At 37.7% G+C, this 72,089-nt stretch overlaps 2 protein-coding genes and 2 pseudogenes across 2 annotated transcripts; 2 read left to right on the top strand and 2 right to left on the bottom strand.

Annotated features, from left to right (window-relative positions):
• Positions 1–45,247: 45,247 nt before the first annotated feature.
• Positions 45,248–46,124, bottom strand: LOC127078429 (E3 ubiquitin-protein ligase At3g02290-like; annotated as a pseudogene).
• Positions 45,923–46,952, top strand: LOC127083383 (protein TIFY 3B-like; annotated as a pseudogene).
• A 1,793-nt stretch (positions 46,953–48,745) lies between these two features.
• Positions 48,746–52,616, top strand: LOC127083382 (phosphatidylinositol/phosphatidylcholine transfer protein SFH3). The gene is made up of 13 exons (XM_051023698.1): positions 48,746–48,891; positions 49,020–49,162; positions 49,245–49,497; positions 49,907–50,006; positions 50,102–50,368; positions 50,449–50,526; positions 50,737–50,838; positions 50,938–51,087; positions 51,192–51,356; positions 51,491–51,605; positions 51,683–52,044; positions 52,132–52,209; positions 52,315–52,616. The coding sequence occupies exons 2-13, from the start codon at positions 49,117–49,119 to the stop codon at positions 52,330–52,332; spliced, it is 1,734 nt and encodes a 577-aa protein (XP_050879655.1). The 5' UTR covers positions 48,746–48,891; positions 49,020–49,116; the 3' UTR covers positions 52,333–52,616.
• Positions 52,617–53,032: 416 nt separating this feature from the next.
• On the bottom strand, positions 53,033–57,647 carry LOC127083381 (phosphatidylinositol/phosphatidylcholine transfer protein SFH8). The gene is made up of 14 exons (XM_051023697.1): positions 57,283–57,647; positions 56,909–57,212; positions 56,726–56,825; positions 56,151–56,417; positions 55,981–56,058; positions 55,756–55,857; positions 55,512–55,561; positions 55,328–55,427; positions 55,118–55,216; positions 54,883–54,996; positions 54,518–54,650; positions 53,763–54,160; positions 53,398–53,472; positions 53,033–53,291 (listed from the first exon to the last, which is right to left on the bottom strand). Exons 1-14 carry the CDS (start codon positions 57,314–57,316, stop codon positions 53,271–53,273), a joined length of 1,875 nt encoding a protein of 624 aa, XP_050879654.1. The 5' UTR covers positions 57,317–57,647; the 3' UTR covers positions 53,033–53,270.
• Positions 57,648–72,089: the final 14,442 nt, after the last annotated feature.

The following is a 72,089-nucleotide window of genomic DNA, read 5'->3' as shown; positions in this document are numbered from 1 at the left end:
AGTCTCTTCATCTCCACCTCCCTCTTATTTAATTTCAAAATCTCCTTCTCATTTTCAAATTTTCTTTGCTTGTTGTTTTTCAACTTAGACTTGTTTTAATGAGTAGAAACTTTGGTCTTATGCCATTGATTTTCAAACTATTTTCTTAATCAAACTTGTAAGAAGACTTCATCATATTGACTTTATTTTCAAAATGATAAAAAAGAACTAATAACCCCATCTAATCATTTTGGTCACTTTGTGCCTTTTTTGCTTTTAAGCTTTTCAAAAAGAAATCATTTAGATTTGAGTTATCATTGGTTGAGATGTAATTCTCCCATTCCATGATATGTTGAGTGTAAGACTTTCCATTTACTAGTGGTTAGAGGCATACTTGTTCATTTAATCCAAGTTGGATCCCTCCCTCTTAAATGTTGTAAAGCCCTCATTATCGGTGGATGTTTGGTTGAGTATTCTCCCATTGATAGCAAAAGATCTTTAAGCTTTTGTTAAAATAAATCCACCTATCTTTGAAATTTTTACCACGGACTACGAGGTTTTGATCCCTCATCTATGTTGGTACGTAGACGTAAGACCAAAAGTCTTATTAAACATGAAATGTAAATAATGAATTCTTTTCTCATCCCCTTATTCTATTTTTAAAACAAACATCTTTTCAACCAAAACAAGTACATACAAAAAGGGCTCCCTAGGAGTACCTATGACACTTTGGATGTTAATACCTTCCATCTGTGTAACCAACCCCCTTACCTGTAATCTCTGACATTTTATTATTTTTGATTTGAAAACTTCTTATCTTTGGGTTTTGTTCGTACTTTCTCCCTTTTCATTTGGAAATGATAAAAGCGCAATGGCGACTCTAGTTTTATTGACATTGAGTTAACCAATAGCTCAGTGGTCATGAATTTACCACTACAAGTGCTATATAAAAGAAATTATGACATAGTTCTGCTTAGATGCATGGACAAACATGAAGCAGGCATGTTGATCAAAGAGATTCATGAAGGGTCGTTTGGAACTCATGCCAAACGACATGCCATGTCTAGGAAGATCTTGAGAGCTGGTTATTACTGGTTGACCATGGAGTCTGATTGTTTCAACTATGCCAGAAAATGTGACAAATGTCAAATCTATGCTGACAAGGTGCGCGTGCCTCTGACACTGTTGAATGTTTTATCATCACCTTGGCCTTTATAAATGTGGGGCATTGACATGATTGGGCCAATTGAGCCAAAGCTTCCAATGGTCATCGTTTCATCTTGGTTTCAATTGACTACTTTTCCAAATGGGTAGAAGTTGCTTCCTACGCCAACGTGACGAAACAAGTGGTTTCCCGCTTCATCAAGAACTAGATTATATGTTGCTATAGAGTTCCAAGCAGAATCATCATGGATAATGGGTTAAATCTGAATAATAATACAATGAAAGAGTTGTGTGAGACCTTCAAGATTGAAAATCACAACTCTTCTCCGTATCATCCGAAGATGAATGGAGCTGTTGAAGTCGCAAATAAGAATATCAAGAAAGTTCTGCAAAAGGTGGTGAGAACTTACAAAGATTGGCATGAAATGTTACCCTTTGCTTTGCATGGATACAGAAACTCAGTTCGCACTTCAACAGGGGCAACCCCTTTCTCTCTAGTGTATGGGATGGATGCAGTTCTCCCAATTGAAGTAGAGATACCATCTTTGAGAGTCTTTATGGAGACCAAGCTAGAGGAAGCTGAATGGATCCAGAACAAATATGACCAACTGAACCTCATTGATGAGAAGAGAATGACTGCTATATGCCATGATCAGTTGTACCGGAAGCGGATCAAGAGGGCATTTGACAAGAAATTATGTCTTCGTGAATCCAAAGAAGGAAATCTCTTACTTAAAAAGATCTTGCCAATACACAAGGATATGCGTGGAAAGTGGATTCCCAACTATGAAGACTCATATATTGTGAAGAAAGCATTCTCCGTAGGTTCCTTGATTCTCACAACTATGGATGATGAAGAGCTTTCACACCCTGTGAACTCTAATGCAGTCAAAAAATATTATGCCTAAATGAAACTCGCTAAGTCGAAAACCTAAAAAGGAGACTTAGGCAAAAATTGGTATCCCGGTGGATCATAACCTATGAAGGATATCTAGGCAAAAGTTAGGGGTAAAAATAAAAAAAATGAAAGCTCGGTAAGTTGAAAATGCGAAAGGGCGGCTTAGGTAAAAAAGAGCGCCCTGGTGGATTGAAAACCCGAAAGGGCGGTCCAGGAAAAAATTAGGAACAAAAGGCATTTGATTGTATCAGATGGTGTTTACTATTATTGAAGAATCAAAGATGAAGATCTATGAAGTTGCTCTTGTAAGAAGCAAATGGGAAAATCTTAGTTATTAGGGATAGTAGTGGTTATTGGAGTCAATGTAAACCTTTCCCTATTGCCATTTTCAAAATGTAACACTCCACAGAGCTTTTTCCATTTGCAAGCTACCATTCTTGAATAAAAATAGACGCTGCCTATCAATTTTGTCATTTTTACTTCTTTTACCTTTCCTTGTTATGCAAAACGTCATTTATTTGTTAATAATGATTTTGAAAATGAAAAGGTTTTGAAAAGAAAATGTTTTGAAAACACTTTGAAAAACATAATTTTTCTTTGACATATGGAAACATAGAAAGGGAAATATTTTGTCTCCCCAAGAAGTCTCAAGGCTACAGAAACACTTTTACACTGTCATTACATAAATCCCCATTGAAGTCTAAAATGACAAGCACTCTTGGATAAATCCTTTGATTGTGTGCAACTCCCAAGTTTGAGGATCTCCCTAGCGTCCATCTTGTGATACTTATTTGAGTTACTGGTGTTAAGGGTGTATTCCCCATTGAGTCTCCACAAAACTCTTTGTCTCTCCAGAGTCATCATTTGCATATCATGATCATTCACATCATGCTCAATCATGCGTATTTGACATTTAATCTAAATCTTTGTTCTTAGTTATTATTCTTCTAACTCCAAAAGTCCAGCTATCACTGGCACTCCAGTTGAAAATTCAATTGTTGTTGGTACCTCGAAGTTTGGATATGACCAATGTCTTTTTCCCCCAGTAAGTTATTGGTGTCCCCTGTAAAAGTCCAATTGGTTAACCCCAATATTCCCCTTGAAGCCCATTTGTTGCTGGCATTCTATTTTGAAAGTCCAATTATTGTTGGCATCATTGTTAAAGTCCAGTTGTTGTTGACATTAAATCCGTTAGAAGCTGGTCGTGATACCTTTGCTTACGGTCTAAGTCCAATTTGATTTGGCACATGCAGAAGAGTTTAATTACCCTGTATTACTCCTGATGGTTCTTGAAGGTCATGTTTGAACTCTTCATTGTAAGGAATTTCCAGAGGATTAGATGTTTTACCTTGTTTGAAAACTCTAATGAGGATATTTCTAAGTGTCAACCAATCATGCTTGAACCTATTGATCAATCACTTTGAATATTTCCAGTTTGTTTATGTTTTGCTATTTTTAGTGTCATTCGGTCATGCCTGAACCTGGTGATCAATCACTTTGAATATTTCCAGTTTGTTTATTTCTTATTATTCTCAATGTCACTCGGCCATGCCTGAACCTGGTAATTAATCACTTTGAATATTTCCAGTTTGTTTATTTCTTGTGATTCTCAGTGTCACCCAGTCATATATGAACATGTTGATCAATCACTTTGAATATTCTCCAGTTTGTTTTTTTCCCAGTATATGTTATCCCTAGTGAATTGTTGCTCATGGTCGTTGACATTATACTTCATCTCCATAATTTCCTACATATCATATTTATCATTTATCATAAATCATCATGCTAGAATTCATTGCATTTTGCATCATATCCCCATTAGATAAAAAAATATATACCAAAAAGAGAGTTTGTTTGTCCATAGCATAACATAGCATGTCATTGCATCTAGGGAAAATTTTCCGGTTATTTCTATATTTAAATACATTTCACCCTAATTTCATGAGTATTATCACCACTCATGCCATCTGATAAAGTTATTTAAATAAGGGCACCTGTCACACCCCAAATTTCACCCCTAGATTTCATAATCATTTGCATCCTAGATATCATTCATGCATAGCTAACCTCAAGATCAAGATATGTATGGTTTTGTTTCATCTGTGAATTAGGTTTCCCTCAAAGAGCTCAAAGGATTGATCAGTAAAAGTTTTGGATTGATCATCAATAAATCAAGTTCCCATACACTCAAGAGATCACTCTCCATCAACAAATAAGTGTATTGTGGCCTAATCAAAAGTGCATCAAGCTTCACTTTCATCTGGCTGACCAATTAGGGTTTCTCGGCAACATTCAATTTCATCTGAGAATTTTGATCAAGAAATGATATCAAGCCTCGAGACATGACTCAACACACTCAAGTACATCCTTAGAGCCCATCCATAATGTTCAATTGGATCAAGAGTTTGAATTCATTGAAGATCAAGAAATTCAAATTCATCTGATACACAACCAATGCACTGCAAAGTCAAACCTTTGACTTTTGAGATTTATGATCAAATATGAACTTCTCAAGTTAAATTTCATGAAGATATGTTTAATTGATGAATTTGATCAAGAACAATTAAGAGAATTGAGGTTACTTGCAAAAAGGGTAATCTTGAAGACATTGGAAATTTCACTAAGTATCCAAATTTCATGTCAAAAGTGGAAAACTTCCCAAAGCCATAACTTCCAATCCAAGCATCCATTTTCTTTGATCCAAAGCACAAAAAAAAGATCTTGTTAAATACTTCAACTTTATCCTAGAGGGTTGATTTAAGTGCAAGGATTTTTAGTTATGAGACCATGAAGTTGGTGTCTCAAGTTGAAACACTTAGAAAATTTTCAAGTCAGCTTTGATCCCTAAAAAGTAATAACATTTGGAGCCATTTTTCATTATGATCCACTTTTATTAAGCCAAAACTCAAAACATTAAAGTTGTAGAGCATGTCTTGGGCTTTCAAAAAAGTACAAGTATATTATTTTCCCATGCATGAGCTATGAGTTTCAAAAATGGGAAGTTAGGGTTCCAAACTTGAATTTCAATTCATGTTCATGATGAATTCTTGGAGGAAAACCATTTCAAATGTGTAAATCCCTTGATTCTAGGTCCTTTTATGTATGAATATCTCCATAATCAGATGTTTACATGAATCCTAAGTGCATTACACAAAGAATTGAGCCTTTGTTCATTTCACCATGCCATTTTTGGAACATTTTGCATAAAGCTTGATATCCATTTGCATAAAGGACCACTTTTGCCAACAACTCTTGCATTGAGCCTCTAAATTGTTTCTCCTGATCACACTTAACCTCTAAATCCATAAGAAACCTCCTAGAATTCATAAAATCATGTCCAAGATCCGTGTTTCACTCCATCTTTTCATTATGAAGCCAACATACATTTTTATGCAAAATGAAACCAAACATCCAAACCAGCATTCCAATTGAACTAAAATCAATTTCTGCAATTTACTTGATCCCTTTAGAGCCTCTATAAATAGAGGGCCAAGCCTCGGATTTCAAGACACCAAGAATTGCATCCAAAACTCCATTGTTGCAACTTTCAAACCTCAAACTTCCAAATTCCATTTCTGTTGAAAATTCTTCAAACCAACCATCCAAACACCTTCTAAACATCAAATAGAAGTTGTTCAAACCATTAAGACACCTCAGTTCACCCCAAATCTCAAATAAACTCATAGTGGCAGTTTGAGACTCCATAAAAGCTTCAAAGTCCATTTTTTCGAAATCCCTTCTCCTTGCAATTTCTTTGCAAACCAACCATCCAAACAACTTCCATGCATCCATTAGAACTTAACCATAAAAAGATCCATCACTGTAACACCTCCATCATTATTTTCCAACTCTCACTTTGCACACTTGCAAGTTGATTTGGTCAAAGAATCTAAGGGTTCTCAAGCACAAGGGAGCATTCAAATAGCTTCCCTAGGGTCCAAGCAAGCTCACCAGATCATCGGTTCTCATATGTAACCAGTAGAAGAGGCATTGGAACTTCTCTAATAGGCGAGGTTTCTATAAAATAGAATTCCCATATTCATGCATCATTTTGAACATTTCTGGATACCACAATGCTTGTTTAGATGTGAGTAATAAAAGCCCTAACAGTATGGGCATTGATTGTTGTTCATAGCTATTTAATTTCATTTTGAATTTTTAGGTTCCTTCTGGTTTTGATTTAAATTTGTGAGATACAGTTTGAATAAATTAATGATAAGCACATGTTTGAATTCCTGGTAAAATTCTAAGGAACTTTCATGTTTACTTCATTGCATTTGGTTGAGAAATGAGCAAGTTGAGTTTTGGCCATGGAAGTGTGGTCGTGAGGTTGAAGAAGATGATGATGGCGCCATTTTCAAATTTCTGGAACTTGATTTATTACTAATTCAATTGTTCGTAAATAAATTAGTGGATATATTACCACCCCAGTGGTTGAAGCATGTGTGTTAAGGCTTTGTGTGTGCAAAAGGTTTGGGGTTCGAATCCCCCTTGCCCTATAACCATTTTATTCATTGTATTTTTTGCCTCTTTATTTTTGTTGTTTTTCATAACTTCAAAGGCTCATAACTTTATGATCCCTAAGCCTTTTTGAGCCACTATTTTTGCTATGAATTCATAATTTTGTCTATTTTATAACGGTGAAAAGAAATTCCAGAATTAATTTATTTTTCACTTACTTGTCCAAAGTTGGTACCTTTTTAGGTTTGTTTTAGGATTTCAAATGACCTTCTTTGGTTGATACTTTAATTTTTCTTGATCACCATGACTTGTATGAATGTTGTGCATCATATATGAACTTTGTTTGATGTTGTTAATATGTGTCTCTTGGTTTTGACCTAATTTTGACTTACTTTAATGTATGTTTACATGTTTATGTGCTTTGAACTTTGTTACTATGCCATGAACTTTTGTGTGTTTATTTTGCCATTGATCCATGATTCACATCTCATTCTTTCATGTCTTGTTGAACCTTTGTGTGCGTGTGTGCCATTGTGTTTGTCTTTGTTTATGTGTTTGCAAATGCTTTAAACTTGTGATAACATGTCTTTGTATGACTTGTATGCTTACATGTTTAAACCTTTTGTATGATGTTGAACCTTTGATTGTGATCATATTGTTCCTTAACATGCATGTCTTGAATACCTTAACTTGTTTTCATGATTAAGTTGATGTTATGTCTAAACCATATCTTTCTTCATGCATATACATGTTCATTCATACTTATTATGACATCCATATACATGTTCATGCATTGTTATGTCGTCCATCTTTATTTCTTCATGATGATATATCCATGTCATTCATATTCATGTTAACTTTATACATCTTTGATTGATGTTGTTGTATCTTTGTTCATGTTCACATGTTGTACATATGTGTTTACATACCATGCTTGATATTGTTATGATCATGCTTCCATATCTTTGTATTGATGTCATGTATGAACATCTTCTTCATTTGCTTATCTTTGTAGATGTCATGCTTGAACATCTTCTTTACCATTTGTTTATCTTTGTTGATGTCATGCTTGAACATCTTATTTGTCATGTGCTTATCTTTGTTGATGTCATGGTTGAACATCTTCTTCATTTGTTTTCTTTGTAGATGTCATGCTTGAACATCTTTCTTTACCATTTGTTTACCTTTGTTGTCATGCTTAAACATCTTGTTTATCATATGCTCATATTCATGTTAACTTTATACATCTTTGATTGATGTTGTTGTATCTTTGTTCATGTTCACATGTTATACATATGTGTTTACATACCATGCTTGATATTGTTATGACCATGCTTCCATATCTTTGTATTGATGGCATGCTTGAACATCTTCTTCATTTGCTTATCTTTGTGGATGTCATGCTTGAACATCTTTCTTTACCATTTGTTTACCTTTGATGTCATTCTTGAACATCTTCTTTATCACGTGCTTATCTTTGTTGATGCCATGCTTGAACATCTTCTTCATTTTCTTATCTTTGTGGATGTCATGCTTGAACATCTTTCTTTATAATTGTTTACCTTTGATATCATGCTTGAACATCTTTCTTTATCTTGCTTATCTTTTGTTTAAATTTTTGCCTAAATCCAAGGGAAAGAGCTGTCAGACCCCAATTTTGACCCTAAGATCCCTCATGCAATTTCATCATATGCATTAGCATTGGGATCATACCTTGGCATCCTCCTTACCCCTCTTTCATTGGGTTTATTTGGGAGAGATCACCAAGCACCATGTGATTATATCATACTTGTATTTTATCATTTTACTAACCAAAATACCAAAAATATGTCTTTGTATTTGCCTAATTCTTTTGTAGGTAGGGCATGATCACCATTGATCTATCAATTTCATATCTAGGGTTTGTGACCCTCATGACAAAGATCACAACCATGAATTGATCCAAGAATGGTTATTAGCATTATCTATGAATCCCAATGATTCCTACATGTCATATTGATCAAGTTTTCTTCATGAGTTTGAGGGTGATTTGCCTTGGAAACCCTAGTTTGACTGGGTATCTTGAGTAATTTCTCCAACAAGCTATCTCACCAATTGATCAAATTTTTCAAGGGACACTTCAAGATTCATCATCTTATGCATATATGATCTACCATGATCCAAGAAAGTCAATATAATTGAAGGTTAGCAAGTTGGTTGATGGTGGTTGGCCAGATGAATTCATCTAATCAAAACTTCAAAAATGCATAACTCTATCATTCTAAATCCAAATAACATGAAATTGCTGACTAATTTGGAGGTCTTTGAAATAGATACAACTTTGATGAAGACACTTTTCTCATTTGAAGCTCACATAAAAAGTTAAGTAAGGTGGAATATTGAAATATATGGCTTGACACTTAGAAAAAATTTCAACATGTTGAAATTTCCAAACTTCCATCTCAAAATTCACCATGATCCAAGCTCCAAATGAAAAAGTGTTCAACATCAAACTTGTTTCCCTTAATCCAAGCTTTCCAAAGAACCCAAGTTCATGCATTTTGGATGAGGTTTGCTAGGGCTGAGCATGGCTTTAATAGAGATGCATCATTAGAGGAAATCAAATGTACAAATTTCATTTCACATTGCCTTGCTAATCAAGCTTCATTCAGACTTCAACATGATTTATTTTGGACCTTAATGCATTACCTCATAGGCATGTACATGCCCATGCACTCGTGTCATTCACATTGCTAAATTTGGACAAAATTTCAAGTGTGCAAATATCACTCCCTCGTGCTATAAATACATGACCTATGTGCTCAATTCAAACACCCCTTGTGCGCCAGTTTTGCCCCCCAATTCAAACCCTCTCATTCTAAAGGAAAACCTGAGAATTTTCAATTTGAGAATTGAGTTTGAATATCAACTGTTGGAGATTCAAAAACTCCAGGATCCAAAGCCTTGCACCCTTGCTAATCACTTCCTGCAAGCTTCTCAAGTGTGATCAGATCGTGTTTGAAGCAAGCAACATCAAGCTCTACACATCATTGAAGTTAATTTTCAGAAAACTTCATCTCTTCGATTCTCACTTATATCTCATAAATTCTATTGGATCTTTGGTTGTCTGAAGTCCTGCCAATGTAGGCAAGAAGATTGAGTTGCTTAGAGGTCAAATCGAAGCAACTCAGTTGACATACCTCAAAATTCAACTCCTCGTATCTTTCTATATATGTGGAGTTAGTTAAAATTGAGGTGATATTCGTGATTTACACCATTTTATCTTTCAGATCATGTCATCCTTTTTCATTTATGTTATGATGATGAAAGAACCAGTCCGGCCAAGGTCATCGGAGAAGATGACCGACCTTTGGCTCCGGCGATGAGCTGGAAGTGTTCTAAAACATTAGATGAATTTAAAATGTTTTAATTAGGAAAGTTTCTTGTAATGACCAAGTGTGTGCCGCGTTGACTAGTGTGTACCATGGAACCCGCGTTTCTCACCACTTGATCTCCCACCTCAATTAATGAGGCAGATCAAGTGGTCCTTGTTTTTTGCTATTTTCTGATTTTTATTTTAATTAGCTTATTTTAATTAATTCATATTAATTTTAATATTGATCCAAAAATATGAGAGTTTCACCAAATAATTTCAAATAATTTCCTCTTTCATATTTTGAATTAAAATTATTTTTTGGACCATTATTAATATTTTTCATGATTTAATTGATTTTGTGATTGTTTTTAATTGTTTAAAAATACTTTTAAGTCTTTAAAAATTCTGAATTTTTTTCTCCCAGGTCCTTTGACCTTGTTTGACCTATGATAAATCTCATGGCCATTTCTTTGGTGTTTTTATGAGGTTTTAGGAATTTGAAAAACCATATTTAATTTAAATGTATTATTTTAGTATTTTTTTAATTTGAATAAATGCCAATTAATTGTGCTGACCTATTGTGATTACTTGTATGAGTTTGACTCTTGTTGTTGGGCCTTGGTCAAGGTTGATTTGACTTTGTCAAGTTAATATCATTGGATTTAGGGGATTGATGGAATGTACATTCCATCTCCCAAAATGAATGGATGATATTAATTTGGTAAAAGTCCTCCTTTGACCAATTTGAGTTTTGACCCATTCCCCTCCCTCTTCATCTCATCTCCATTCATTATGCATTCATCTCATTTGGCATATGATATCTCTAAGTCCTAAGGCTAGTTGATTGTAAAATCAACATAAGTATGGATTACATTAGTCCACCTCTTTTGCATATCCTTTTTGTGTGTGGTATGTTTCATGAGCATAGTCCATTATACTATGTCTCTAACATTCATTAACACCAAAATTCTATTGCCCGACCTCAAATAGTTGTGACGTCTACATAAGTCCAATTACGATTACTTAACATAACGCTAAATTTGTGACACAAAAAGGCATAGCATTCTAGTTAGTGATATTATAAGTCTCCCCTCTTTCATGGTATTGTGTGGAAACTTGGCCTTTTTTCCTTCCTTTGGAAGATGTCTTGGTTCAAGGATTCATGCTTGTGATAAGTGGATTGAGTGTTCTCCAAAGAATGACTTAAAATGAAGAGCAAAAGCAAAACAATACTAACTTCTAACTCATTAACAACTAACATTTAATTTCAAGTCCTTTATTTTTAATGCACTTTAATTTTTAAGTTCTATCCATTTTCCATTATTCATACCATTCTAATTGTTTATGTTAGTGCAATTTTCCCTTTGTCCATTTGGACCATATTGTGTGATATATCTTGCTTGTGTATATTTTGTTTGTTTGTGTGGCCTTGGACTATTAATGTACATAATAAGAACAAAAAACCCTAAAAAACTTTTGTGTGGACTGTTGACTTGATCTTGGACCAATTGGACTTAGAATCTAGGCAACCTCCCTATATTTGTTTGTATGATATAATCTGCTTGTTGTGCTTGGTGATCTCTGAGTGGTGAGATAAGTTCTAACCCGAACTTGAGCGCAATTAAGATAGGAGGATGGTATAGTCATGTTCGACTTGTGAGGAGTAGTCATTAACAAGTTGGCTTGAGATCTATCTGCTCAATGGAGATTCTTTTAGATTTGGAAATGTCACACAAGTATTTGAGGTTAGGCATTACTATCTCTAAATTTAGGTCCGAGAAGCTGAGGACCGTAGAACATTTACCCCCTATTTGCCTATTTAGGACGTAGTACGGAGATTGTTCAAGTGTAGACTTGATAATAGTTGTTACGCGATACTACACCCAGACGAGTTTCTCTTGAGAATATTATAGGTCGATGAGTCAGTCATCTTAACCTGTAATATCCGATAGATGGAATTAAGACTCTAGGAACTTTTTAGAACATGATCTGCAGGTTTTTATCCTTAGTTCACTCCTTTGGGATGGTTCTTACCCAGACTCCATGCTCGTGACTCACAACAAACCCTTGATTCTTGGTTGATCCAATCAAGTCTTGTCAATATCAATGGAACTTGGGTGTCGATAAGGTGTAAACCATAATCCACCAAAATGGATGATTGATCTTGATAAATATTTGATTCATACCTTGACCTTTGATTGTTTGCCTCGTGTGTGATCCCTTATATGTGATTGTTGCATTCATGCGCATCATGACATTCATCACACGAAATTTTCAAGGAACTGAGGTATTATGTGCAAATATTTTCAGACCATGGATTTTGGACGAAGGAACACTAAGAAGTACAGTTTCAGATGTCCCAACTTGAAAGAGTTAAGGAAGCTAGCATCTTTTGTATTAGATCCTTTGGACTTTAAACAACGTCATGGGAAGCTTTTGTCCATCTTGTCTGCTGATGTGGTTGAAGGACTCTTGATTGTGCTAGTGCAGTTCTATGATCCTCTCTACCGTTGTTTCACTTTCCCAGATTTTCAGCTTGTGCCTACCTTGGAGGAGTATTCTCATATTTTGAGGATACCTGTTTCTAGTAGAGTACCTTTTAGTGGATTGGAGGAGATTCCCCGATCTAGTATTATTGTTGAAGCTCTTCACTTAAAGAAGTCTGAGATAGAGGCTCATTGGGTGAAGAAAGGAGGATTATTTGGTTGCCATTTGATTTCCTCATCAAGGAAGCTACTGCCTTTGCTCAAGCCGGTAGCGTGGATGCTTTTGAAGCTATCTTTGTATTTCTCATTTATGGATTAACTTTGTTCCCTAACATTGACGGTTTTGTTGATGTTAACGCCATTAGACTTTTCTTGATTGGGAATCTTGTGCCTACTTTGTTGGATGATATGTATTTCTCTTTGCATCTAAGGAATTCTAAGGGTGGTGGAACTATTGTCTATTGCATTCCTCTTCTGTACAAGTGGTTTATTTCGCACTTGCCTCAGACACCTATTTTTGTGGAGAACAAACAATGTCTACGGTGGTCTCAGAGACTTATGCCTCTCACTAATGATGATATAGTTTGGTATGACTCTGCATTGGGCAGTTTGGACATTATTGATTGTTGTGGTGAATTCTCTAATGTGCCTCTCATTGGTACACAAGGAGGAATTAACTACAACCCCACTTTGGCTCGTCGTCAACTTGGATTCCCCTTGAGAGATAAACCTAATAACACTTTGTTAGAAGGTTTTTTCTATCAAGAGGGTAAAGATCCCCAACATTTGAAGCAGAAGATTGTGCATGCTTGGCATAATATGCATAAGAAACGAAGATTCGAGCTTGGTCCGTGCAATTGTGTAGCCTTGGAAGCTTACACTCTTTGGGTGAAGAAGAGAGCTTTGGAGCTAAAGATGCCTTATCCTTGTGAAAGACCTATGCCTATGGTTGTGGTTGAGCCATTAACTCTCCATAACCAAGATGTAGAGGAGATGGAAGATGCGCTCGCCAAGATGAAGTAAGAGAAAGATATGTGGGAAGAGCGTTTTTGTGCTTTGAGCAAGAAGCATGAAGAGTTGCAGTTGGAGTCTAAGGACAAAGGTGCACTTATTGAGCTACTTGAAGACCGAGTGACAAAAAGACAGAGAGAGCCAGAGGTTTCATCTTCTAGCATGCCTTAGCCTTCCGTTGCTTGAAAGAAGATTGTTGATCAGCTTGTCCTCGAGAAGACTCAAATGAAAGCTTCTTTTGAGACCGAGATTCGACGTATTCGGAGGAAGTACTGCCTGCAGCCAGATCTTCTGACATTGTTGTTAGGGATCCTTAGGATGACTAGTCTCCTTTTCTCTTGTATTTTTTATTTGGTTTCTGAAATTATACTCAGTGTAATCCCTCCAATTATATAGATCAAAAGAGATTTTTGGTCACATAAAAAGTATTGCAATTGTTGATATATATATATATATATATATATATATATATATATATATATATATATATATATATATATATATATATATATATATATATATATATATATATATATATATTTGCAAATGATATAGTAAGTTCCTTGAAAATAAAAAAATAAACAAACAAGCATTGCATTTCATGCATCATTCGCATAAGCAGGTTTCTCTTTCTCCAGATGTCTCATTAGTGTTTCTTCTGTGCTTCAGCCAAGCTGACTCATCGGTACAATACTCGCGCCAATCATATCAGAATCATGGAACAGTTGGAGCAAGAGAATAGAGAACTAAAATACGAGATCTCTCGACTGACTGTCATGATGGAGTCGGTACTAGATGCTCAGAGACAGTCTTCTCCAACACCCACAACTCCTCCTCAGAGGACATTTATTTCAGAGGTGGCTACCTCTACCATGCCTGCTGCTACCGCTCACTTTGCACCTGCCATGTCTGCCGAATTCCCGTGGGGAATGCTGCCGAACTTCATGCCTGAAGGCTTTGCGCCTACCTTTGCTTCCATGCTGGCATCTAGCCCGGTCATGTCCGTGCCACCTCCCGTTGTGCACACCTTGCCTCTTGTAGAGGATATCATTTATCATTCTGAGCCGTCTGAGGGTCCGAATGTTTACGAGAAAATGGATGAAATGAAGGATCAGTTTCTTGAGTTGCGCAAGGAATTGAAGACACTAAGGGGAAAGGATTTGTTTGGGAAAAATGTTGTCGAGTTATGTTTAGTGCCAAATGTGAAGATCCCGGTGAAGTTCAAAGTACATGACTTTGAAAAGTATAAAGGGAACACATGTTCGCTCAGTCATCTAGTGATGTATGCCCGTAAGATGTCTACCCAAACTGACAACGATCAACTGTTGATACAATACTTCCAAGACAGTTTGACCGGTGTTGCGCTCCGTTGGTATATAGGGTTGGACAGTGCAAGAATTCTCACTTTCAACGACTTGGGAGAGGCTTTTGTTAAACAGTATAAGTACAATATGGATATGGCGCCTGATAGGGACCAGTTGAGGTCTATGTCTCAGAAGGATAAGGAGACATTTTAAGAGTACGCGCAAAGATGGAGGGAATTGGCTGCTCAGATCACTCCTCCCTTGGAGGAAAAAGAGATGACAAAGATCTTTCTGAAGACCCTGAGTTCACTTTATTATGAACGTATGATTGCTAGTGCCTCCAGTGACTTTACCGAAATGGTAAACATGGGGATGAGGCTTGAGGAAGGAGTCCGAGAAGGACGTTTGTCAAAAGATGAAGCATCGTCAAGTAAGAGGCATGGCCGTAGTTTTGGGAAGAAAAAGGACAACGAAGCTAATGCAGTAATCAGTGGGAGGAAAAGAAGGCCTCGGATCAGGAGGAGTCAACCATCCCGTCAACATCATCATCAAGTATCTTCAATCATTCCAGTATTCTCTAATAATCAATCAACACCAGTTTAACAATAACAACGTCAACAACAACAACCACAACAACGAACAAACACCTACAACAACAACAATACCAACAACAATCATCATCAACAAAACTTTGAGAGGAAAAAGGTCTCTTTCGACCCGATTCTTATGTCATATGCAGAACTGTACCCATCTTTGGTTCTCAAGAACCTAATCCAACCAAGAAACTCGCCGCAGATTCCAGAACCACTTCCTTGGTGGTACAAACCTGAACTCCGTTGTACTTTTCATCAATGGGCACCCAGACATGATATAGAGAATTGTTATCTGCTCAAATATGAGGTTCAAAAGCTGATGAAGAGTGGAATGGTGTCCTTTGAGGACCGAGCGCCGAATGTGAAAGCAAATCCATTGCCCGCCCATGGAAATTCTTCTGTGAATATGGTGGATGGTTGTCCTGGCAAATTTAAGGTTTTTGATGTTCGCTTTATCCGGAGGTCCTTAGTGAAGATGCATAAGGACATTTGTTTGGTGAGTGATTGTGAGCATGACCACGATAGTTGTGTTGTTTGCAGTGTTAATTCAAGGGGTTGCGAGGTTGTGAAAAGGGACATCCAACGACTGATGGATGAAGGCATGATTCAAATTGTTCAATCCCGTCATGTAGATGATGATGTAAATGTCATAGTGCCCATTTTCAAGCAACCAGAAAGATTGGTAATTCAGTATGACAGCAGCAACAATAATAATGTCAGCAACAGTAATAATGTCAACAATGTCAGCAATTGTCCATCTGCATAGTATTTGGTCACAAATCCACTTCTCTAAAATCAAAATATCAAATCGTTATATAGGTTGGTTTCTAACCCCATTGAATACAATGATCCTTCTTCTTCTCCAAATTTTGAATTCCCTGTGTTTGAGGTCGAGGAGGAAAGTGATGAAGAAGTGAGTGATGAATTATCTCGTCTTCTTAAGCAAGATGAAAAGACCATTCAGCCGTTCGAAGAGCAGATTGAGCTAGTCAACCTGGGTTCCGAGGATGATGTGAAGGAAGTCAAGATTGGGTCTCGACTGTGTCCAGATGTCAAGAAGGGGTTATTGATCTTCTTCGAGAGTATTCAGATGTGTTTGCTTGGTCCTATCAAGACATGCCTGGTTTGGATTCTGAGATTGTGGAGCATAGATTTCCATTGAAGCCAGAATGCCCGCCAGTCAAGAAAAAGTTGAGGAGGACGCACCCTGATATGGTTGTGAAGATCAAAGAAGAAGCGCAAAAGCAGATTGACGCCGGTTTCCTTGTGACCGTTGAGTATCCGCAATAGGTGGCCAATATTGTGCATGTGCTGAAGAAAGATGGAAAAGTACGCATGTGTGTTGATTATAGATATTTGAATAAAGCCAGTCCGAAAGATGATTTCCCTCTGCCACACATTGATATGTTGGTAGACAATACTGCTAAATTCGAAGTCTTTTCATTTATGGATGGATTTTCCAGATATAATCAGATCAAGATGGCACCCGAAGATATGGAGAAGACCACATTCATTACACCTTGGGGAACATTCTGTTATAGAGTGATGTCTTTCGGTTTAAGGAATGCTGGTGCAACTTACCAAAGAGCAATGACTACTCTTTTTCATGATATGATGCACAAAGAGATTGAAGTATATGTCGATGACGTGATTGCTAAATCAATTGATGAAGAGGAACATGTTGAGCATTTATTGAAGCTATTCTAGCGTTTGAGGAAGTATAAACTCCGCTTAAATCCCAATAAATGTACTTGTTGTTTCTAAGAGTTGGCAGCAATTTTGGTAAAACAAAGAGTGTTCACAAGATGTCATGTGTGATGTCTTAACATGAGATATCCTATGTACCTGCTGGAGTTGAAGAACATATGCAAGCAAGATTGTTTCAGAATGCCACTTACATTGACAGGGCTTCTGATATTGATTGTACCTGCTAGAGCTTATATGGAAGACATATGCTGCAGGATTGTTTCAGTTGACATACTCATTGTCATGGTAACTGATATGGTTGTACCTGATATAAAAGGAAACTGGATTATGCAGGATTTTTCCAGATGTCAGACCCGATGTCATGACATCCTGTACACAGAACATTCAGTGTGAATGTCTGGTGTTTTGTGATTGCACAATTAATGGCAATCATTGGTTGATTGAAGATATGGCTAGCTGGCGCATTCTATCAGGGATATCAACCAGATCTGTTTATTTTCCAAGGAGATCTTTATAGCTGATATGAAAATATTTGATTGGAAAATATATCTAGGGTTTTCAAGGTGTTCAATACTTCTATAAAAAGGGACTTAGAAAACCTGATTGTACACACAACCAAGACTGAGCGAAATTTAGAGAGAGAGCTAGGGTTTGTGTCTGTAGGTCATTCAAGTCATCCATTGATGATTGAATTGGACTTATTTGTCTTCTTGATCAAAGCTTTGAAGCAAGATCAAGAGTGTGTCTTCTTGATTGAAACTGTGAGTTAAATCAAGAATATTGTAATTGAAAAGTATTTTCTTTTCACAAGGGATTGTTGTTTAAGATCACGGGTTTGTGATTGTAAGGGAAGTGAGTGTGTTCTCATATCTAAGAGTGCTTAGGTAGAAATTGCACGGGTAGAGATTAGGTGAGAAAGACTGTAAGTTGGTGAAGTGTACGGATAGTCTTTGAACTAATTCTATTATAGTGAATTTCCTTCCTGGCTTGGTAGCCCCCAGACGTAGGTGAGTTGCACCGAACTGGGTTAACAATTGCTTGTGTGATTTGCTTTTCAATTCTGTTTAATTATCCATTGTGTATTAACAGATATTAGTGTCGTGACATTACCTTCGACATCTTATATCTGATACCAGAATTTCAGTACTTTTGGTGTTCGTTCTGGTAAGTTATTGGGCTTTATTGTCAGCAAGAAGGGTATTGAAGTTGATCCTGCCAAGGTCAAAGCAATACAAGAGATGCATGCGCCCAAAACTGAGAAGCAAGTCAGAGGTTTTCTCGGCCACTTGAATTATATTTCAAGATTTATTTCACACATGATTTCCACGTGTGTGCCTATATTCAAGCTTCTTCGGAAAGATCAGTCTTGTGATTGGATCGAAGATTGCCAGAAAGATTTTGACAGTATCAAGGAATATCTGCTTGAACCTCCGATTTTGTCTCCACCTGTTGAAGGAAGACCGTTGATCATGCATTTGACTGTGCTCGAAGATAGTATGGGTTGTGTTCTTGGTCAGCAAGATGAGACTGGAAAGAAAGAATTTGCAATTTACTACCTCAGTAAGAAATTCACCGATTGTGAGACTCAGTATTCTATGCTTGAGAAGACTTGTTTCGCATTGGCTTGGGCTGCTAAGCGTCTGCATCAGTATATGTTGAATCATACAACTTGGTTGATATCCAAAATGGATCTGATCAAGTATATATTTGAGAAGCCTGCTTTAATTGGGAGGATTGCTCATTGGCAGATGTTGTTATAAGAGTATGATATTGAATACCTATCTCAGAAAACGATCATAGGTAGTATCTTGGCTGACCATTTGGCTCACCAACCGATTGAAGATTACTAGTCAGTGCAGTATGATTTTCCTGATGGAGATATCTTGTACTTGAAAATGAAATATTGTGATGAACCATTGCTTGAAGAAGGGCCAGAACCTGGTTCCCGTTGGGGCATGGTATTTGATGGAGCTGTTAATCAATATGGTAATGGTATTGGGGCAGTGATTATTACTCCTCAAGGCACGCATTTTGCATTTGTAGCTAGATTGACTTTCAAGTGTACAAACAATATGGCAGAATATGAAGCTTGCATTATGGGGATTTAAGAGGCCATTGATCTCAAAATCAAGCATTTAGATGTCCTTGGAGATTCAGCTTTGGTGGTGAATCAGATCAAAGGTGAATGAGAGACGAATCAACCCAGTTTAATACCATATAGAGATTATGCGAGGAGGATTTCAACTTTCTTTACAAAGGTTGAGTTTCATCATATCCCTCGAGATGAAAACTGGATGGAAGATGCTCTTGCAATGTTGGCATCAATGATTGAAGTGAAATATTGGAATGAAGTTCCCAATTTGACTATAGTGCGTCTTGATAGACCAGCACATGTGTTTGTTGTTGAAGAAGTCAAAGATGAGAAACTGTGGTATTACGACATCAAGTGTTTCCTCTAAAGTCGGATTTACCCGTCTGGGGCAGCATTGAAAGATAAGAAGACTTTGAGGAGATTAGCCTGCAATTTCTACTTGAATGGTGATGTACTCTACAAGAGAAACTTTGACATAGTTTTGCTCAGATGCGTGGATAGACACGAAGCAGACTTGTTGATGACTGAAGTGCATGAAGGTTCCTTTGGTACTCATTCCAATGGACATGCAATGGCGAAGAAGATGTTGCGAGCAGGTTACTATTGGCTGACAATGGAATCTAACTGTTGCAAGTTTGTGAAGAAATGCCACAAGTGTCAAATATATGCTGATAAGATTCATGTTCCTCCGACACTATTGAATGTTATTTCTTCCCCATGGCCCTTCTCCATGTGGGGGATTGATATGATTGGGATGATTAAGCCCAAAGCTTCAAATGGACATCGTTTCATTTTAGTGGGAATTGATTACTTCATAAAATGGGTTGAAGCGGCACCATATGCGAATGTAACCAAGCAAGTTATTGTAAGGTTTATCAAGAATAAGATCATATGTTGTTATGGTGTGCCAAGTAAGATCATTACTGATAATGGATCGAACTTGAATAATAATATGGTGGAAGCTCTTTGTAAAGACTTCAAGATTGCACATCATAATTATTCTCCCTACAAACCTAAGATGAATGGGGTTGTTGAAGCTGCGAATAAGAACATCAAGAAGATTATCCTGAAGATGGTTGTAACATATAAGGATTGGCATGAGATACTCTCATTTGCTTTACACAGGTATCGTACATCCATCCGCACCTCAACATGGGCAACCCCTTTCTCTCTTGTATATGGCATGGAAGCAGTGCTCCCCGTAGAAGTTGAGATTACTTCATTATGTGTGCTCATGGAAGCCAAGTTGACTGAGGTTGAATGGTGTCAAACCAGGTTTGATCAGCTAAATTTGATAAAAGAGAAGATATTAACTGCCATGTGTCATCGTTAGTTATATCAGCAGAGGATGAAGAAAGCTTTTGATAAGAAGGTCAGACCTTGTGTGTTTAGAGAAGGTGACTTTGTGCTCAAGAAGATTCTATCTTTCAAACCAGATTCTAGGGGCAAATGGACTCCTAATTATGAAGGTTCATATGTTGTTAAGAGAGCCTTTTCAGGCGGCGCCTTGATTCTTACAACTATGGATGGTGAAGAGTTCACTCGTCCTGTGAACACAGATGCAGTCAAGAAATACTTTGCCTAAAAAGAAAATAACAACTCGCTAAGTTGAAAACCCAAAAGGGCGACTTAGGCAAAAATGAGCATCTCGGTGGATTGAAAACCCGAAAGGGCGATCCAGACAAAAATTAGAGACATAAAAACAGAAAGAATTTCCCGATAAGTTGAGTACCCCGCCTTGGGGAAACTTATGCAAAAATCAGGGATTATGGAAAGTAACTGCATTCTGCTGATCTTCAATTTTGGAGAAACTTTGAGCACAAGGGTTGACATCGATTCATCATCCCGACAGCGGTCAAGAGTATAGCGAACATCAAAAGTTGGAAGAAGGATTAAGGATCATTTGTATTCAGTGTAACCCTTTTCCATGTAAATTACCATTTTCAACTTTGTAAAAATCTATGGAGTCTTGTCATTTACAATTACCATTCTATTAAATAAAGTTGAGATTTTATCCAATTATTTCTACTCTTATTTACTTTAGCCAATAGTTTTCAATTTTATTATGATCATTTTTGAAATTAAAATCTTTAATCAAAATCATTTTCTTAAACATATAAAAGCGAGTATTTTTCAAAGCAATTAAAAAGAAGTATCAACGGCATTTCAAAGAGCAGCAAGTCTTAAGTATGAAGCATTAAAGGTTCCCAAAGCAGTTAACCCTTCGGGTATCCTTAGCCGAGTTTGTTGACCCGGTTCCCCTGCGAAGTTGTGTTTGATCCCCAGTGGAGCTCCGTATCTTTTCCAGCTGAGTCGGTTGATTCGGTGCCCTACGATGTGTTATTTCCCCGACAGAGTTTCTGCTTCCCCCGACTGAATTTGTGTATTCCTTAGCAGTATTGATCCTCGACAGAGTAATTAGACTCCCCAGTAGATCGCGTTGGTTTCTCCACCAGTCACCATCCGACTTGCTCTCAATCAGAGTTTCCTCCTGGTTTCTGAGCAGCTACTTGTGTTTATCCTCTGTATGGTTGTCTTCCATTTTGATATGGTGTTGACCTAAAATTCTCTGCAGATTTGATAAAATTTCCTCTCCTCAGCGGATCTCCTCCTTCCTTAGCTAGAGTTGAGCCCTTGGGACATTGATCTCTCTCTCTCTATTTTCCAGCAGTTGTCTCCCTCTTTTTGTGGATTGACCGAGGATTGTATCGATGATTCAAATTCTTTGCGACACCTTTATATCCTTTATGATCGTTTTGTCAGCATAATCATCATATATACATATACACTCATATAATTTCATAATTTCATATTTGCATCATCATATTTGATTGATTTATTTGAGATTCTTATTCTCTGTTATGGCGGTACTTTATCCCCATACAAATTCGGTGTCTGTCCTCCCTTAATTGTAGAATGTCAGGCCTTTAAGCAGAAAGACTTTAACCTTTCTCCTTTTCCCCACTGAGTTATTTCCTCGTGGATGATTATTACTTCAGCTTCCTCCCCAGTTGATTATCTGGATGGAATTGCTCCCCTTGAGTTATATCCTCATTGGGTCGAGTCTTGATTGACCATTTCTTTCTAGCTCTTGCCTAGATAGATGCTTTGAGTATCCTAAGAGCTTATTACCCAGTAACTGGTAATATTCTTCTTAGTTTGCAGTTTGTTACTTCTTGCCCAATACACGGCAAAAGTATCCCTGTTTTTCCAGCAGTAGAGTCTCTAGTGGATTCATTTTTCCTGATTCCTCAGGAAGTATATCCTTGATATGTTCATCCTAACCGGTGACGGATATCTTTCTTTCTCTTGCATGAGTTTATTCTTGATATGTTCATCCTAACCGATGACGGATACTCTCATTTTTGGTATTCTACCCAGTAAAAAGGTAGTTTTAATCCCTATTTTGTTCCCCAGAGAGTTAATCCTTGATATGTTCATCTTAACCAATGACGGATTTCCTTCTCCTTGTGGTATTCTACCCAGTAACCGGTCGTTGTAAACCATACTTTCTCCCGCAGAGTTTATCCTTGATATGTTCACTTTAACCATTGACGGATACTCTCTCTTGGTATTCTATCCAGTAACTGATAGATGTAATTCCTATTTTTCTTCTCCTCATAGAGTCTATCCTTGATATGTTCATCCTAACCGGTGATGGATTTTCTCTTTGATGGTATTGTATCCAGCATTCGATAGATGTAATTCCTACTTTTTGTTCAGTTGGTGTATCCTCGATATGTTCATCTTGACTGATGACAGATATCCTCCTTGACAATTCCCAGGCAAGTCTATCCTTATTATGTTCATCTTGACCGATAACGGATTTTCTTCCCTGTTGAGTTTATCTTTGATATGTTCATCCTAACCGATGACGGATACTCTCACCTTTGGTCTTCTTCCCGGTAATTGGTAGTTGTAAATCCTATTGTTCTGCAGTTTTCCCCAACAAGGTTATTCTTACCCAGTAACCGGTAATGAATACTCCTTCCTGGTGGTTCCCAGTGAGCCATCCTTGATATGTTCATCCTAACCGATGGCGGGTGTCCTCTCTGTCAGATCTTTATTATCTTCTTACCCAGTAACAGGTAGTGGATAATAAATTATTGTTCCTCCTGCGTTGAAGTTTATCTTCCCCAGTCGAGTTGAGTGTGCATTTCCTTAGTGAAATCGCTTTTCCTGCATGATCCAAGTACTTCAGTGTTATCCTGATCTACTCGTATCCCCTGCAGATGTTTTGTTTCTCTGGCTGAGTCTTTCCATTTTGTATGAAATTCCTTTAGTCCCCTAGCAGTTTTAAGTCGTAGCCTGGCTTACGCATAACTCCTTTCCCCCTTAGAGTCTCTGTCTCCCCAGTGAGTTTTCCTGATGAAATGCATTATGCTCCTGCGGATTTTTGGTCTCTCTGATTTCTTTTCCTTTGTGGCAAATATTTCCCCACAGAGAATTAACTTTTACATTCATATCATATGCATCATGAGGTCTCTTAGGGACCAAAATTTGTCTCTATGTTGTTATTTAAGCCCATTCTACTGAGTCGAGCCGAAGATTTTAACCTTCACCTCCTCAGTTAGAATGTCCTTAAATAGGGGCAGCTGTAAGACCCCAATTTTGACCCTAATATCCCTCATGCAATTTCATCATATGCATTAACATTGGGATCATACCTTGGCATCCTCCTTACCCCTCTTTCATTGGGTTTGTTTGGGAGAGATCACCAAGCACCATGTGATTGTATCATACTTGTATTTTATCATTTTACTAACCAAAATACCAAAAATATGTCTTTGTATTTGCCTAATTCTTTTGTAGGTAGGGCGTGATCACCATTGATCTATCAAGTTCATATCTAGGGTTTATGACCCTCATGACAAAGAGCACAACCATGAATTGATCCAAGAATGGTTATGAGCATCATCTATGAGTCCCAATGATTCCTACATGTCATATTGATCAAGTTTTCTTCATGAGTTTGAGGGTGATTTGCCTTGGAAACCCCAGTTTGACTAGGTATCTTGAGTAACTTCTCCAACAAGCTATCTCACCAATTGATCACATTTTTCAAGGGATACTTCAAGATTCACCATCTTATGCATATATGATCTACCATGAGCCAATAAAGTCAATAGAATTGTAGGTTAGCAAGTTGGTTGATGGTGGTTGGCCAGATGAATTCATCTGATCAAAACTGGGTCTCCCTATACCCTATCTCCTACAATTTTCACCATATTGTCGCAACCTGAAAAATGGAATGCGAAAAAAAACAACCGGCGAAGAAAGACAAGAGAGTCGCCACCGTGCGTTATTTATCCCAAAGGAGGGAAAGGAAATGCTCGAAGTAAACCTGGAAAAAGGAAAGGACAAGACAGGGTCTCGCAACCAAATCTTGGGTTCGGGAGTCGATTATGCGAAGGGAAGGTATTAGCACCCCTACGCATCCGTAGTACTCTACGGGATCCACTTTTGTAGTTCTTGTCTAAAGGGTGTGGGTTTATCTAATGTGTTATTTACTAAAAAAAAGGGGTCAAAAGAAAATGACTCGCACGGATGTCGCATCCACTGCATATGTATCTCATCTGAATATGAGAATCAGAGTCTTCATAGCTCGGCTACCTAGGGGTTAAGGGTAATTGTGCTCGCTAAGACATCGCGTCTTATGCCTTTGTATCTCATATGGAATGAGAATCAGAGCAAGCCATGGTTCGGCTAACTACGGGGTTATGGATTGGGTTTTCGACGAACGACGTTACTACGCAATCTACCGGATGCTCGACCTTTGGAGACTTACTCGCCTGTAGTAGAAGGAGTTAACATGTTCTTAGGAGAAGAAAAATCAATAAGCTGGTAGGGTTAGGGATGCTCATGCAAAAAGGCAGTCCTTGACGAAGGAACCGCGCTACCTGTGGGGATACGAACACATACAAAACAAACATGTATAAACTAAACGTGACAACAAGGCAATCAGAATAAATCTCCCAAATGGTATCCCACAAGCAAAGTGGAATATCCAGCGAGCTATCCCTGCAAAAGTCATGTGAGCCTTCACAAAAACTCAACAAAAGGGTTAGTGAAACACGATAAGCATTTTTTTTCATGGATAACAGTATGGTTTCAAAAACCTCAAACCCTGTGGCATACACTTCAGAAATTAAACGATTAAGCATTCAAGGCATTATTTATACATTCATACATAATTATGAACCCGTGGGCAAAAACCTAATGAAATTCATCCATCATACCTCAAACATTCAGAGTATTCAACTTCAAAGCACAAAGGTAATGGGAATAAGGGCAAACCTGATTGGAGAGCTTGATTGAAATTGAGTTGCACCCGTGAGGTTTGCAAACCAATGTTAGGGTTTGCTTGAGCTGAAAGTGTGTGAGTCAGAATGAACCTTTTAGAGTTGCCTGGAGGTTGCTGCAGATTAATTCTCACTCTCTCTGTCTAGGTTTCTCACCAGGTTTTGTCCAGGGTCTTGTTCCAAGGAAACCTCAGAGTGTTTTGCTTCTCTTCCTTTTTCTGTCTATTCTCCCTCTTTTGTAACCTGATTTTCATGGCTTTGTGGGCTCAAATGAGAGAGGTCCAAGTCCAAGATTTTTCTATTATATTTTATATATTTATTTATTTAATTATTATTATTATTATTATTTATTATTATTATTATTATTATTTATTTTTCGTTTTTTTTTCGTTTTATTTTTTTATTTTTTTTATTTTTTTTATTTTTTTAAATAAAGTTTCTTGGATCTGATTTTGATTGACATGATGAAATGCAATATGAAATGTTAAATGACCTAAAAATGAATGAATGAATGAGGAGGGCAAATTTTGGGGTGTTACAGCTGCCCTTATTCAGTCATCAGCTAACCCGAGCAGAATGAAAACGAACAGCTTATCAGACAAACAGGGTGAGCTGTGATTGAATACCAAAGACAGACCGAAAATTTGCGCTCTGAGAACACCACAAAAATGCTGAAATACACCGCGTTGTTTATTTTTCTTCCGATCCTTTGGCTGAATCAGAATCAGTCTTCTGACTTAATCTGGAGTTTCGATCCTCTGGATGAATCTATACTAAATTTAGTCCTCTGGTTGGATGTTAATTTTGATCCTCAGGCTGGATACGGTTTCAATCTTCTGGCTAGATCTTCTTCGATCTTCTGGCTAGATCTCCTTTGTTTCGATTCTCTGGCTGAATCTATTTTCTTTGATTCTCTGGCTGAATCTACTTCGATCTTCTGGCTAGATCTGAATTGTTTCGATTCTCTGGTTGAATCTATTTCCAGTCTTCGGGCTAGACCTGACTTCGATCTTCTGGCTAGATCTTCTTCGATCTTCTGCCTAGATCTGAATTGTTTCGATTCTCTGGCTGAATCTATTTCGATCTTCTGGCTAGATCTGAATTGTTTCGATTCTCTGGCTTAATCTATTTTCTTTGATTCTCTAGCTGAATCTATCTATTTTCGGTCTTCGGGCTAGACCTGACTTTGAACTTCTGGCTAGATCTGGATTGTTTTGATGATAAATTCCCATCATCAGGATCTGGCATCTGGGGCATGCGCTGGTTGACCCTCTTTCGAAATCTACAGTCTTCATGTTAGATATGCAACTTCGAGAATATCCCACTTTTGGGCTTCGTACATATTCTTCAGGCTAGAACATGTTATAACAACTCTTCGATTAGACTTTGTTTTTTTAATGCGATCCGCGGGCTGGATCCTCTTGTAGGTTGATTTTCTGTTGAGCTGTCAATCTATTCCTCCAGCTGGCTTGTTGGGGAAATAACGCTCGTAGTCGACTCTCTGGCTGAATCTTCGAAATGACCCTCAAGCTGAATCTCTGGAAAACGATTCTTAAGCTGAATCTTCGAAATGACCCTCATGCTGGGTCACACACACACTTGATCCTCTGGCCGAATCTCATGACTTTGGTTGTAAAGTAATCTTTCAGTCTACTTTGAAGAACCTGTTTATTAGCTTAGGTGTATGTTTGATATGCATGCAAATGCAAATGCAAATGTTATGCATGGTGCAAAAGAAAAAAGAAATCTTCTTGGGGAAGCAACTCTGGCAGGGAGCGGATCACTGTATCAATCCTTGAATGCTCTGTGGGGAACGATCCGTCTGCCGGGACCGGGGAGCCACCGAAAATAAATCGGCCTTTTTTGAAAAGTTGACTTTGCTGGGGAAGTATCAACTATGGAAACTTTGCTTGGCGAGGCTCTGCGAGGAGAGTCTGTGAGGAAAGCACTTCCTGGGAAAATGTCGTAGGAATCGACCTTTGTTGGGGATATGAACTTGCTAATCGTCCTCAGGCTGGGGATTAAAACAAATCTGGCACTGTCGACTCCGTTGGGGATATACAGTCTGGATACTGTCAACTCTACTGGGGAACCTGCTCTGCAGAGGAGAGGCTTTGTCAACCGCTTGGGGGTGAGGATTCATGACTTGGCATCCGGTTCCTGTGACCTGTAACCAAAAAATACACGTATGCCCCGGGGAATTACTCGGTTTGAATTCACCGTCCGGGATTAAGCACATTCAAAGCAATTTTGACTGTTTTCCTGCGCAAGTCATCTGCAAAATCCATCATTACATTCAGATGCAATATGTTTCCTCAAGAATTCAGACATCTTTTACAAACAAACTGATAAATGAAAAGTAAAGAGGCTTTTTAACTGAATTATTCGACTTTTGTTGGTTGAAAAATTTGTGCCAGTAATAGGCGAGTACATCAGGAAGCTGATCCCTGGAAAGAGGCGATCGCTATAAATTGAACAAGAGAAACTATCCTAATGGCAATGTGGAAACGGGGTCCCACCGAGTTTCGACTCTGCTATGGCTCGTATGTCCTCAAGATGCTCTGCTCATCTTGCTTTCTGAAGTGGATGATTAGTCGATCTTTTACCTTCGAAGATTGCCGGATTGAATGAAACAGTGATATAACACGGATGAACTCAGATCGCAGTTATTCGCTTATTCCCTAACTTTTGCGTGGACCGCCCTTTTGGGTTTTCAATCCACCGAGATACCCTTTTTTGCCTGAGCCGCCCTTTCGGGTTTTCGACTCACTGGGTGTACATTTTTTTTTTATATATCCCTAATTTTTGCCCGAACCTCTTCATTCTTTTTTTTGGTTCGTCGGGATGCCCTTTTTTGGCCTGGACTATTCTGTTTACTGTCCAGCGGGTCTATTTTATGCGAAGTATTTTTTAACTGCGTCTGAGTTGACAGGGGACGGGAAGTCTTCGCCATCCATGGTTGTTAGTATCAGAGCTCCGTCGGAGAAAACCCTTTTAACCACGTATGGACCCTCGTTGTTCGATGTCCATTTGCCCATGTGATCTGTGTTGGGAGGAAGAATTCTTTTGAGTACCAATTCACCGACTCGATACTCCCGAGGGCGCACTTTCTGATCAAACGCTCTCTTCGTCCGTCTCTGATATAGCTGGCCATGGCATATAGCTGCTAGTCTCTTTTCCTCAACTAGGCTTAGCTGATTGTATCGAGAACGGACCCATTCTGCTTCGTCCGGCTTCATTGTTGGTGCAGGGAAAAGTTATTCTGGCACAAAATGGCATATGAACCCCCTCCGGTGTGATCAACACTGCACCAACTCCGCGACCATTGACGTTGACCGCCCCATCAAACATCATAATCCATTTGGATTCAGGGTCAGGCCCCTCCTTCGGGAGTGGTTCCTCGCAATCTTTCGATTTGAGAAACATGATGTCCTCATCAGGAAAGTCGAACCTCATAGGTTGGTAATCATCAATCGGTTGCGCGGCAAGATAGTCTGACAAGACACTTCCTTTGATGGCTTTTTGTGAAGTGTATTGGATGTCATACTCTGTCAGCATCATTTGCCACCTAGCAACCCTGCTGGCTTTTCAAAAATATACTTGACTTGATCCATCTTTGATATCAATAGAGTCGTGTGAGTCAACATATACTGTCTTAGTCGGCGAGCAGCCCATGCCAAAGCGCGATAAGTTTTCTCGAGCAGTGAGTATCTTTGTTCATAGTCGGTAAACGTTTTGCTAAGGTAGTATATTGCATGCTCTTTTCGACCTGACTCATCATGCTGACCGAGCACACAACCCATTGACCTTTCTAACACAGTCAAGTACATGATCAACGGTCTTTTCCTCTCGGCCTGTAGACTGGCCCCGATCTTGATCTTTTTCTTGTCGTCTTCGGTACCAATGTTGATGGTCTCAACCACCTCCTCATAAGGTGTGATAGCTCGGTCCTCCTGTTTCAATAACCTGGCTAACTCCTCAGGCAATTCACAATCTTCCTCAACCCCTTCTTCGACTTGATAGATAGGATTGTCGAAGTCATACTTGGCCATAGCAGTGTCGTTAGCAGTGAGATCCGGGTGATCAGTTTTACGAGGTGTTTTTTGGAAAGAAAAACAAAAGGAAACATGAAAAAGAAACATTTCCTTTTTTGTAAAAGTAAAAATAATTGAAAGAAATAGAACACAAAATTGTTTGCAAAAGCTGTCCTTTATTGATGATGAAAATAATTGCGAAATGTAACTAAATGGATGGCCCTACAGATGAGTCATTACACCTTGGTCAAAGTGTAAGACTTTGTTATGCATGTGATAAAAGGAAAACAATAAAAATTACTCCTTCAGTAGAGTAAACCGGACGACTTTTTCAGACGACCAACTGTCGAGCTTTTCTCCTGGGACACACGGGCGAATCCAGCTATCTAAGTCACAGTCGATGTCAGCCTTGTCTTCATCTGCAGCATTGACGGTGTGGGGAGAAACCAAACCCCCGCTGGAGAAAGTACCGGCTTCATTCTTTTGAGACCCCGGAGTATACCCCAATCCAAACTTGTCTTCTTTTATGATTGGCTCCACAAATTTTCCCCAGCCTTGGGCATTACCAGCCTTAACCACTTCAACAGCTTGCTTGTATGAAGAGATAGAAGTCCCGACCTTCTCAGACTCAGGTGAAAAGACAGTTTCGGGCGCGACCTCACTGATGTTTATGGCTTCGAAGCCCTGACACAACATCTCATGCATCTCGCCATCCATCTCCACATGCTTAAATGTAGACAGGTGGCTAACAAAAATATCCTCTTCACCACAGACAGTGACGACCTGACCTTCTAGTTCGTATTTGAGCTTCTGGTGGAGAGTAGAAGTAACAGCACCGACAACATGAATCTAGGGTCGACCTAGCAGACAACTATAGGCAGGCTGGATATCCATCACATAAAAGGTACTCTTGAATACCTGCGGTCCAATCTTAACTGGCAACTCAACTTTGCCACAAACAGCTCGCTTAGAGCCATCAAAAGCCCTTACAACTAAATTACTCAGCCTCAGGGTGGCGTCATCGCAATCCAACTTCGTTAAGGCTTTCTTTGGGAGAACATTCAGAGAAGAACCTGTATCAACCAAAACATGGGAAAGCACCGTCCCTTTGCATTCCATTGTGATATGCAAGGCTTTGTTGTGATTCCTGCCCTCGGATGTTAGGTCATAATCGGTGAAACCTAGCGCATGGCTAGTGTGTACATTCGAAACTACCGACTCCAACTGGTTAACAGTTATCTCTGGTGGAATATAGGCCATATTCAGTACTTTCAACAAGGCTGCTCTGTGTGCCTCAGAGCACATCAATAGTGAGAGAATGGAGATCTTTGAGGGTGTCTGATTTAGCTGGTCGACTACTTTGTAGTCACTTTTCTTGATAATCCTCATAAACTCATCCACTTCCTTCTCGAATGCGGTCTTAGGAGGAGCTTCCTCGGTAGTAACCTCTTCGGTGGATACCTGTTTTCCTTTAGCCTTGGCAGCTGCCTCAGCTTCAGCATTCGTGCGCAATGTTGATGGTGCAAATAGGCGTCCACTGCGAGTGAAGCCACCAATTCCTCCAACATTGTCTACAGTGGAGCTACCAATGTCAATGTCTTCTTCGTTAACTTTCTGCCCCTGGCAGTAGATATCAGCCCCATAGTGCCACGGGATAGCACTGTCTTTCTCATACGGAACATGTCCTGGTACCGTGATGGTGACCGGACCAATCAAAGTCGGTTGAGGATTGTCAGAGTAAATTGGTGCTGGACTTTCTGGGAAATATATTGTTTTCGGAGCGGGTCTCTCGGGAACATATATTTCTTCAGGAGTGAAATAAAACGTTACTGTCGACACATCATTCTTCACTGGACGAGTCTGATCGAACTGAAGACAACCTTCATCTATCAGTTGTTGAATACCCCTTCTCAAACTATCACATCCGTTCTCGGCGTCTTGACAATTTCTGCACTCTTCCCCACAGCCCAGGAAAATCCGTCCTTTCAAGAGTCGGTCTTTGACCACCGATAGCGAAGTCTTCACTTTAGTCACATCAGAAACCAAATTCAAAGTTTTTCCCCACTATCAACAGCATTAATCCTCTGCCCGCCGTTAGCTGGCATCGGGTTTTGGATAACATTAGGCACCGGAGAAAAATTGATGGCCTGGGCATCTCTCAAATCTTGTACCTTTAGCTGGAGAGCCTTGCAATTATCTGTAGTATGGCCAGGTGCGTTGGAGTGAAAAGCACATCTGGCGTTGACATCATAACCTCTAGGCAGATTGTTGGGATCAACCGGTGGGGCCAGAGTTCTCAACGTAACCAGATTCATGTCAATCAGCTTGGGAAGTAATACATAATAAGGCATTGGGATTGGCTCAATGACCCGGTCCGCTTGCCTTGGACGTTGTTGATAGGGTCTCTGTTGACCCGGATTACCTCCTTGTTGTTGATTGTTGTACCTGGGTTGCTGTTACGGATGATACTGCGGTTGAGGAACAGGTGTTGGAATAGTGACTGCGGCCACTTGATCTTGATAATAATTAGGGCGTCCTCTGCCCCTGCCTCTGTCGGCATATACAACGCTCGTCTCACCTTCTCTTCTTTGCTGACCGTTACCAGCAAACGGTTTCTTGGGAACTGATGAGTTGGAAGCACTGTTGTCTTGAATTCGGCCCATCTTCAACAGACTCTCGATCCTTTCTCCAATAATTACTATCTCTGCAAAGCTGATTGACGGGCAAGCAGCCAGTCTCTCGATATAATTGCCTTGAAGAGTGTTCATGAACATGTCCGCCATCTCCCTTTTAGACATAGGGGGTTAGACGGATGCAGCAATCTGTCTCCAACGCTGAGCATATTCTCTAAAGGTTTCCTTGGTAGTCTGAGACATTCCTTGCAACAAGGTCCGATTTGGAGCCATGTCCAAGTTGTATTGATATTGCTTGACAAAAGCCTCTGCCAAGTCTTTCCAGCTCTTGATGGTAGTGCGAGACAAATGAGAATACCATTCACGAGAAGCTCCAGTTAAACTGTCTTCAAAATAGTACATCCACAGCTTTTCATCTTCAGTGTGAGCTCCCAACCTTCCTAGATAAGATTGGAGATGAGTGCGTGGGCAAGAAGCCCCGTTGTATTTCTCAAAAGTAGGGGGTTTGAACTTGTGAGGGATCCTTACTCCCTGAACCAGACCAAGATTGGTGACATCAAAACCTAAGGAATTTTGAGACTCCAAAGATTTGAGCTTCTTAGCAAGCTCATCCATACGGCGAGTGGTCTCGAGGGCCTCGTCGTGCAAAGAAAATTGATCATACTGACAATCTTCAGTAACGGGGCGCCCGTTAATCCGAATCCCTTGATTCACATTGTACCTTCCGCCAATACCATTCCCAACATTTCCCGTGTTGCCAACATTACCCAGGTTTCCATCAACATTTGTGTTACCCGCGTTTCCAGTGTTCACAGGGTTACCAGGGTTCCCAGGGTTACCAGGGTTCCCAGGGTTCCCCTCAGCACTTGGTATTTCCACCTTTGGATCGGGCCTCGGTTGCTCAACCAATTCCTTCAGCTTCGCCTGGCCTTCTGCCATACCAGTCATCAATGTCATGAACTTATCCATCCTTTCACGCATATCAGCCAGTTCTTTCTGTATCTGGTCCATTGCTAGTCGTGGACGGTTTTCCTTTGTCGGGTACCTATGAACTCGCTTGGGACCAATAACTGCCTGCAACAGGGAACAAACATTAGACATTGCGGTGACACCTGCAAAGCAAACAAGGGTTAGTATGTATGGTATGCGATGCACAACTTATTCGATTTTAAGGCCCCCCCTTAAAAAGGGAATACCCTGCAAATGAATAAGCATGAGATGTTGGATGTAAATATGCAGATGATGTTATGCAATGCAATGGCATGTCAATCAGAATTGCTAGATCCGCTTGAACATCTGTCAGGTTGCACTGCCTGGAGAGAAATTAAGAGGATCAAGCAAAGCACACCAAACATAGGTCATGGGATGGATCATGTTATCCTTAATATCAACCATCCATTTTTGGTGGATTATGGTTTACACCTTATCAACACCCAAGTTTAATTGATATTAAGGATACCTGAACGGATCAACCATGAATCAAGGGTTTATTGCAAGTCACGAGCATGGAGTTTAGGTTAAGAACCACCCAAAGGGAGTGTACTAAGGTTTAAACCTGCCAAACATGTTCTACAAAAGGTTCCCATAGTCATAATCCCATCTTTCGGATATTATCGGAGGAACGACTACTCGTATTCCAAAAATATTCTCAAGAGAGACTCTTATGAGTGTAGTATCGCGTAACAATCGTATCAAATCTTACACTTGAACGACTTTCGCACTACGTCCTACGAATAGGCCAAGATGGGTTTGGTAAACTAAGGTCCTTGGCTTCTAAGGTCTATATTGGAAAAAGTAATGTCTAACCATAACTTACTTGTGTGACATTATTGATCCCAATATGACCTCCACCAAGTGAATGGGCTTGCAAGTCAACTTGCTAAGGAATAACTCCACACAAGTCAACAAGACTATGTCATTCTCCTATCCTAAGTGCACTCGAGTTCGGGTATAGAACTCATCTCACAAACAGAACCAGCAGATACGACAGTCATATGTACACAATGCAATAAAGCAGGTAAATGTTGAAAGATAAATAACTGTACAAAAGAATAAACACCCAATAAACAAACAACCTACAAAAGCTAGGAGGGACTCGCTTAGGGAAACCGGGTCCCCAGCAGAGTCGCCAGCTGTCGCAACCTGAAAAATGGAATGCGAAAAAAAAAACCGGCGAAGAAAGAGAGGAGAGTCGCCACCGTGCGTTATTTATTCCAAAGGAGGGAAAGGAAACGCTCGAAGTAAACCTGGAAAAAGGAAAGGACAAGACAGGGTCTCGCAACCAAATCTTGGGTTCGGGAGTCGATTATGCGAAGGGAAGGCAATAGCACCCCTACCCATCCGTAGTACTCTACGGGATCCACTTTTGTAGTTCTTGTCTAAAGGGTGTGGGTTTATCTAATGTGTTATTTACTAAAAAAAAGGGGTCAAAAGAAAATGACTCGCACGGATGTCGCATCCACTGCATACGTATCTCATCTGAATATGAGAATCAGAGTCTTCGTAGCTCGTCTTCCTAGGGGTTAAGGGTAATTGTGCTCGCTAAGACATCGCGTCTTATGCCTACGTATCTCATCTGGAATGAGAATCAGAGCAAGCCGTAGTTTGGCTAACTACGGGGTTATGGATTGGGTTTTGGACGAACGACGTTACTACGCAATCTACCGGATGCTCGACCTTTGGAGACTTACTCGCCTGTAGTAGAAGGAGTTAACATGTTCTTAGGAGAAGAAAAACCAATGAGCTGGTAGGGTTAGGGATGCTCATGCAAAAAGGCAGTCCTTGACGAAGGAACCGCGCTACCTGTGGGGATACAAACACATACAAAACAAACATGTATAAAGTAAACGTGCCAACAAGGCAATCAGAATAAATCTCCCAAATGGTATCCCACAAGCAAAGTGGAATATCCAGCGAGCTATCCCTGCAAAAGTCATGTGAGCCTTCACAAAAACTCAACAAAAGGGTTAGTGAAACACGATAAGCATTTTTTTCATGGATAACAGTATGGTTTCAAAAATCTCAAATCCTGTGGCATACACTTCAGAAATTAAACGATTAAGCATTCAAGGCATTATTTATACATTCATACATAATTATGAACCCGTGGGCAAAAACCTAATGAAATTCATCCATCATACCTCAAACATTCAGAGTATTCAACTTCAAAGCACAAAGGTAATGGGAATAAGGGCAAACCTGATTGGAGAGCTTGATTGAAATTGAGTTGCACCCGTGAGGTTTGCAAACCAATGTTAGGGTTTGTTTGAGCTGAAAGTGTGTGAGTCAGAATGAACCTTTCAGAGTTGCCTGGAGGTTGCTGCAGATTAATTCTCACTCTCTCTGTCTAGGTTTCTCTCCAGGTTTTGTCCAGGGTCTTGTTCCAAGGAAACCTCAGAGTGTTTTGCTTCTCTTCCTTTTTTGGTCTGTTCTCCCTCTTTTATAACCTGATTTTCATGGCTTTTTGGGCTCAAATGAGAGAGGTCCAAGTCCAAGATTTTTCTATTATATTTTATTTATTTATTTATTTAATTATTATTATCATTTTTATTATTATTATTATTATTATTTTATTTTATTTCGTTTTTCCGTTTTTTTTTAAATAAAGTTTCTTGGATCTGATTCTGATTGACATGATGAAATGCAATATGAAATGTTAAATGACCTAAAAATGAATGAATGAATGAGGAGGGCAAATTTTGGGGTGTTACACATATGAAAATGATTCCAAGATCAAAGTTACTCTACGTGACATTTCAAACAACTTTCATGTTTAGACCTAGAGCTAGTTTTTCTTGGAAAATCATCTTCTATGCTGAAACATTATAGGTCATTTTGTCTAAACCCTAATTTGAAAGTCAACTTCCCAAGGCCATAACTTGCTCAATTTTTATGATATGAAATATTTCCAAGTTGCACAATCAAATTCAATATGTCTAATTCAACTTTTATGTTTGGAGTGGAAGAAAATTCAACTTTTATGAGCATGTGCTATGAGGATACATTATAGGTCATTTTTGACCTATACCATTGAACAAGTGATTTTTCCAAACTTCAAAAATGCATAACTCTATCATTCTAAATCTAAATGACATGAAATTGGTGACCATTTTGAAGTTATTTGAAAGATATATAACTTTGATGAAGACACTTTTCTCATTTGAAGCTCATATAAAAAGTTAGGTAAGGTGGAATATTGAGATATATGGCTTGACACTTAGAAATTTTTTCAACATGTTGAAATTTCCAAACTTCCACCTCAAAATTCACCATGATCCAAGCTCCAAATGAAAAAGTGTTCAACATCAAACTTGTCCCCCTTGATCCAAGCTTTCCAAAGAACCCAAGTTCATGCATTTTGGATGAGGTTTGCTAGGGCTGCGCATGGCTTTAACAGAGCTACATCATTGGAGGAAATCAAATGTACAAACTTCATTTCACATTGCCTTGCCAATCAAGCTTCATTCAGACTTCAACATGATTAATTTTGGACCTTAATGCATTGCCTCATGGGCCTGTACATGCCTATGCACTTGTGTCATTCACATTGCTAAATTTGGACAAAATTTCAAGTGTGCAAATATCACTCCCTCATTCTATAAATACATGACCTCTGTGCTCAATTCAAACACCCATTGCGCACCAGCTTTACCCCTAATTCAAACCCTCTCATTCTAAAGGAAAACTTGAGAATTTTCAATTTGAAAATTGAGTTTGAATCTCAATTGTTGGAGATTCAAAAAACCCAGGATCCAAAGCCTTGCACCCTTGCTAATCACTTCCTGCAAGCTTCTCAAGTGTGATTAGATTGTGTTTGAAGTAAGCAACATCAAGTTCTGCACAGCATTGAAGGTAATTTTCAGAAAACTTCATCTCTTTGATTCTCACTCAATTCTCACCAATTCTCTTGGATGTTTGGTTGTCTGAAGTCCTAGCAATGTAGGCAAGAAGATTGAGTTGCTTAGAGGTCAAATCGAAGCAACTCAGTTGACACACCTCAAAATTCAACTCCTCATATCTTTCTATATATGTGGAGTTAGTTAAAATTGAGGTAATATTCGTGATCTACACCATTTTATCTTTCAGATCATGTCCTCCTTTTTCATTTATGTTATGGTGATGAAAGAACCAGTTCGCCAGGGTCATCGGAGAAGATAACCGGTCTTTGGCTCCAACGATGAGTTGGAAGTGTTCTGAGCCATTGGATGGATTTAAAAAATTTTAATCAGGGACGTTGCTTGTAATGACCAAGTGTGTGCCGCGTTGACTAGCGTGTACCATGGAACGCGCGTTTCTCACCACTTGATCTGCCACCTCAATTAATGAGGCAGATCAAGTGGTTCACGTTTTTTGCTATTTTCTTATTTTTATTTTAATTAGCTTATTTTCATTAATTCATATTAATTTTAATATTGATCCAAAAAATATGAGAGTTTCACCAAAAAAAATTTAAATAATTTCCTCTTTCATATTTTGAATTAAAATTATTTTTTGGATCATTATTAATATTTTTCATAATTTAATTGATTTTGTGATTGTTTTTAATTGTTTAAAAATACTTTTAAGTCTTTAAAAATTCTGAAATTTTTTCTCCCAGGTCCTTTGACCTTGTTTGACCTATGATAAGTCTCATGGTCATTTCTTTAGTGTTTTTATGAGGTTTTAGGAATTTGAAAAACCATATTTAATTTAAATGTATAATTTTAGTATTTTTTTAATTTAAATAAATGCCAATTGATTGTGTTGACCTATTGTGATGACTTGTATGAGTTTGACTCTTGTTGTTGGGCCTTGGTCAAGGTTGATTTGACTTTGTCAAGTTAATATCATTGGATTTAGGAGATTGATGGAATGTACATTCCATCTCCCAAAATGAATGGATGATATTAATTTGGTAAAAGTCTTCCTTTGACCAATTTGAGTTTTGATCCATTCCATCCCTATTCTTTATGCATTCATCTCATTTGGCCTATGATATCTCTAAGTCCTAAGGCTAGTTGATTGTAAAATCAACATAAGTATGGATGAGATTAGGCCACCTCTTTTGCATATCCTTTTTGTGTGTGGTATGTTGCATGAACATAGTCCACTATACTATGTCTCTAACATGCATTAACACCAAAATTCTATTGCCCGACCTCAAATAGTTGTGACTTCTACAAAAGTCCAATTACGATTGCTTAACATAACGCTAAATTTGTGACACAAAAAGGCATAGTATTCTAGTTAGTGAGATTGTAAGTCTCCCGTCTTTCATGGTATTGTGTGAAAACTTGGCCTTTTTTCCTTCCTTTGGAAGATGTCTTGGTTCAAGGATTCATGCTTGTGATAAGTGGGTTAAGTGTTCTCCAAAGAATGACTTAAAATGAAGAGCAAAAGCAAAACAATACTAACTTCTACCTCATTAACAACTAACATTTAATTTCAAGTTCTTTATTTTTAATGCACTTTAATTTTTAAGTTCTATCCATTTGCCATTATTCATACCATTCTAATTGTTTATGTTAGTGCAATTTTCCCTTTGTCCATTTGGACCATATTGTGTAATATATCTTGCTTGTGTATATTTTATTTGTTTATGTGACCTTGGACCATTAATGTACATAATAAGAACAAAAAACCCTAAAAAAACTTGTGTGGACTGTTGACTTGATCTTGGACCAATTGGACTTAGAATCTAGGCAACCTCCCTATGCTAAAGGACTTGGCCAATGCCAACTTTTGTGAAACCAAGTGCTTGCAATTTGAAACTTCATCTGATACATCATTCAAGAACCCTTTGAGTTCATCTGCAACATGATCATTGTGAAGTTGTTATTTTAAACCTGTTACTTGTGGAGTTCATCTGTTACATGGGCAAACTTGAAGAAGATCATGGAATGGCTAAAGATTGGATGTGGCTATCTTTATTTGATGTCTTGCTCTTCAAGTTAATATTGTATGCATTGTTTGTTGCTTGATTCTAATATCCAAGGGAATTTGGGTTTCTGTTGACATTCTTGTCTATTGGATTGCTACACATCGGTCAGATCTTTTCAACTCTTAACTTTTAATTTTGTGCATAGGATTAGTCTCTTCATATCCTCCTTATCTCTTTAATTTCAAAATATCTCCCTCCTTCTTAAAACTTCTTTGCTTGAACTTGTTATTTTTCTAAATTTTGACCACTTTGCAAACTAGAAACTTTGGCCTTATGCCATTGCATTTTCAAACTTCTTTTCTTAATCAAACTTGTAAATGAACTTAATTATACTTGACTTAAACTTTCAAAAAGCCAAAAAGAACTAACTCATTCAAACCATTTTTAGGCCTTTGTGCCTTTCAAACTTAAATTTTGTTAAAAGCAATGCATCCACTTTGAAATTTGTATCAGGAACTACGGGGTTTTGATCCCTCATTTTTATGTTGGTACGTAGGCACAAGTCTGAAGGTCTTATCAAACACAAAAATATAATTAATGAATTCTTTTCTCATCCCCTCACTCTATTTGTTTGTAAACATCATTTTTGTACAAAATACATATGCACACAAAAAAGGGCTCCCTAGGACACTTTGGGTGCTAACACTTCCCCTTTGTGTAACCAACCCCCTTACCTGTAATCTTTGACATTTTATTAGTTTTGATTTGAAAACTTCTTACTTTTGGGTTTTGTTCGTACTTTTTCCCTTTTCCCTTGGAAATAACAAAAGCGCAGTGGCGACTCTGGTTTTATTAATCTCTAGCTTATCCATAGCTTGATGATCATGAGTTTACCGCTACAAGAACTCTTTATTGACTTAATGTCATAGGTAGTTTAGAAATCCCTAGTTCCCCTTTGACCTTGTTAGAGTCATTTTCACTTTCAACATAGATTTAACTAAGAGTTTGTAACTCTTGTAAGTGTGTTTGTTATGAACACTTTCTTCCCCCTTTGGAACCTTGATCATTATCAAGTGTTCTTTCACCCTTAGTTATGTGAACTACGATTGCTCTGATTCCATCCTTATAAGGATACGTAGGCACATGACCGCAAAGTTTTGGAGAACAAACTTAATAAAACCTTTAGGTATTTCCCAATAAAACATTTCCAAACAATAGTAAACAAACAATAACATAACACAAATACTTTCAAAAGGTTCCTATAGTATACTATAGATACTTATGATGTTAATACCTTCCCTTAGTATAACCAACCCCCGAACCTTAGATCTCTTTGCATTGTTTTTACATTGCACAATTAGGGTTTTATTCGATCTTTTCCCTTTCCCTTGGATAAATTAAAGTTCGGTGGTGAACATTCAATATTTTGTGGTTCAAGTTAATACAATAGCTTGATATCTAATTCTCACCGCGACAGAAATGGAGACTTCACTGGGGATAGTGTTGTAAGAGGGTTAAGCCTATTTTGATTATATTTGTGTTATTATTATTAGTTGTTTACCTTATTTGTTTGGATTTTTTGCTTTGGATGATCCATTGTGTGGTGAGGTAAGTCCTAACTCGGACTTAAGTGTACATAAATAAGATAGGATGTGGTATAGTCAAGAAGGCTTATAGGGAGTTTAATCCCGAACAACCTGACTTGAGAATACACCACTCATGTGGAGGTTCCCTTTATAATTAGTATTGTTGATCAAGCAATTGTGAAAACACATGCTATGTTTATTTGGGTAACCTGGGATGCTGGGGACCTTAGTAACCTCTTTACCCCATTTGGCCTTTAGGATGTAGTGCGATGACTATGAGGGTGTAAATCTGAAATAATTGATACGTGATACTACACTCAAATGAGATTCTCTTGAGAATATTATTAATTCCCGAGTAATTGACGTGTTGATAATATCTGAAAGATGGGCCAATGATTTTTTGAAACCTTTGTAGAACCCTTTGTACAGGTACAAAATAAGCCCATAGTACATACCTATTTGGGATGGTTAGACCCATGACTTCATGCTCGTGATGTCGAACCTTTGAACCCTATTTGTGTGTGACCCTTGTTTGTGTGTTTGTGCATTCATGCATCCGTGTATCATAAACATCGTTTTTTCTAACAAAGTTTTCAAGGAACTTAGGAACTTTTGTTGCAAACATTAGGTTTATCATGGATTTTAGAAGGAAAAATACTCAAAAGTACACTTTCAAGAGTCCTAAGTTAGAAGAACTAAGAATATTGATATCTTTGGTTGTTGACACATAGGCTTCAACAAAAGATATGGGCGTTTTCTCTCTCTTTTTAAGATCAACATGGCAGATGGACTTCTTTCTACTTTGATTCAATTTTATGATCCCGTGTGTCACTGTTTCACTTTCCCTGACTATCAGCTTATGCCAACACTGAAGAATACTCTCATTTTCTTGGTGTGCCTATTTCTAGTCAAGCTCCATTTTCTGGTCTGGAGGAAGATCCCAAAGATCAAGACATTGCAAAGGCTACTCACTTGAAGATGTCAGAGATCAGGGATCACACGACCACAAAAGGAAAAATGCTTGGTTTGACAGCTAAGTTTCTAATGAATAAAGCTCATTATTTTGCTAGAATGGGGAGTGTGGATGCGTTTGAGGCTGTTTATGCTCTACTTATCTATGGATTGTTCCTCTTTCCTAGTTTTGATGACTTCTTTGCCATGGATGCCATCAAGATCTTCTTAATAGTGTCGCACCTCGAAAAAATGGGGATACGACTTCAAAGCGAAGCGCGATCGCACGCTCGCAATGATGGACTGAACAGAGTCGCCACCGAACTTTATTTATTCCTAAAAAGGAAAGGGGAAATATCGATAAAACCCAAGACAAATGAAAGGATAAGATATGGTCATCGCAACCAATATCAGGGTTCGGGAGTCGATTACGCAAGGGGAAGGTATTAGCACCCCTCACGTCCGTTGTACTCAACGGGAACCATTAGGTCAGTTGTGTGCGTTAGTGTTAGTTAAAATGTTAGGCTTTTCGGTTATTAGGTGGGAAAGAAAGAGTAAAAGAGAGGAAAATGTTTTTGGATTTTTTTAACGAAGGACTAAACCTAAGTTTTTTTATTAGTGGGCCTGACAAGATTTAAAAATCCTGCTCCTACGTATCTCAAAAGAGAAATCAAGGCTTACGTAGTTCTGGGTAGAAAAATGTTTGTTTGTTGGTCGATTTTAGCGAAAGCTATATTGTATTAATCGACAAAAACATCGTTTTACCCAAAACAGATGAGGAGTGGACGCATACCACACATCGAACGGATTTATAAATCTACATTCGGAAAAGCGTCATTTATCTCTACTCAACAATCGTGGCCGAAACATTGTTTTGTATCACTTAAGACAAGATACCTTTCGTTTATGAAAAAGGTTTTTGATTAATCGCACGGCGGCGAGAAAGAGTTTGATTGGTTGGATGTATTTTGAGTGATGGCGAGAACTTGGATGAGCGAGATATACATCTCGAATCCTAGCCTCAGGAGTGCATGGTATACACCATGTTCCATTTCCATCTTTATTGAAAAAAGTTAAAATAGGAATTAAGTATTTTGGAATTTGATTGAGAAAGGGTTTGAAGAAACCGCATTGACAATTTTAGACGATGGCGAGAGTTAAGATTGGCGAGGCATACGTCTCGAATCTTAACCTCAGGAGTGCATGGTATACACCATGTTCCATTTCCATCTTTATTGAAAGTGTTTAAGATAGAGATTAAGTATTTTGGTTTTTGTTGTGAAAATAACTTGACCTAGATCAAGTGTTGATGGACGTTTAAGAGAAATTTGGATAAGTGTTTGAGAGAACAAAGTGGATGAATTTGGATGATGGCGAGAACTAGGATTGGCGAGATATACATCTCGAATCCTAGTCTCAGGAGTGCGTGGTATACACCACGTTCCATTTCCATCTTTATTGAAAAAAGTCTTGGATATGAATTAATATTTTTTGAGTTTTTATTATGAAAAATGGCTTGACGTTGGATCAAGCATTTGATGAAGTTTTGAAATGGGATGGAATAGGAGGGAGAAATGAGTTGGTTCGTTTATTGAGAAAATACTCGACGTTGGATCGAGTCATATTTTTTTGTATTTTTTTTGAAATTGGTGGATTTTAATCTTGTGTTAGTATCTAGCTAAATAGTCAAACAAATAAAGAAATGAAATAGTACAAGATTATTACACATCGGGGGAGTGGGGTACATTTGTCAAATGGGGATTAAAACAATCATGAAATAATTAAATCGGACCAAAACAAATAATGCATGAGTGTAAGTGCAAGAGAACCGGCTCATTGTAAGAAAGCCCAAGAGTAAGCTATGTGGGGTTGATGGCGATGCTTAAAAAGCAATCGACTTACACGGGTTTGAAAAAAAGGGCTCGATATTAAATCGAGAAAATTATGATTTTTTTTCAGTTTTCAAGTGGTTTCGCATGCATGATGCAATTAAAAGAAAAAACAAATCATATTATTAAACAATGAATAATAAAAAAATATGAATAATAAAGCATAAATATAAAAGAAATATTAAAGAAATATTAAAAGAATGAAAAACTACACCTAGGAGTATTGAACCCACTACACACTAAAGCTCTAGAAAACCAACCCTTTCCACTAGACCACTTAGGATTAATTATTATTTTAGAACTAACTTAAATATAAAAACTAAGATAAATTAAAAAAAGAATTTAAAAAAACTAAAAAAAAAAAAAAAAAAAAAAAAAAAAAACTAATAAATAGGAAACTATTGGACTACCCTAATTAAACCTAATTAAACTAAATCAAAATTAAAAAACCTAATTAATCAGTATTTTACTCCAAACCTAAATCTAATTTAAATTTCTAATTATATCCTACAAAATCTAAAGTACTAATCTAATTAACCCAATTGATATTAAGTCTAAATAAATAAATAAAATGAGAACAGCATGCCTAAGCCCAGAATCGAACTGGTGACCTAATGGGAGATGGGAGGAGTCTCAACCACCAGGCCAAAGGCGATTGGTTGGAATAAATCTTCATCCAACAATAATAATATACAAATTAAATGAAGGAATTTCAAATAAATAAAAAAAAGAAAAAGGCCCACGAACGAAACCTCAGACCCGGGTCGGTGGAGGCCCATTCCGGATTCTCGGCCCAACGCAAAAGGGATGATGGAAGGCCAAGGGATAGCGTGACCTAGCCGCATGGCTGTCTTGGTCACGATGAAAAAAGATAGAAAAAGAAACTAATAATAAATGATGATACAGCAAAACGAAGAGATTATGCATTGGGTTTTGTGGATCTTAATAAGTGTCGTTCCAAATACCACCTGGCATTTAAAACAAAAGCCAAATATCTTTTTGAAAATAGCCACGGATGATATCTGATTCCCTTTTCTACAAAACCCACCTTCTTTCTCAAAGATCTCATTCTTTTGAATATCAACCAAAATTCAACAAACATAACACAACAAGAACATGCAAGGAACCATGAAGCTACATCAAAGAAAAGATGGATCGAAAATGGAACTAACCAATTGCAGCTGGATCGACCAACGAACGCGTAAGTAAGGTTCTTCCTGAATCCTTCTAGCTTATGATATTGTTTTTCTTCTGAGTGGAATCCGGATTCCCTTAGGTTTTTTTTTTTGCTGAACATATGCTTTTCTGATCGCTTTTTGTCCCAATTCCAATTTGGGAACTTTCTTGAATTTTCAACGCTTTACTGATTGCCTTATTTTGTTACTGCAGTAAAACATTGAAGATTCCAAAAGCATTTCCGGTTTTGATCACAGCTCAGGTTGCAGTTTCGGTTGACATGGTTGAGTTGGTTTGGCATTGTTTTGGAGGTTTGTCATTTCTCATGTTCCAAATCTTGACATGATTGTAGTGGTTCAATAACATGGTTTAACGGTTATTGTTACTAGACTGATGTGCATATTCATTTGTCTTGTTTGGAGACAAAACCTGTAGGTTTGAGGTATGCAGCATGGGCGTGTTCAACACCATTATGATAAGGTGAATCATTTGGCTTGATCTCAGCATTCGATACCGAAGCTTCGGGCAAACCATGAACATCCGAAGATAAATTCGTGGCATTTTCAGAAGTGCTTGAATGAACTTGCTGCGTGTTAATAGTTTCCAGATCAGTAGATTCATCCCAAGCACGGGATACACGGTATTTTTGTGTTGAATTATTCCTAGAATACTGACTTCAAATTCAAATTCTCTCTGATTCTTAGGGATTTTTCTTTTCACTGCAGCCTGACCACTATCTTCAGATGTTGCCTTTATCCATCTCCAGATTAACAAGAGTATATTGTCTCATTGAATTCCATCTCCTTTCCACAAACTGGACGATTGTCACTTCTCTCCATCCATTCATAGATGCAGCTAAGGTGAAAATGACTAGAGCATTTCGTCATTATCTTGGGATTCTCTTTAGTGTATTCTTCAAGGCAAGTTGGACAGATATCCTCTTCTTTTGGTGATGATGTGAAAACAAACCCAACTCCAGGTGTATATTTTGCTGATGGAAGCTCTTGATGCAGACTTTGAACGGTATATCTTCAATTCATCTTTTCGAGCACATTCATTCCACTTGTCTGCGGAGTTTAGAGGCTCTGCATCATATGGTAAGGGCCTTGGAGGAGAACGGTACATGTCCGATAGAGAATTATCAAGTGACGCTGCAGATGTCATGGATGTTGTTCTGTGAAGAGATGAAGAAGTTGAAAATGCTTTGCCTCTTCGGAATATTGATGCACACGCATTCAAAAGATTTTGTACCAAACAACTGGGACACATGCCGTTCTATGAAACTGCGAAATTGAAGCGATACCGTATTTTGTTGTTGTTCTCTTTCTTTTTGTAGTCTTCACTTAATCTTCTTATTTCAGCTAACCGGTATGGAGGAAACTCTTTGATGTCCACTGCCAAGTCTTCTTTTCAAATAACTTTTTCTGTAATTGCACTTGCAGATTTCACAACATTGAGTGGTTGCTACAGTGGCTATCAAAACCTTTGGCATCGCAAAATGGAGGGCTGTCCGGTACTGACACTATTGAGAAGTTGAGAACTCACCTTACAAATTGTATCAAAACCAAAATTTGTTCCATTAAACTGGTTTGAGAATCCAACTCCACAAGACATAACAATTGCCCATCTAGTTCCAGCAGTGAGATTTGGTAAAAGTTTCCATTAAAACATTAACCATTACAAAGCCTTTTTTGATCATGATTTGGTTGATGTTGTGATTTTGTTATGGATTCGTTGCAGGGTATTGACGGCGTGATGCGTCACATGTACGTGGTGGAAGGTTGAGAATGAACGAGATATTTCCTGATACAAATCAGCTTACCATCTTCTATAACGGGAATATTTGTAGCTATAACGGAATTCCAGCAGAAAAGGTAGCCCTATGCTGCACTTTGAGATGATTACAGAAACAATCAAAATCATATTTTGACTTTCTATAATTTACTAACAGATGCAAGGAATAATGCTCCTGGTTGCTGCTGCCGCCAAGTCTACGGAAGCGAAGAATACCATGAAACAATCTCTTTTTCCTTCACCGATTCCTTCAAGCCCACCTTCTCCAGTTGCTGCTGCTGATAATGTCACTTCACCGCAGGCACTCTGCTTTCCTTATCCGTCTTTGCCGAAAAATGAAGGTGGCTGACAACATGGAGAACAACTTCCACTCTGAGAATTCGCCTGATTCGGTTTCGTTGAAGGGACCAAATGAAGAATTTCAGCCAACTATATCCGCCTCTTGAGCATAATACTTTATATGTTGTATTCTGTCTGTATGCATGTAGAACTACTGCATAAACTAATGTAACTGTTATTTTTCATGTTTTGAAGACATCACTACTGAACCTGAAATTGTAAGAAGTATGACTTGGAAATTGCATGTCTCTGGTCATGTCTAGGAAGAACGCTTTCTGCTTGGATCACACATGTTAAATTGTTTTTTCTTGTAAATTAATTATGCCTCCATTGTGATCATGTATCCATGAATACTCATCCCTCGACGAAAATAATTCAATTCACCACAACACAGAATAGCATTGGCCAATGTTACCAAATTAGACAAAACACTTCTACATATCATTTGACGAAAAAGGTCGAAAGCTTCAAAAGCCTGTCCATTTTGAAGATAAGCAGCTATGAAAGTGTTCCAAGAACCGACATTTGTTGTTTTTCGAGCATCCATCTTGGTAAAAACCGAGGCAGCTAATCCAATACCACCACATTTATAATTCATATCCAAAAGGGTTGTCTCAAAAACATCATCACACAAACCAATTTCTCTCCTAACAGCGTAACCATGAATCGCACAGCCCTCATGCAGCGCCACCAATTTCGCCGGTCAACCACATTTGCTATTGTCAAAATTTTCATCCAAGAGATACCAAAGAAACATATATAACTTTAAGCAACTGGCAAAACAAAATTTTAGAGCGGTACATTGGTTGCCCACTCTCGTGCTGCTTAAGCTATAAGCATACAAACAGTTACCATTAAGTGCCATGCCCACATGCAACAGCTAGAATGTAGAGTTTAGACATGTGATGACCCACAAAGTATGGTTTCCCAAGGCCTATTTGATGCGGCTGAGTAAACCGATGAAGTTTTATTCCTTTTTAAATCAAACTTGGGTAACTCTCCATAAATTGATGTATATCCAAATTGTCCATTTTCTTCCAGCCCAACAAAATCCATCATTCTTAGTCATATTAAGCTCGCGTGCTTCTTTTACCGTCCTTGAGACCACTAGAGAGTAAAATTTCTCATGTCCTAGATGTTGCACTTCTCGACGTTGCTCTAAGGCCATCAAAGGCGTAGTTGAACAGAAGACATGTGGAAAATTAATTTAACCATGCATGAATGAAATGAATGTAACATGAATAAAAGATCTTTCAATATGAAGTGAGGAGTCTAAACATGAAATGATCATGAAGAGAAATGCAAATGACCGATCGATGGGAAAAAATTTCAGGGCCAAAATCGGGGTATGACAAATAGGAAATCCAGTTCCTACTTTGTTTGTTGATGCCTATCATTCTGTTCATCTGAGGAATTCTTATAACGGAGGAATGATTACATGTTGCATGCCTATGTTGTACAAGTGGTTTATTTCTCACTTGCCTAGGTCTCATGCTTTTTGGGATCTTAAGGATGGTCTTTTGTGGTCACTGAAGATTACGTCGCTCACACATTCAGATATTGTTTGGTATAGTCGTGACTATGATGGAGTTAGTATCATTGATAGTTGTGGAAGGTTTTCTAATGTACCTCTTCTTGGTACAAAAAGAGACATTAGTTACAACTCAATCCTAGCTCGTCGTCAACTCGGTTATCCAATGAAAGATAAACCAAAGAATATTTACGTGGAGGGTTTGTTCTTTAAGAAAAGTGAAGATTATGGTAATCATTTGAAAACAAAATTACTTTAAAAGAAAAAAAACTAATATTATTTAAGTGATAGTTTTGTGTTAATGATTCTCAAAGCTAATTCTTGATGACAAGTCCCTTTTTTTGTTAATTAATATATTTTGAATCCCTGTTGTAAACAATGTTAGACGTGCATTTTCATTTTGGCAAGTTGTAGGAGCCATCAATATCTAGACATAGTGGTTGAGCATCATATAACAGCTGACTTTTTTTGTTGGCAGTAAATTTGAAGAGATCAATTAATCACACACTATTTTTATATTTATAACTTGTTTTGTCTAACATTTAATTTCTTAAAATAAACTTGTGAGAAATATTTATATTTGATGAGTTGGTAAGATTATGAATGAACGGAGTGGCATGCATTTCGCAAACACCAAATCAAACATAACAAAAGACTCTTTCAATACACCCGCTTTTTCTGTTGATATATTTGCATTTTCTTCTTCCTTTTCAAACCCCTTCCTAGCTACATTCTTGTTTGTCAAAGGTACCTATCCCTATCTCTTCTCTTAACATTCTCTATTCATTTCATTCTTCATTGTTTTCTAAGTTTTTCTAACATGCATCATGTTCTTGTTCTTCTTCTTCTTGTTGTTTGATGATGATGGTTGAAAGGTATATATAATTAATAGGTACACATGAATGCTCAATATGTATGCTAGTGCTTGATTCTTGATCATTCGAGTTATCTTGCAATATTATTCATTCAATCATGTGTGACCTCATGTCTGCGCCTGTTGACCGGCCTATTAAACTCGGTGAGTTTTATTGAATTCGTCGATTTTTTGTATGTTGTAATCATTGGAATAAGGATGATGATTTATAGGATTTTCTTGATAGGTTATGAAATGGAGTCCTCTGAGGATGAAAAGAAGAAAAGGGTTGGGTCTATTAAAAAGGTGGCATTGAGTGCCTCAAGTAGGTTCAAGAATTCCTTCACCAAGAAGGGGAGGAAGCATAGCAGGGTTATGTCTATCTCTATTGAAGATAATTTTGATGCAGAAGAGTTAACCATTGTTGACGCTTTTCGCCAAACACTCATCCTGGAAGAGCTCTTACCCTCAAAGCATGATGATCCTCATTTGATGCTAAGGTAATAATTATCGCATGTGATTAGCATATGTCTATTTGGTTCCGCATTTTTGCCTCCTAGAATCTCTATAGTACTGACACCTCTGAACAAAAGGTTTGTCTAGTCATTTCCCGACACCGACACAAACGATTATATTCATTTTTCAAATTAGCATCAGTTTCGACGTGTCCATATTCGTGTCATGTCTGGTGTCTATTTCAGGGCTTCATAGTCTAGAATCACGTTTGCGTTAGTCAGACATGATTTGAGTGTAAATTGCTATGTTTTGATTAGTCAACGCATAATCAAAGACACACATATTGTATTTTTGAGTTATGTCTTTATGATTATAGCATGAGTAGCTTTTTTTAATGGCTTGATTTGATTTCAATGCTCTAATGAACCTATAATTTAATGTACTATGGTTTAGATTTTTGAGGGCAAGAAAGTATGACTTAGAGAAAACAAAACAAATGTGGTCAGATATGCTTAAATGGAAAAAGGAGTTTGGTGCTGACACTATCATGGAGGTATAGCTAAAAAGAAACCATATTCATTTCATGTACTTTTACATAACTTTCCCATTTATGTATATCTTACCATAAACTGTTTCTTCTGTTATAAGGATTTTGAATTCAAGGAACTTGATGAAGTTCTAAAATACTATCCACAAGGGCATCATGGAGTTGATAAAGATGGAAGACCTGTTTACATTGAAAGATTGGGCCAGGTTGATTGCAACAAGCTGTTGCAAGTAACATCGGTCGAACGCTATCTCAAGTACCATGTCCGAGAATTTGAGAGGACTTTTGCTATTAAGTTGCCTGCATGTTCAATTGCAGCAAAGAAGCACATTGATCAAAGCACAACTATCTTGGATGTGCAAGGAGTGGTGAGTACAAAATTCTACTTCTTAAAACTATTTTGTTCATATTGAAATAAGTTTCACATAATAGCATGTTTGGTACTCAGGGTCTTAGAAGCATGAACAAAGCTGCAAGGGATCTCCTCCAGAGGCTCCAGAAGATTGATGGTGACAACTATCCTGAGGTAACTGGTTTTCATCTATTCTACCATCAGGGTCGTCTTAAGTTTTTGAAGATCCTGTGTAGGTTAGTCACAATTTAATCGTGACAAATTTGAGGCTATGTGTTATAGCTCATCTTGCACACCCTCAAAGACAACCCTATGTATCATAAGCATGGTAATAGTTTAAATGGCCTTGTAAATTTACCCTAATTGAATTTTTTTTCCATCTAGTCGTTGAATCGTATGTTCATCATCAATGCTGGTTCTGGATTTAGGCTCTTGTGGAACACTATTAAGTCATTCCTTGATCCCAAAACTACCTCAAAAATCCATGTAAGCACTTTCAGGCCACTTACAAATTTGTACCAATGGTTCATTTCTAGTTAACTTGCTATGCAAGGAACTGAGCATGTTAATGAATTTATTCACCAGGTGCTAGGTAACAAGTACCAGAGCAAGTTGCTAGAAATCATTGATGCCAGTGAACTTCCAGAGTTCTTGGGAGGTACTTGTACTTGTGCAGATAAAGGTGGTTGCATGCTATCTGACAAGGGTCCATGGAATGATCCAGAGATCTTGAAGGTAGTTTTGCTGCAAAAATGATGTGTTTCCTTTGTGACATGGTTAATATTAACATTAATATAGCAAAGAAAAGCAGTAGTGATTATTTTCTTTGAATGAATTAGCTGGCTCAAAATGGTGTTGGAAAATGCACGAGAAAAGCCTTATCCGGAATCGAGGAGAAAACAATCAAACAAGATGAAACTGTGTATCAGAAGGGATTCAAAGAAGCATATCCAGAGTCACATGATGTTCATTGTTTATCCATGGATACACCCAAATCCTATGCTGTAAGTTTTAGGAAATCACCTTCCTAGTTTGCTTATCTTTTTAAACAGGACTAGAACAAGTTTCGTTACTTTATGAAATTAAACTCGAAATTTCTAATTCAATTGCTACATCTTTTTGATATTGTGTGTTGCAGGTTGCAAAGAAATGCGGTGTTTATGAGTATGATTCCTTTGATCCAGTACTTGACAAAGGAGTTGATTCATCATGGAAGAAAACAATACAAAATGATAAATATGCAGTTTCTAAAGGTATTCTATACTAATAGTAAATAAACTCAAATAAGTCAATTCAAACATGAGCTTATTATTGTTTGTTATGGTGGCAGATTGTTTCTCCAACAATAGTGAAAATAATTCTGGTAAACTTAGCAGTCAATTTGTCGGTGGAATAATGGCCCTTGTTATGGGAATTGTAACCATGTTTCGCATGACAAGTAGCATGCCAAGGAAAGTCACAGAAGCAGCACTTTATGGTGGCAACTCAGTGTATTATGATGGCAATATGTTGAAAGCACCTGCCATTTCAAGCAATGACTACATGACCATAATGAAACGCATGGCTGAACTTGAAGAAAAGGTTGCTGTTCTCAGTACTAGACCTGTCATGCCTCCTGAAAAAGAAGAAATGCTTAATAATGCTCTAACCAGGGTCACTAGTCTAGAAAATCTCTTGGATGCAACCAAAAAGGTATCCTCGTGATAACACCTATTTACTCTCGTTTTATATGTTTTACATATTCATTAAATTAAATAATTGATGTATCTGATTTTATAGGCACTAGACGATGCTCTTGTTAGACAAGATGGTCTTCAAGCTCAAATTGACAAGAAGAAAAAGAAGAAGAAGAAGTTGGTATGTATTATGTGCTGTGCATTTTCATAAGATTCTTCTTCTATACACTCTCCTCGAGTTCTTGCTTTTGTTCACAAACTTTATCGGGTTTGTGTGTGATTACAGTTCTGCTTCCACAAGTAAAACTTTGTTTGTCATGTGACCTTCAAAAACCAAAGACTTGTAAAGCTGGAGACTATCTATATTATCAGCCCCATTGAACGCATGCAGAATTCACCTATCTTCTTCATACAGTATTGTTATTCTTCTGAGTTTGCTATATTTTGACAATTGTGTATATGTTACATCATTGAGTCTCAAGCCCATTCATAGTAACATTTGGTTTTGATTATCATTGTAATTGTAACTCCTTTGCCTATGTGCAATATTCAAACTTAATGTAAGCCATTGCTTTTCTTACCTGTATTTTTTTAAATATAAGCCATTGATATTATAATATTGAACAGTTAAAATAAATCTTACAGTGTCTCAATAACAGTTAAATTATTTATCCTGACACATCTGCTTTGGCAGTCATCATTTTGGAAACAGCAATTCATAATGAGCCAACACATCTATGTCATATAGCATAGTGTCCAATATATTCCTTTTTGACCAAACCCTGCAAATAGATCCTATAAAAGATATTGGCTTTTGACAGTGATACTACCTACCAAACAATGTGTTCGTTTTTAGGTGCCTCAAAAGCTCTGCTGGATTAGAAACAATTAAAAAAACATAGTCCCTTTGTATCAAAGTTTTACTTCTGCAGAAAGTAGATATACAAAAACCAGAGGACATTATAAGCAGGAAAACAAACAAGATACAAGGGTAAACACAGAGATGGCTACAAACAAAAACTTAAAGAGCTTGTGTTTAACAAACTAGCAAATATGCTATATTGGATATACACACATGTGAAGTAATTATCTGTTTAGTTTACTCATAGTATACACTGAAAAACAGTGGATAGAGTTACATCATTGGTACGCCATTCCGTAAGTATTAGTACAACCGCGATTTGAGTAATATCTTCCTCACTGGAGTATATTTGTGGAGTATCTTTCTATGAGCCATATACCTCACCAGCAAAACTTCTTTTTCTGATTGAAACACAACAAAAGAAGGAAACAGAGATCAGAAATCTGAAAATTGTCCCTTTTATTTTTTGAAGATTTTTACTTTGCTAAGATACAGATGCCAACTTACCCGTAACTTGGCTTCTTCTTGGCGGTCAATGTAAGCAAGCAGCTCTTCTTGCCTCATTAACGCTTCATAGAGAGCCTATTCATAATCCAGAAATATCAAATATTAGGGCCTAACTTAGGCAAGACAATTTTTAAAAACACAATTTTCGGTTCCAAGCAAGCAGTAACTTATTCTACTACATTGAAAGCAACATGCAATCAGCAACAAGCTGGACATGCTTTTGTTTTAAATTTAAAATTAATAAAGAATAAGAAAAAAGAGAAGACAAAGGGATGTATTTCAATGCTTTAGACATACTCAGCAATCATAAAATTCGTTTCCCATGACTGCACTTTCTTGGTGTTAAACAAAAATACACATCCTACCTTTTTAGTAGCAATTAGCTCTGCTTCCAAAGCATCCACCCGGCATACAGCAGCATTCAACAATTCCTCCTTCTCATACGGCATTTCAGATGGCTTAGATTGGAGTGTGTCAACCTTCTCTTCAAGCTCACCTAACCTTTTAAGCAGCGAGGGAAGGAGAATTTCCTCTGTATTTTCTTGGGTGGATGGAGAAAGAACTTCCATGTTTCTTGTCTCGAGAGTTGGTTCTGAAGTTCTCTGATCTTCATTAGATGATATTCCTGGAAGTTTGTTGGTAATGCGGCAAGCAAATTGACGGAAAAGAGCAAATACCATCAAGAAAAAGGCAGTCAGTGCTACCCAAATCCGAGCTTTAACTCCTTCTGGAGTATTCTGTATGTCAGGAAGAGGACGTGTTCCTGTATTGAAAATCATTTTTAATCTTCGCTGTGGAAAAAATCATATTAAATACTAACTCACATCAAGAAACTAAGCAATGCCTACAATCACCAACTCTCCTAAAATCTAGAACTCTTGAATATAAGTTGACGAATGGTTTAGATCTCAAACAGACACTCTCATCAAAAGCCTTTTTGAAATTTAAGTGCAATATAAATAATCTTTACAACCATGAATGCTAAACCTAAGTTATAGTCGCATAGTCCAGAAACAGTCATCATAGACCTATTTGTGCAATTGGGTGAAAGTTTAGTGAATAAGAAAAATAAGAAGATACATCAAAAGGGTGCATCAATAAATGCCAAGAAGTCACCAACCTTTAAAGGTATAAGTCCTCTGTAGAGATACTTGCCTCTTCCATTCAGCATCAACAGGTTTGTCTACCATTGGAACGTATTCATCATACCCGGACAAGTTATTAGCAAAGCTTGTCTTTCCTACCACCTTAGCCTGACAAAAACACAGTGAACGAGAATCTTAATGTTATACTTTGATTACATCATCGTCGTCTCACAATATCTTTAAATATTGTGGACGGCAACAAACAACAACAACAGCCAAAGCCTTTTTCCACAATATGGAATCAGCTACGTAGATCAAACAACACCACAATATCCTGTCAGATTAGTTATTCTTATATATCTGAAGTAAATAGAAATTTGTATAACAGATCAAGACTCACTTCCTCACGAACAGGGGTCAACCTAAGGTTCGAATAGCTCTTCCTTGCTTTTGGAGAAGCTATATCTTCAGCTTCTGACCCTGATTCAGCAGTAGATGTATCGCTTCCTTTTACCTGTAGGTGGGAGTAGCATAAGTGAGAGTGATATATGACAAATAGACCATTGAGAAAAATGTGTGAAGCACCAAATTGGCTCCACTTGATCAAGGTAACAATCGGCCATGCAAAGAGTTACCATTGGGTATCGAGGCTTTGCATATGCAATAACCTTCCCATCGCTGTTGAGAACCTTTACTACTTGCCTTGCCCGGCGTGGTTCACCATTGAGAACCATCTACAAAATTTTGCAAACACAATCAACTGTCAGCATATTACAAGTCAGACTGGTATATAGTATAACATTTGCAAATATCTATCAAAAAATCAACCAAGAATAGAATATGACCTTCAATATTTCAGGATTTTTCCATGGCCCTTTATCAGATCTAAGGCAGCCTCCCTCATCTGCACATGAGCAGGTACCTCCAAGAAATTCTGGCAACTCACTTTATAAAGTGCACAATGTGTTAGGTTTGTTAAAGAATGTATTTGTCAAGAGAAAATAAAAACATCATGAAGCCAGTATGTACCTGGCATCAATTACTTCGAGTAGTTTGCTTTGATACTTGTTTCCAAGAAACTAATAATTTCCAACCAAGCATCAAGCAATGTCAGCAATTTATACTATATAATTAAACAGATGAATAAGTGGGATGTCACGGGTTCGAACCCGCACCCCTGCACCAGATGTCCCTGCACAGCTACCAATTGATTTGGCTTAACGGGACTAATTAAACAGAGTTTTAAATAACTAGAAGATGGAGTTCAACATACATGGATCTTTGAAGTTGTTTTGGGATCAAGAAAAGACTTGACAGTGCTCCACAACAATCTAAATCCAGTGCCGGCATTTATAATAAACATTTGGCAGAGTGTCTGTATCAGCACAAAAAACAACCGGTAATCACTGAACATGGTATATCACCTTTGAAAATTCCAAGAACTGAGTAACATCAAAAATAATAGCAAAAGCAATCTATAGGACATGAGATATCACACCTCAGGGTAATTGTCACCGTCGACCTTCTGCAATCGCATGACGAGATCCCGGGCTGACTTAGTAAAATTCTTAAGCCCCTGGTAATTGAATCATAAAATAAAAATGATTTGAATGATTTAGTACTTCCGTTTACAGCTAATGCAAAGATAAATAATTATTGGCAACATACCACTCCTTGAACATCTAAGATTGTGGTGCTTGAATCTATGTGCCTCTTGGCAGCAATAGTGCAAGCAGGAAACTTTATTGCAAAAGATTTCTCAAACTCTTGCACGTGGTACTTTACATATCTATCCATAGTTGTAACTTGCATAAGCTTGTTCGGATCAACTTTTCCAAGCCTTTCAATATACACAGGCCTTCCCTCCCTATCTACACCATGATGGCCATGTGGGTAATATTTCACAACTTCATTTAACTCTTTGAACTCAAAATCCTGATGCAAAAAACAAAATATCAGGCAAAGGGCAGCAACCAATCAATCACTTCAGGAAATGTTTGAATCGAGGGCTTTGGAAGGAAAGGTTTCAGAGGGCCATGTCTACATTTTGACATATAATTGAGATGATAACACGATACACCATAATGTAACATTTCAAGCACACTAAATCAGTTTTCAGAAAAGAAAATTAAGCTCCCCCCTCCTCTCCAATATCATCCATCCAAATGTATCTACCCTAAAAGTACTATATAACTTTGGAAAACAAATGAAATAAAAATCCCCAAATTGAAAGTGCATCCTACCTGCATAATGGTGTCAGCACCAAACTCTCTCCTCCATTGTAGCATGTCAGCCCACATATGCTTAGCTTTTTCAATATCAAATTTCCTCGCTTTCAAAAATCTAAAAAATTTAACAAAAATCAAAATAAATACAATCACAAGATCACAAGATCACAAGATCACAAGCCCCAATCAACGAATTACCTTAACATCATATGATAATCATCAAAAGTATCAGGAAGCAACTCATCCATGATCAACGACTGGCGAAAACCATCGACAGCTTGAAGCTCTTCCACATCCCGAATATCCTCAATCGAAACAGAGCTAACACGTCCATCACTCTTTCTCCTGCCACTCTTCTTCCTAAGAGAATGCTTGAATTTAGTGGAAGCATTAATCGCTTTCTTTTTCAGAGATCCAATTCTGGTTCTCCTTTCATCTTCAGAGTTCTCAAAATCAGATCTCCGTTCTCTCTTGTCATCACTGCCGGAAAACCCCTCAAAACCTAAGAAATTGCAGAATTGAAAGCATCAATGAGAAGAATCGAGAAATTGAAATCGAATGAAGGTACTTACAAGGCATTGCGAAACGATCGAGGGGTCCGGACATTGTGGAATTGAGATCTGGGAGGAAGAAAATGTGGAAACGGTGGTTGAGAAACCCTAGAAGATTGAAATGAAGGTTGAAGGAGAATGTTTAGTTGCAGAAAGTAAGAATAATCGAAATGGGTGTTTAATTTAATTACTTAACGCCGTAGACAGCTAAAGACAGAGGAAGAGAGAGTAATAATTGTTGTTGATTGACGGAGGTGAAAGGGTAAAGGAAAAAGAGAGGTGGGTCCCAGAGTGTGTAGGGGGTAGATTTAGTAGATAATCATAAGGGTTTGTTCGTCACAGAGAGTTTTCCTTTGAATTCTACAAATGAAATGATGACTATTTGAGTGTTGTTGTTGTTAATTCTTCATTGCCTTGGCATTGGGAGGGACATTTTGTCAAACATTACAGCAGTAATCTTACTATACGGAAACATATCCGACATAATAATGTTCATATTTATTACTTAGTAGTAGTATAAAAATATTTAAAACATTCAAATTAAATAAAAATGGATTGCATCAATTGATTTATTAATAATTGACTTAAATGAGTGTGAGCTCTGAGTTAATACTAATAAAAAGCAAGATGAAAAAAATAAAGGGGGTATATGAGTCTATTTAAGTTGAATTTAGTCAAATATATAAATCCACGATGAAGTCATTTAAACCTTAATAAAAAGATTATTTACTAGAATAATTTTATATTATTCTTTTATTAAATATGCATTCTCCTTTCCTTCTCTTTCGGTCATTTTTACGTATTTATTATGTAAAGACTTTTTTTTTATGGTAAAACAAAACTTCATTAGATAGAGAAAGGGAAAATAGAGTGGTAGATAGTAGGAGAATTACCTAACCAAATCCTAAAATCAATAGAATAGGCAATGTCAACAATGTTATGAGTCTCTTGACTTAAGTCGCGACTGACTAATAAAACGAACAACAGTAGAATTAAAGTTAGACATAATACATAAAAACCATCCATAATGGGAGCAATTATTGTCACCACAGAATGAGCAATGAGGTGATGAGCAGTCTTCACGGAATACTAACCATCATTAGCACAGGTCCAAACAATATTGTCTTCTAGCAATCTTTGAGACAGAGGGATACTGATGATATGATGGGTCTCATATGGATTGAAACAGGTCTGGATTAAGTCTTCTTTCCAAATCTTTAGGTCATCATCAATAAGATCAAACATGAAGACTTCACAATTAAGGATATTAGTAGCTCTCGGGACCCATAGAACATGGATTGTGGATAGAGCTGTTAAAATGGGCTACCCCGCCCTAAACGGGTTAGCCATGGCGGGCCTCAGCCTTTTCCGGGCCCGGACCCAAAAAGCTCATATTGAATATGGGTTCCAACAAATTACACACAAAATACACGTTCAAAGGTACATGATAACACAAAAATCCAACATGTAACTTCCAACAAATTACATAGTTTTAAGTTACATGATAACACAAAATAAGATACTCCCTCCGTTTTTTTTTATTATAAGTCGTTTTTGACTTTTCACACGTATTAAGAAATGTAATAATTGTGGTATGAAAAAATAAATTATGAAGGGTTTTACAAAATTGTCCTTCATTAAAGGTATTGAAAAGACAAATTGACATAATTGAAATGAGAGAGAATAATAAATATTTAAGGGTATAATAGGAAAAATAACATCAATGATTCATTGGTATTATAAAACGATTTATATTGTGGTACAAAATATTTTTTCAAAATGACTTATAATAAAAAAACTGAGGTAGTACATGATAACACAATATACAACCTGTAACTTTAAAAAAATAACAAGCTTTAAATTATGAAACTAATCCCTATGAGTCGATAACCCATAACTTATATCCCTTAAACCCATATCAGAATTCAATTAGATAATAAAAGCGTAAGCGTGCCTGAGTTTGCCATTGAAAATCGTTGAAGGTTGTCAAATACATGATCTTCCAATTGTAGAGTTCCTTATGGCTCTTTGGATCTCCTCCGATGGGGATGAAGAGAGATTTTTTTCTGATGAGCCGTATTTTTCAATCGCTCTACAAATGGGGACCATAACCCCTATAAATAACCTTAGGGTTATTTTTTAGTTTTTAATATTCTAATTTGTCCCCTCATTAAGTTAGATATTGACTTATGATATCTACACAATAATCTCATATTTCATGACATTTATACTTTTAGCCACATACTTAATATTAATTAGACCATTGCAGTTTGGGGTAATTAAAATAATGGTCATAACACATGCAATATTACATTTGTGATCCAAAAATTCTAACAATCTCCCACTGGTCACATATGTAACTTTATACATGTGTTAGAATTTATGAGCTCAAAAATTTTCATTATATTCTTTAAGCATATTGTAACACCTCAAAATTTGCCCTCCTCTCTTGGGACTAGCTTAACATATTGCATATCATTTTTAGGTCATTAGGCATTGCATATTGCATATCATGTGGTTACATTGTGCAAATCATCCTCACAAGTCTTGATCAGAAGATGAAGAGGTTATGTGCAAGCTAGGGTTTCATTGGACTGGATCATTAATCATCTGAGGATGGGAGTCTAAATTAGGGTTTTGTGGTTCTCAAGGAGATTGGTCTTCATCTTGTTTGAAGTGATACATCATCATCATCATGGTCTTGATATCATCAAGTGTTGGATCAAGATACCTTGAGATTAGGGTTTTGACAACTGGTCAACCCTAATCATCTGCATTGGGCCAATCAGGGCATAGCAAGGAGAGGGGGTCTATGATGGATAGGGGGACCATTTCATGATTGTATTGAGCTTATGGAAGCTAGGGTTTCATCATTGAGCCATTTCATCAGAAGATTGGGGCTCAGTTTGATCAGTGCATTGCCAAATTCATCTATCAGTTGAAAAAGTCAACTGTGGTCAACTGTGCTTGATTTTATGGATTTGGAGGTGGGAGAGAGTTGGATACACTTCATTCATGTTGAAACAAGTTTCATTTGACATTTCAAAGCTCAAGAATGAAGAAAATAAAGTCAGGACAAAAATTGCCAAAAATAGAAAGTGACTTGTAATGGAAGTTTCCAAAAATGGAAAGTTTTTCATCACAAAATTACATGTCCAAAAAAACTTCAAATGAAAATTTGTTCAACATGAAAGTTGTAGATCTTGCTCTCACCTTTCCAAAAAGTCCAAGAACTTGAAATTCCCATGTATGGTTGACAAGTTATGGTCCATTCATTTTCCAAAAATGCCTATAATCAAAGTGGCATAACTTTCACATGGAATGTCCAAATTGAGTGATCTTTTTATGAGCAAACTCCATTTCACATGTACTTTCATGGTGTATGGTCCAAATTCATTAAAAATGGTCAATGCAAAAAGTCAAATTTCAAGTGGATTTAAGTGCATTTTTGGCATGGCATAGTGAAAATGAGAAATACATGGTTTTTGAAGGCAAGACCACTTCCAACATATCACATATGACAATTGAAACTTGCTTGGACTGTTGTTTCACTGTTCCATTGGTTGATTGGAAAGACCATTTTTGCCCTTGCACTTAAAGTGGCATTTTCACTAATCACATGATTTTTGTTAATTTGGATTAACAAAGTGATTAAGGCATTGGTATAAAGCTCTAATTGTAACAGAATGCTAATCACAATTGCACATTCCAAGAAATCTAACTGATTTTCCCTCCATTTTCTCCATTTTCTCTCAAATTTCATCAAGCAATTTTTGATCAAAACTTCATCAATTCTTCACCAAATTGAACAATTCTTTTTGATTCGTGCTCCATGAACATCAATCTCCAACTGTTTTGGTGAATCCATGCAAGAAACCTCAAGGATCGCAACTGTTCATAATATGCACAACAATGGCAACTTGATGATTCTTCCAACTGAAGCATCTTTGAGCTAAGGCACGAGTGGCATTCATCTTCCTATACATCAACCTCGATCTGTTTTGGAAAATTGCACGCGAAAGCATCAAGAACAACAACTGCCATTAACACAAGGTCAATTTTCGAATCTCATCATTTCTTAAATTATCATATGCGTTTTGTAGTCCGTTCATCATAGATCAACATGCTATGCTTGGTTTGTGAATTGGTTAACTGTGGAGAGAGATATCACGATTTGAATGTTTGTGTTCATAACTTAATTTGCTCGATCCCTTCGCCATGGTTAGAATTAGGAAATTTCAGTTGCATATCTTGAATCCTTGTGGAAAGACGGTTCCAATGGTTATACGTTTGTTGATTTTGGTTGATGTTTGATGTTCTTCGAAATCTGGAAGTTCTGAGTTTGTGTTGATGAAGAACACGATGAAATATGTTGTTTGATCCAAATTTGCCTTGCCTAAGTTTAAAATGGTGTTTGGCGCCAGCTCTGGCCAATCAGAGCGCGCCTTGTAATCTAATCCAAACGGCGTCGTTTTGGATTAGTTGTTCAAATTTACCATCGTGCCATTGCCAGATTTATTTAATTATTATTTCATTTGCTTTTTCTTTTGTTTTCCAATTTTGATACATGAACTTCAAAAATTCATAGAGGCTTCAAAACTCATCCAAATTTTGTGAAATTTTTTGCATTGTTCTCATGATGATATGTAGAATTTGATTATGATTTTTGTGGATTTTTTTGCACGTGTGGAAATTTAATTGGCCTAAGGTTTGTTGAATGTGTCACATATATGTATGTTTTGCCAAATCCTTCATGAAATAGTTATGCTTGCAAAGAAATTCATGACAATTTTTGTAGAGTTTGTGATTTTTGGATACTTGGTTGATTAGATATGATTTTTTGAATTAAGGTGTGACAATTTGTGTCACACCAAGCTAGGTCAACTTCATGATTTTATTTGCCTGGCTTAGGAATGTTGAATTGCTCCAATTTTTTGTATGGATGAACATTGATATGTCAAGATTACATGTGATTTTTGCTGGAATTTTTGATGGAGTTTTCTAATTGATTGATAATTTTCTTCTCTGTTGGCTCATTTGGTGATCTTGTGTGACACATGTTGGCATTTCATTTGTGAAATTCTCATATTGTATTGGATAAAGGTGAAATTTGACATGTTGATTCTAGACACATTGTAGGACATCATGGTTTTGATCCCATTCATTTCTAATATGTTGTCACTGTTTTATGATTTATGGAAGTTAATGCTTGTTGATGCCTTGAATTGGTTTGTATAATTTTGTCTGGACTTCTTGATTTTCATTGACCTACTTCCTCTTGTCCAATTGAGCTGAAATTTGACATGCTATACATTGAATATGTCCTGTTTAGGTGTGAATTTTTGTGGAATTAATTGAATTGTTTTGATATGCTTTTGATTGAGTTAGTTCTGTTTGGTCATTTGAAGTTGCAAATTGCATGGTTGATGTTAAATTGTGCATGAAATGGTTATGGTGAATGATATGAGCATGGGACCAATTGCATTTGCTTGTGAATTGTTTGAATGTGATTTTGAATAAATTTCACTTGCTGTTTAGAATTTTTTATCCCTTTGGACCCTAGGCTTGGCCTAGTGGTCTAGTTTCTCACATTTGGTTTGGATTTTCAGGTTGAAATGCAAAAGGCTTAAGGGAAAAAGTGCAAGTTGATTAAATTGAGTTTTGTTTGATGTTGTGAACTAACATTGGCTTTGTGTTGTAGGTTTGATGCTTGAGCTTGAGCTCATGGCTTGCACTTATGTGCATTAACTTGTGTTGTCTGTATAGATTGACTTTTGCTGCTTATTGTTGGTTTGTCTGAGTACTGATGATACTTGATTGATTTCAGGTACATTTAGTCGCTTACAGTTCTTTAAGAACTTGCTTGCTGCTGCTTGGTTTTTTAAACCAGTTGAGGTAGACTCTCTTGTCTTCATGTAGTCTGGAAGACCTGGCTTGTTATTTAGCCAGGCAACTGTCTGAAGTCCTCCTTAAGAGGCGATGTTTGTGATTGTTTACTTTTGTGCCAAGCAGGTGAAGACCTCTATGAGGCAATTGGCGGAACCCAAGGGATATGCAATCTATCCCCCGCTATTCTGTTGAGTCGTCCCTCTGCTCACACCAATGTGTTGATGCATTGGGACATTAACCCAAGATCTTGTGCTGTTGCACAATCGTGCCAGAGTCTTGAGCGTAGAAGGGTCCCTCCATTCTGGACCCACGCTCCTTCGTCTGAAGCTCTCCCTGGCCAGGGATAAGAGCTGTGAAGTCTAATCTTCACTCACCTTTCATCAGCTTCACCTTAGCCTCTCAATGGCAAGGTTAAGAGCTAACTCTACCCTTGTACAGATGACTTGCCTCGGCAGTCCACCCTTGTTTGAGCCTCACTTGACTGGATATAGTGTGTGCTATGTGAAATGTTTGTTTTATTTTGATTGATGCTTGCATGCTTGTTTTTCCTGGTTAGGATTAGCTTGCCGTGGTGCAAGTAGATGGAAACCACAACATAGGGCAATGATGCATGATAACACTAGGCTCGAGTACAGCTCCCTAGTAGTGTGTCTCCCCTTGGTTTCTGGCTAGAATTTCTTTCCCTTTCAGGGGAACTACATCGCCCTGATCCTCGTTCCAGACGAGGTATGTAGGCAGGAGACCGTGCGAGGTCTCTCCGGGCACTTTTTTCTTTTTGTGTGTGTTTGCTTGTTATCTTCTTGTGTGTCAGGATATGGACGTAAGCCCAGCGATTGGCTGTACGTATCCCGATTGTGCTTGTTTGGTTCGGAAGCCGATGTAAGTCCAGCGATTGACATTCGGGTTCCAGGTTTGCCTGTGTTTATGTGTGTCTTGTTTGGCGTGCGTGAGCCGAACTACGGCAGCTCTGATTCTCGTTCCAGATGAGATACGTAGGCATAGGATGCGATGTCCTATCGAGCTCTCTTCCTCTTAACCCCACCTGTGTTGTCTTCGGTGCGTGCGTGTGTGGTGTTTTAGCAACCTTTTCTTTTCTTAGAGCGTGGATCCCGTCGAGTACGACGGACGTGAGGGGTGCTAATACCTTCACCTTGCGTAACCGACTCCCTTACCCCTTCTCTTTGGTCGCGAGACCATGCTTTTTCCAGGTTTCTCTGAGCGTTTCCTTTCCCTATCTTGGGATAAATAACGCGCAGTGGCGGCTCTGTGTTGTTTTTTTTGTTTCAGCTCGCCGGTTGTTTTTCGCGGATGCGACACATATCCAAAGTATCTTGTCCATTAGTCATGTCAGTATACAAAATCAAAGTAATTTTTATTATATCAATCATAACTAAAACCTTCAATGATCACTAATAGTGACACAACTAACTGACATAGATCCAATCATGAAATGTGCAACATGAAAATCACATGAAATTGGTCTCTATATGTCGAAATTGACCCTACTTTACTTCAGTGAGATCATTCAATAACTTTATTGTACAAAATGTAAATTGTTGAATATCAAACTTTATTAATTGGAAAATATCTAAAATCATAGTATGCATACATAATACCAAACACAAAACATAAAGTTCATAATCGACTAACTCCAAGACTCCTCTAACGGTAAAACACCCATGCGAGTAGTGTGCTCATGAAAGACCTTGGGTGGAACTTAATGTCAATATGTCCACTTTGTACCCTTTCCTTAACAACTAGGAACTTAATGTCAATATATTTTGACTTGGTCAAGCTCATATTATTGTTGGAATACAGGATGGATGATTTGTTGTCACAATATAACTTAAGTGGCCTTTCTATTTCTTCCATAATTCGCAGCTCAATGACAAGATTCCTCAGCCAAATCCCATGGTTGGATGCCTAATAACATGTTATAAACTGTGTTGCCATGGTGGATGAAGCCGTAAGAGTTTGCTTAGCATAGCGCCAAGAAACTGCACCACCATCCAACATGTGGATATAGCTTAAAATGGATCTTTTACTGTCTTAGCATCCACTAAAATCTGAGTCAGAGTATCCAGTGATCTCTAACTGGTCTGACTTCCTATATATGAGCATATAGTCTTCTGTTCTTTTTAAATACCTCATAACCTTTTTGGCTTCTTTCCAATTATTCATTCCTGGATTGCTCAAATATATGCCTAACATCGCAACTATGAACGCAATACCCAAACGCGTACATACTTGGGCATACATCAGACTCCCTATAGCTGACGCATAAGGAATCTTTTTCATTTCTTGAATTTCTAAGTTTCCATGTGGGCACTGACTGAAACTAAATTTGTCTCCCTTAGTGTAGCGGAATTTTTTTTGGAGATTAAGATATTGATTAACTTAACTCATAAAGCAAGAGTTGTCACTGTATTTTTATTGTTTCCAAAGGAAAGGGGGGAAAATACGAACAAAATCCGAAGAAGTTTTAAAACAAAACTAATAAAAAGAGAACAAGGGTATGGGGGTTAGTTATGCAAAGGGAAGGTATTAACACCCTAAACATTCATGGTACTCCATGGGAACCTCTTTGAAAATGTGTCCATTTTAGTTTGAAAAAGGTGTTGTTTGTAAAAGATTGGAGAGATGGGAAAAAATGTTTTTATGATTTTTGGTATTTGCCAAGACCTTTTGAAGTCTCATGCCTACATACCAACAAAGTGCAATGGAGAATCAAAACCTCGTAGTTCATGGTAAAAATAATGAAAATATTTGTTTTAAATTATTTTTAATGAAAAGACATTTTGTCATTTTAAGGAGAATATTCAACTAGTCACCCACAAGTATGAGAACTTTGCATCATCACGAGAAGGACTCTAACTTGGATAAGGATCAACAAGTATGCCACTAGCTCTCAGTCGCGGTTGGAAAAATGACAGAGTCGCCACCATCCTTTATTCGTTCCTAAGGAACAGGTAAATAATAATAAAACCTAAAAATTAAAGGTGAAATATTGGGTTTGGGAGTCGGTTAAGTAAGAGGAAGGTGTTAGGCACCCTTTACCTCCATTGTACTCAATGGGATCCTCCTTTAGTTATAGGGTTAGTGTGTTTGTAAGGAACGTTTTCTTTAATATTTATTAATTTTTTAATTATTTATTTATTTACAAAAATGTTTTATTATTTTAATAAGGGAATCCCTGAGAAATATTTTTGATTATTATACTCGCTAGAGTCTTACAACTCTATGCCTACGTACCCTCAAATTTATTGAAGGATCAGAGCCTCGTAGTTCGTCTTAAAAATGTTGGTTGTTTGATTGTTTTTATCCCTTAAAAGTTCTCACGCATCGGGGACGGAGAAGTAATTGATTTTGAAAAATGTTTCAATGCACTCAGGCAAAGGACTTATAGTTTGAGGTGAGTTTAGATTGATTTTATCCCAATTGATTATTTGCAAAAATATAATTATTTATTTATGAAATTCTGGTATCAGATATAAGATGTCGAGGGTAATGTCACGACACTGATATCTGGTTAATACACAACGGAAAAAAACAGAATTGAAAAGCAAATCACACAAGCAATTGTTAACCCAGTTCGGTGCAACTCACCTACGTCTGGGGGCTACCAAGCCAGGAAGGAAATTCATTATAATAGAATTAGTTCAAAGACTATCCGTACACTTCACCAAGTTACAGTATTTCTCACCTAATCTCTACCCGTGCAATTTCTACCTAAGCACTCTTAGATATGAGAACCCACTCACTTCCCTTACAATCACACACCCGTGATTTTAAACAACAATCCCTTGTGAAAAGAAAATACTTTTCAATTACAAACTCTTGATTTTACTTCACAGTTTCAATCAAGAAGACACACTCTTGATCTTGCTTCAAAGCTTTGATCAAGAAGACAAATCAGTCTAATTCAATCATCAATGGATGACTTGAATGACCTACAGACACAAACCCTAGCTCTCTCTCTAAATTTCGCTCAGTCTTGGTTGTGTGTTCAAACAGGTTTTCTGAGTCCCTTTTTATAGAAACATTGGACATCTTGAAAACCCTAAATATATTTTCCAATCAAATCTTTTTATAACAGTTGTAAAGATCTTCCTAGAAAATAAGTAAATATGGTTGAAATCCCTGATAGAATGCGCCAGCTAGCAATATCTTTAATCAACCAATGATTGCCATTAATTGTGCAATCACAAAACACCAGACATTATACTGAATGTTCTGTGTACAGGATGTCATGACATCGGGTCTGACATCTGGAAAAATCCTGCATAATCCATTTTCCTTTTAAAGCAGGTACAACCATATCAGATATCATGACATTGTGTATGTCATCTGAAACAATCCTGCATGAACATGTCTTCCATTTAAGCTCCAGCAGGTACAACCAATATCAGAAGCCTTGTTATTTTATGTGGCATTTTGAAACAATCCTGCTTGCATATGTTCTTTAACTCCAGCAGGTACATAGGATATCTTATGTTAAGACATCACACATGATATCTTGTGAACACTCTTTGTTTTACCAAAATTGCTGCCAACACTTAGAATCAACAAACTCCCCCTTTGGCAAATTTTGGGTAAAACATATATCTGTCCTTTTTGTTCACAAGGCAAACTATCAGCAGTTAAACCACATAACAGTAGTTTAATCAGCAGCAGAAGCAAAACAATTACTAGCTACGGCTACTAGTAATACACACATGCACAAGGGTACTTCTCCTCCCCCTAAATCTGTGCAACAATCAATAGAATTACTAGTTATGGATGCAACTAGTAAGACACACAAATGCACAATGCACCAGGGTACTTCTTCTCCCCCTAAATCTGTGCATTCATAAAAAAACAGCTACTGTAACTCTAGCACCTGTACCAGCCAGAATGTCATACTGACATATGCTTCAACATCAACACCTGTGCACCATATCAATAATAGTTGTCCTTTTGATCAGCCACATCCAACTTCCATATCAAGCACTTCTCCCCCTTTTTAGTCAAAATTGACCAAAGGTGACCAATCAGACAAAATAAATGTCTATTAGTCTAGTAGAGAAAGTTAAAACTGATGTTATAACATTAAGCATGTTAAAACAGAATATTCAGGAAGTACACAACATCATTATACACAGCAGAAAGCTGAGATAATGAACAAATTCAAGGAACTCATTAAGAGCCCTAAAAATTACATAACAGGCATCAATAAGGACTGCCACAAAAATTAAAAAACAGAAAGAACATCAGCTTTCCAAACAGCACCAGCTTCCATCACACCTCTCAGTCTTCAATTCAGCCAGGAATAATTAATCAGAAGAAGAAGTATCTCCTTCACCTTCATCTTCATCTTCAGAACCCTCAGAGCTTCTAGAGCTACCACTAGATTGTGTTTTTCCATATGAATCCTTTCCAACCTTCTCTAACTCCTCCTTTTCCAAGCTACAAATAAGGGCTTCCAGAGCTTCTTTTCTTGTCTTGGCCACCTTCATACCTTTCTCCAATTCCTTGCAGGTATCTTTCTATTGATTAATTAGACTCCCTTGAGATGCAGGTTCCCTTCTGGCAGATGTCATAACAAGATCATTGACATGACTACCCTCAAAAAGTTTATAGTGAATTGATAGAGGTGTCTTTCTCCTGTTTGTAATATCACTTGTACTCAGGATTCCTGGTTGTTGACTCAGGATGATGCCACAGATGATAGATGGGAATGCAATGGGCAACTTTATAGCATTGGTGGAGGCATGCTTGATGGTTTGATCAAACACAAACTTTCCAAAATTGTAGTTTATCTTAGTTCCAATGGCATGAATGATCCTCCCAAGAGCAATGGAGATGGTAGATATGTGATTAGTAGGTACCCAATTTGCAGAACCAATCTTATGCAAGATGGCATACTTGACAGTTAGTTTACTAGCTGAAAGGTGTTTCCTACTAGGCCATTCCTTAACTTGGCCAGCTGTGATCATCCTACAGATCTCATTGTCTGTAGCCTCTAGATCTACCCCTCCATCAGTTCCTCTCCCCAGGAACCTGTTGATGATGGTTGGTGAAAGTTTCACACACTTACCCCTAACAACCACTTTGCAGACCTCCCTGCTGCTTCTTCCATAACTCTCATCAGGAATGTTTACAATGAATTCTTTGACTAGCCCTTCATAGCATTGAGGTAGAGCAGTCACAATTTTCATAAGACCAGCTGCCTTGATTAACTCCATTACTTCCTTCACTTCAACAGTCTCTTTCCCCAATTCTCTTTCAACTGCTACCCTTCTTTGAGTGACAAACCTCCATTTGTCTAGGTGCTCAGCAGCTACTTTGTTGGAAGACTTCTTTACAGCCTTTCTTTTGTCAGAGGAGATGTCTGGAACATCGTCTTCAACATTCTCATTAGATTCAGAACTTTCACTGTCTTTCTTCTTCCTGACCTCTACTTTACTCCAAGATTTGGAGGGACCTATACCAGCAACCCTTTTCTCTTTCCTACCTGTCCTTATCTCAGCCATACTCTTCCTTTTTCTCAGTCTATTAGCTACACTTGTTTTCACAAGATTGACCAACGTGTCATCTTCTTCCTCAGACCCTTCTTCCTCAATGTCCTGAGCAGTATCAGGGGACATACTATGTAAGTTTTTTTCAAGAGAACATAGACCCTCAGTAGCTACTTCCTTTACTGTTTTAGATGAGTTATCATCTTTCTCAGCTTGGCTTTCCACCTCAAGTGAGGGTTCCCTTCTGGACAGAGGGGTAAAAGTGTCCTTAGCTCCATGCTCTTCGTTCAATATCCTAGTAACTAGGTTTCTTATGATGCGATCAGTAGAGTGCATGTCCTCTTTATCAGGCGATTTTTCAGGAGTGTTACCTTGCTTAGCTCTAGCCATGGAAGGGGAGCTTGGAACGTTACCTGGTATCATACTCAGAGGAGTCACGTCCATCAACTCTTCACCTAAAAATTCCACGGATGAAGTACTAGTATGAAAGGATTTTGAGCTAGATGTTGACGGATGTTGAGACATGTTGTTGAACTTTTGAGAAAACTTTCTTTTCCCTAGCAGAGGTTCTTTGAGAAGTTTGATTGTGTTCAGGCAGAGTGTGTTATTTCCAATACTAAGAGATGGTTCATTAGTAATGTGGCTTTTTCTTTTCATTGGGCAGACAATATTCTTGTTGCCTTTTCCACTCCTCATTAATTGCCATATTTTCTCAAGAAACCAAACCCCTAATTTTCCCTTTTCATATTTTAGTTGAACAACATACCAATCCCTTGCAGTCCTGTTGGTTAGTTGCATTTCATGCTGTAGAACTATGAGTTTGTTTTCAACATATTTTCTACATGAGTGATGAAAGCAAGTGATGTACTTGGTCCAGCTGAAAGGTGTACCATCCAGGTTGTCATAATATAATGTCATAACATCGAGTGTGACATTGTATGTAATCATCAGAATTTTCATCCAACTTGGTTGAGCATTGTTGCTTTCATCTGATGTCTTCTTAATTTCCTTTGCACTCATAGTTCCTTGTGTCTCAGCAAGGCTCTTACTACCTTCAGACTTCATACCACCAGTCATATGTTCAGGTGTTTGGGCCATCATGACCTTTTCTTCCTTGAGGTTTGGCATCCTTGTTTGACACTTTTCCTTTCCCTTGAAGATTCTTCTTGCAACTATGCTTATCTTAGAGGGATTATCCATTTGAGAGCTCCACATGTAGCAGTTGTTGTTGGTCCTGATTCCTTTCATAATTACTTCACTGTCTTTGTTCACAATCAGACATTCAGTTTTAGTGAAGATGATACTCAGACCTTGATCCCCTAGCTGACTGATGCTTATTAAATTTGAAGTCAAGCCCTTGACCAGAAGAATATTGTCAAGTTTAGGAGCTCCATGGCACTCAAGCCCTATCCCCTTTATTTCACCTCTAGCTCCATCACCAAAGGTTACATAGCTTAAGTCATGAGGGTGAAGATCAGTTATCAGGTCTGAGTTCCCAGTCATGTGTCTAGAGCATCCACTACTCTTCTTTGTGAGCTATTAGACTTATAACATTAGTCTTAGGAACCCATTGCTTCTTGTTGATAGGCCTGTGATATTTGGGTCTGGGTTGATAGTGAGTCTGTTGATGAACATGGCTAGGATAACCATACAACTTATAACAGGAAGGCCTAGAGTGTCTAGATTTCCCACAGTAATGACATCTCCATCTTTGGTGTTTGCCATCCTGCTGTTTTCTCTTCTGTTGATGAAAGGAGGTAGGGTAACCATACAACTTATAGCAGAAGGGCCTTGAGTGTCCAAATTTCCCACAGTAATGACATCTCCATCTTTGGTGTTTGTCTTTCTGCTGTTCTTTCTTCTGATGGTGTGACATATGATGTGATATCTTGGACCTGCTCTTACTATTGCTGCATTTAGGTTTAGCTTGAGGTTTGCAGCTACTGTAACTACTTTCAACCTTAGTTTTATGGTACCCTAATCCAGATTTGACTCCTGTGATTTGTCCAGTTTGAAGAATCTTGTCTAAGGAGTCAGATCCATTGTTCAACATCCTTACATACTTGGTTGTCTCTTCTAGTTTTGAGTTTAAGAGCACAACTTCAGTCTTTAGCTTGAAGATGGTTTCCACATGTTCTGCTTTTTCTTTCTCCAATTGGACTATCTTCTGGCTCTCAACTTGTTGATCTTTGTCTAGCTTGGCATTCAGAACCACTGCTTCTGTTTGTAACTTGGAGATGGTTTCCAAGTATTCTATCTTCTCGTTCTCAAGTTGAGTAATTTCCTTCTTCTGGCTATCAACCTATTTGCACAGCTCTACACTTTTGTGACACAACTTTCTGTAGGTAGATGCAAATTCTTCAAAGGTTACTTCATCATCACTTGAGTCTTCATCAGACCCCCATCTTCCTGTCAGAGCAGTCACAATATTTGCAGCCTCTT

The sequence above is a fragment of the Lathyrus oleraceus genome, chromosome 5 (assembly GCF_024323335.1).
Source record: "Lathyrus oleraceus cultivar Zhongwan6 chromosome 5, CAAS_Psat_ZW6_1.0, whole genome shotgun sequence".
In the NCBI taxonomy this organism is placed as follows: Eukaryota; Viridiplantae; Streptophyta; class Magnoliopsida; order Fabales; family Fabaceae; genus Lathyrus; species Lathyrus oleraceus.
The sequence above is the reverse complement of the archived record's forward strand: the minus strand, read 5'-3'. Positions and strand labels throughout refer to the sequence as shown.

Bases quoted from the DNA above. Each gene is read 5' to 3' on its own strand.
- LOC127083381 (XM_051023697.1), bottom strand. From the start codon at position 57,316: ATGTCCGGACCCCTCGATCGTTTCGCAATGCCTT. The intron at 57,213-57,282 runs GTAAGTACCTTC...GCAATTTCTTAG, and splicing joins CGATCGTTTCGCAATGCCTT to GTTTTGAGGGGTTTTCCGGC. The intron at 55,428-55,511 runs GTACATACTGGC...CACTTTATAAAG, and splicing joins CTCGAAGTAATTGATGCCAG to TGAGTTGCCAGAATTTCTTG.
- LOC127083382 (XM_051023698.1), top strand. From the start codon at position 49,117: ATGTGTGACCTCATGTCTGCGCCTGTTGACCGGCCTATTAAACTCG. The intron at 49,498-49,906 runs GTAATAATTATC...ACTATGGTTTAG, and splicing joins GATCCTCATTTGATGCTAAG to ATTTTTGAGGGCAAGAAAGT. The intron at 51,606-51,682 runs GTATTCTATACT...TTATGGTGGCAG, and splicing joins TAAATATGCAGTTTCTAAAG to ATTGTTTCTCCAACAATAGT.